This window comes from Bos grunniens, chromosome 12, assembly GCF_055505025.1.
Source record: "Bos grunniens cultivar Pamir isolate PY7600 chromosome 12, Bosgru_T2T1.0, whole genome shotgun sequence".
NCBI lineage: Eukaryota > Metazoa > Chordata > Mammalia > Artiodactyla > Bovidae > Bos > Bos grunniens.
In genome coordinates, this window is record NC_141176.1 from 69,245,866 (window position 1) to 69,314,609 (window position 68,744).

General features: G+C 41.5%; 1 protein-coding gene across 1 annotated transcript; it reads right to left on the minus strand.

Annotated features, from left to right (window-relative positions):
* Positions 1-2,770: 2,770 nt before the first annotated feature.
* Positions 2,771-42,448, minus strand: DCT (dopachrome tautomerase). Its single transcript, XM_086330207.1, has 8 exons — positions 42,139-42,448; positions 32,341-32,640; positions 30,229-30,329; positions 29,934-30,100; positions 27,209-27,388; positions 25,483-25,618; positions 7,109-7,310; positions 2,771-3,071 (listed from the first exon to the last, which is right to left on the minus strand). The coding sequence occupies exons 1-8, from the start codon at positions 42,431-42,433 to the stop codon at positions 2,899-2,901; spliced, it is 1,554 nt and encodes a 517-aa protein (XP_086186333.1). The 5' UTR covers positions 42,434-42,448; the 3' UTR covers positions 2,771-2,898.
* Between the last annotated feature and the right edge of the window lie 26,296 nt (positions 42,449-68,744).

Consider the following 68,744-nt stretch of genomic DNA (forward strand, 5'->3'; position numbering starts at 1 on the left):
AGAAGAGAATTTAACTCACAAACGAAAGATGTTATTGGATTTCACTTTTGAATGTTAGCTTCAAAAAAGCATTTCTTTTAAAATCATAATTCATATACATACAAGTTTTCTTATACTGCAGAGAGAAGCATATAAACCAATCTATTCATTTTCTTCAAGGTTGAATTTTTCCCCCCATCATTGAGATGTATTGCCATAAAATGCTTAATGATATTTTCTAAGTTCATTTGCATAGTATTCACTGCAAGTAAATAGCAACTTTTTACTCTACAGGTTTATTCTACCTTTAGATTTGCTGAAAGGCAGTCATCATTGATTTATTATAATGTTAGAAAATGCTAGAAAATTTTACTCTTGTAATATGAACTACAAAATTAGGAAATTATTTCTCTTAGGAAGGCATCATAAAACATAATATTTATGAGAAGTTGCACACACAGTACTTAAAAGGAGCTAAGTATAAGTGGTTAGTCTTTATTTCTACTGCAGACAGATCTTGCTTTTAAACAAATCTTTTGAGAATACGATATATGAAAATTCTGATATACTGGAAAGATAAGCTAGAGGTGGTTATGTGCTTTATAGAATTATTCATAATAGTTCATCCATAAAAAGTAATTTCCCCTGGTGCTTTTAATGTATAATTGATTTATACACAACTTTTCAGGAACGTACCAACCATGCACATTTATATCTTCATCTTAACATATTTCTCTTTTGGTTTACAAATTGGATGTAAAAATTAGTCCTCCAACAACTCTGAGGTCAGAGCATAAACTTTCCAGAGTGGGCCATGTTAATAACTCATTGATGAGTTTTCCATGAACTCTGTTAAAGGGAGGCATTGAGATCTATGCATGCGGCACTGGTTAGAGGTCCAGGCAAGGTTTCACCCCGTTCAGGAGCCTGGGCTGTTTTAATTCTCACCTGCTGAGCCTACTCTCAGATGTACTTTATGAGACCCATTCAAATTCACTTAGTTCAGATTGAGCTTTGTCCTTTTCTCTCGCTTCTGAAGTCTTATTCCAGGGGATAACACAGGGTCTTGGTGAACCTTGCACCTTCTAGCGCTCCCATGTAGAGAAGGCTACAGAGACCTCTTAATCCCATTCACACACATCCATTCCAGCAGAGAGGAGCTGAAATGAGTGGACAGAAGGGCCACTCCTATGGCTTCACTCCTACTGCATGGGTACCAGATATAAACAGATGAAATTGCCTTAAAAATCTCAAAAGCCATTAACATCTCAGAGGTGGGAATCATCTTGGTGAGTCTAAACATCTTTGTAAAGATTGCTTCATTCTTATCTCTCATAATCTGATGATTACTTAGTAAATCATAACCATTTAATTCTAAATTATTACATTTTGTATGGATGGTTCGCTTTTAAATGCTAAGACTTAACCAATAGGCATTTGTAAGTAACCATTAGTACAGTGCAGCATTAATGAATTTAAATTCAACTCTTTAAAATAAGTCAAATGCTTGAAAAATTTTTCATCTGAGGTTACCCAGCAAAGGAACTGGTTCAGGGTTGTGGCTTAGCTGGTAAAGAATCTGCCTGCAATGCGGGAGACCTGGGTTTGATCCCTGGGTTGGGAAGATCCCCTGGAGAAGGGAAAGGCTACCCACTCTATTCTGGCCTGGAGGATTCCATGGACTATATAGTCCATGCTGCTGCTGCTAAGTCGCTGCAGTCATGTCCAACTCTGTGCGACCCTATAGACGGCAGCTCACCAGGCTCCCCCATCCCTGGGATTCTCCAGGCAAGAACACTGGACTGGGTTGCCATTTCCTTCTCCAATGCATGAAAGTAAAAGGTGAAATCGAAGTCACTCAGTCGTGTCCGACTCTCAGACCCCATGGACTGCAGTCTATCAGGCTCCTCCATCCATTGATTTTCCAGGCAAGAGTACTGGAGTGGGGTGCCATTGCCTTCTCCGTAGGGTCGCATAAAGTCAGACACGACTGAGGGACTTTCACTTTCAGCCAAATGATCAGGGCAATGGAATGCTAATCAAATTGTCTCCTGTTCAGGCTTAGAAGCTCACCAAACTTCTCCAGTCAGACTTTCCCAGAAAGGGTGATGCTGTACTCGTTAATAAGTTCAAAAGAGTATATTAATCAACTAGATTAATTTAAACTAATTTAATCCTCGTCTGTTCACTTACCACTATAGGATCAATGTTTATTCAGCTATTGATTCTTGTGACAGCTCTGCTGTTAAGAACTGCAGACCCTTTATAAACTCTGTAACATCTAATTTATAAAAGAGAACCAAACTGATCATTCATTCATCCATTCTTATTCCCATATGGAAAATAAGGCCTCTTTTCATCTTCAAGGCCATTTTAAAGACTGGAAAGAAAAAGAAAAAAGAAGCCTCAGGAAGATGATCAAGAATCCACCTAAAAGCATAGATGATTACGCCTAAAAGAGACCTTGGAGACTCAAGCAGCACCTGCCACCTTCCTGCCCTCCTTTACAAAGGAAGAAACATGAGTTAAGAAAGATGTAACCATGACCTGGTCCAGTTCTCAAATTACACTGACCTGCATATTTCAGTGAGTCCACTGTATTGATTTTGGGGGGGATCAGAACACGAGGAGGCTTAATCAGTCAGTATGGGGATTATTATCAGATACCACCAGCTGTCATCAGCTGTACCTTTGTTTGATGGTAGAGATACCCTCAAGCACTTTAGCTTGTTTGTTAAGCAAACAAGCAAACCAGAAACTAGAGTTTCTACACATCTTCCTTACTTGGGATCATCACCATAGCAGGAGGGGCTACGCCAAAGCTCTTCAACGAAAGGAAGAACAGTGAGGGTTCATTTGCAGGTTGTCCGTCAGAACTATGGCTTGGTCAGCCTCTTCTCTAGAGCAAGGTGTGAGCATCTAGGCTTCTTCGGTGTATCTTTTGTTGCTTAGCTGTGTCTCCACTAAGGGTGTATACCCTTTTCGAAGTCGTCTATATTGAAGGAAAAGAAGCAATGCAAAAAGGACAACCAAAACCACGAGCATCCCCGTAACCACTGAGAGCACTGTGGTCCAATCTGGAGTTTCTTCAACTGAAATTAAAGCAGAAGAAAAGAGTCTTACAATTGGGGTTTTCATCAGCTGAACACTCTTAGAAAAGGGAAGAATAAACCAATTTGTCTTTTACATGTGCTTTTGTTGATACGGCAAAACTACACTGACTGGAATAAAATTTTTCTCCTTCCTTATGAACTATTTATCATATCCATAACTTTTTTTGTGTGTGGAAGTGGAAAATGACATTCCATTGTTTGAATATAGCTTATTGTATTTTAAAAATTCCTTACGATAAATACTTATACAGAATAAACCCTCCAAGGAAGTATATAACTACTTTTGTGAGTTAGAAACTCATTTGTAAAAGTGCATTCTAAAATGGTATCTGGAGAACTGCAAAATATACAACAGCCAGGTCTAGAAATTCTGCTGTTGTCTCTACCTTTTTTTATGGAGTGATAAGTGAGTAAGACGGATGAGACTGGAGATTATAACAGGGGTCATTCAAGAGCAAGAGTAGAAGAAATTTGGACCCATTTAAATAGTTGTGAATAAAATTGGGATCATTACATGATAAATGCAATCCTCTATTTAAATATATTTTATAAGCACTTTTCCAAAAAATTAATGGATTTCACTTCTAATGTATTTATGCCTATTTGTCGTTTCCTTAAAAATTATCCTTGGGCAGTTGTTCTTAAAATCAGTTTTTCTGAAGTGGGTTCTTGTTCTGTACTCTACACTTCTCTAAATGTAAGACTGTCCTTCTAGTCCTTTCTCTCCAGTCTCACAGAGGACCCTGACTCATCCTGATGGGGTTTCCCCAAAAGGATTTTAATTTGTCTTTTCCTGCAACAATTGCCATCCTCATCTTCTTAAAATACAGGTTTTTATTCCGTCATTTCTTTGTTCAGGAGCCAAAAATGATTGTCTTTTGTTATTGTCCAAACTCTTCTGCCTAGCTTTTTTAAAAAATTACTTCTTTTTTTTTTAATTGTGGGAAAACATATATGACACATATTTTATCACCTTAACCATTTTTAAGTTCTGTGACATTAAATACATTCACATTGTTGACATTCCTCACCACTATTCATCCATAGAACTTTTTTCCCTGCAAAACTGAAATAATAATTCTCTAGTCCTCCATCCCTTCCCACTCTCTAGCAACAAGCAACCACTCTTTCTGTGTCTATGAATCTGACTACTATAGGTGCCCCATACAGTGGAATCATATAGGTTTTATCCTTTTGTGATTGGTTTATTTAACTTAGCATGTCTTCAAGATTCACCCATGTTACAGCATGTGTCAGGACTTCCTTCCTTTTTAAGGCTGAATAATATTCCATTGTGTGTATGGACCATATTTTATCTGTTGTTATTTTGCTTATCTATCAGTGGGTACTTGGGTTGCTCCCATCTTTTAAAAAATTATTTATTTTTAATTGGAGGATAACTGCTTTACAATAGTGTGTTGATTTCTGCCACACATCAATATGAATAAGCCATAGCACACATATGTCCCCTCCCTCTTATATCTCCCTCTTATTGCTTCCACCTTTTGCCTTTTGTGAATAATGCTGCTATGAATAGAGGTGTACAAATATCTACTGGAGTACTTGCTTACAATTCTCTGGGGTCTATGCCCAGAAGCGGAATTGTTAGATCGCATGGTAAATCTGTGTTTAATTTTTTGAGGAGCTACCGTATTGTTTTTCACAGAGCCTGTGCTAACATTCCCACCAGCAATGCATGAGGATTCCATTTTCTCCACATTCCCATCAACACTTGTTATTTTCTGCTTTCTTGGTAGCAGCCATCCTAATGGGTATAAAGTGGGATCTTATTGTGGTTTCTGCCCAACTTTTACAGTCCCTGATAACCAGGCATTCTCTCAGATCCAGCCTTAATTCACAGTTAATTACTCAAGCCTTTCACTGCAGCCAGGTTTTCTTCTCATGGTCCTCTATATGGACTACATGTGTCTGTCATAGTCCTGTTCCCTGCCTGTCTTCAATCTAAAATGCCCCTTTCTTTCCCCCAACCTACCTAAAACCACCATCTCTTTTTTAAAAAACCTTTTTTCTTTTTTTGACCACACGGCACAGCATGTGGGATCTTAGTTCCCCGTCCAGAGATTGAACCTGAGTCCCCTGCATTAGAAGACGTGGACTCAACCACTGGACTCCCAGGGAAGTCCCTCCATCTCTTTAATCCAGTTCAGGACCCAGCTCCTTTCCCAAATCCCTCTCTCCCTTCTTCAATCTTGGGTTATAGTTATGTGGCCTCAGAGAGGACGTAAATTTTTGTCAAACCAATAAAAGAATGTGGTTTGTATCTTCTAATGAGTTAATGCATTCTGGGCATATTTAGACTCTCAGGTTATATCTGTTAATTGACTGATGTCAGAGGCCATGGAAGCACGGTCAGAAGCACATGCCAAACTTTCTAATTATTATTATGTTCAATCCCAGAGAAATGAGAAAAGTTTCAAAGAGACATTCTCACCTCAGCAGCCCAAAGAAGAGAAACTTCAAATCAGTAAAGAGAACAAGGTGCAGTAGATGTAGTACTGGAAGGGAAAACAGAGGGCAGAGTTCAGGGTCTGAAAGGTTTTGAAAGTTGAGAGAGAAGGGGGCAGGGAGGGAGTAAGACACCAGGGGAGAGAGATGTGACCTCAGAAATGGTCGATTACTTTGCAGGCTGAGATTTAGAGAAGACAAAATAGACATTAATGGGAAAATGCCATCAGCACATAGGCTGTGTGTTTTTCAGCTTCTTGACAAATTAAGAGATTTTTTTTTTTTTTTACTGTTTTACCTTTCCTTTATCAACCTGTCCGAAGGTTGAATGGCACATGGAGCTATACTGGGGCCTGGGCAAATTAAAAAAAAAAAGGATGCCCCTACATTTATCAAAACATCTTTCTGTATTTTGAACGAAGTGGAAAAGCTAATAAAAAATCTACAACTTAAAAACATGACTTCAGGACTTCCCTGGTGGTACAGTGATTAGGAATCCACCTGCTAATGCAGGGGACATGGGTTCGATACCTGGTCCAGGAAGATTCCACATGCCTGTGCAACTACGCCCATGCACCACGATTACTGAGCCCGTACTCTGGACGCAACATGCCGTATCTCCAGAGCGCTACAGCTACCGAAGCTCACATACCGAGAGACTGTGCTCCACAAGAGAAGCCACTGCAGTGAGAAGCCTGAACACCGGTCATCGCTCACTGCAACTAGAGAAAGCCTTCGCAAAGCAACAGAGACCAAGCACAGCCAAAAATACATAAGTAAAATTATTTTTTTTAAAGAATAAAAACATGATTTAAAAATTTCATTTAAAAAAGTGTACTCATGAAGTCCCACACAGCCCAATCTACTGGCAGGTCATTGTCATCTTTACAAACCCACCAGGCAGGGGTGGTGTGGGTTAACTGGGAAAAAAAATAAATGGCCTACTTACAAACTAACACACAGATATAAAACAAACAACAGCCTGGCTTTAAAATTTTGATACTGTATTCAACATGGATTTTTTTTTTTGGCATTAATTTGGGTTTTTGATAATATTGCATTATATAATTACTTAGCTCAATTACTTAATTTTTGGCTTCCCTTTGAACTTTGTGCCTGAGGCAAGTGCTGCATTTGCCTCACCTTAAACCCAGCCTTGCCTTTAAGTAAAGATCTCTAAGAGGTCCTGCTAGTCACCATCCATCTGTGGCTACTGCATTTTGATTTTATTGGTTAGGCATTTCAAACCATGGCTGGTTTTCAACTGTCAGATCAGGTGCAATTGTAGATACTTGCCCTGAAATAAGTTCTCTTAACAACTTTCAATTTTCTAAAACAAGAGTCATCCAACAGTCCCTTTTCTGATGTTTAATTGGTAGTTTAAAGGCTCATTTTGTAACTATACATACCCTAAAAAATTGCCAATAAACTTAACTAGATCTGAGCACTTCAATTTAAGGTCTTGATTTAGAAGAAAAAGAAAGGAAAAAAGAAAAGAAAGCCTCTTTAGAAGATTAATGAATCAGGCATTTAGAAGTTGCATTAGTTACCTGGCAGATCAATGGCATAACTGTAGCCAAGTTGGTCTGCGGTTAAAAAGAGTTCCTCATTAGTCACCGGAGGGAAGAAAGGAACCATGTTATACATCCGATTGTGACCAATGGGTGCCAGCTCCCGAGGCCAGGCATCCACAGGGGGATTGAATCTTTTCATCCACTCGTCAAAAATGGCATCAGTGAAGGAATGAAGGACCTGCAAGACAGTTGAACGCAGTGTTAACACCGATGGATGTGTGTTCAGTCACTAAGTCATGTCTGACTCTTTTGTGACCCCATCGCCTGTAGCCTGCCAGGCTCCTCTGTCCATGGGATTTCCCAGGCAAGAATACTGGAGTGGGTTGCCATTTCCTTCTCCAGGGGATCTTCCTGACCCAGGAATAGAACCAGTGTCTCCTGCCATAGCAGACATATTTTTCACCACTGAGTCACTGGGGAAGCCCTGCCAATATTGATGGAGCTGTTCTAATCGGGCCAATCTAATTGGAACTTTCTCTAAAATGAAATGAAGTTGGTTTTTCTCGACATCAGGAACTTCTTGGTGACATACCCACTGGCAAGATCCCCTGGAGAAGGGAATGGCAACCCACTCCAGTATTCTTGCCTGGAAAATTCCATGGACAGAGGAGCCTGGCAGACTATAGTCCATGGGGGCAGAGTTGGACATGACTCGGGACTAACACTTTGCTTTTCACTTTCAAGGCTGTATGGTATATCACTCCATAAACCCCTTTGTTAAGTGAACAAAGTAAGGTTCATGTTGCAGATGCAGCACTGGTTTAAGAATATTTGAGGCCTTCAACAAATTCATGTTAATTATTACATTCAGAAAAAAAGGCAAGTATGATCAGATATATAGTGCAGCCAATATTCAGATGCTTTGCTTTTAACAAGGAAGAAAGGAGACATTGTGTTTACCGATAGTATAAAACAAATGGATAATTAAAAGAAAGAAAGAAAACATCCAAAACGGGTCTTCAAATTTCTCCCACCCTTCTAGGTGCTCACTGTATAAGCCTCTCATTTGAATTCTCAGTGTTAGGCCAGCAAAAAAAAGTCTAAAAACGTTGTGCATAGTGCTGTTTTATTTTCTCAAGAAAGCTGTCAAAGTCCTTTTCAAAGACAGCAATTATTACGTGTTTTAAAATATTAACAGCAAAATTTCACATTTATGGTCCTGATTTTGCAATAGGACACAAACATGAGCGTTCAGCCCAGGCCGTTAGAGGTCCTCTTTCACTCCTAGTGGTTCAGGGAGCCCAGGGACTCCGTCTGATTTTCCTTCCCTCTGCCTGCAGGGTCTGTCGGTCACTCCAGGGCTTGTCACATAGGGGAAAGGAGATATTTACTTCAGTAAACACAGGTTAAATGAATTCATTTATCCGTCCACCAGTATGGCACTGGTGAAGTTATACTACCACTTATTTGTTTATCAATTTTCCATAATGAGACTCCTAACCCCTAAAAGTCAGAGATAAGGTCTTTTCACCTTTGGAATTTTAGGCTTAGTCTATAACTTGGACAGAGTCGATGTTTAATAAGTTTCTGTTGGCTGATGGCAGTGCCATGCAAAGTACTTTTATATTTTGTACAACTCATCCAAGGGCTTCCCTAGTGACTCAGATGGCAACAAATCCATCTGTAACGCAGGAGACCCGGGTTCAATCCCTGGGTCGGGAAGATCCCCTGGAGCAGGGCTTGGCAACCCACTCCAGTATTCTTGCCATAAAGAAGTCTGATCATTGAAGAACTGATGCTTTCTAACGGTGGTGCTGGAGAAGTCTTTTTAGAGTCTCTTGGACAACAAGAGATCAAACCAATCAATCTTAAGGAAACCAACCCTGAATATTCACTGAAACGACTGATGCTGAAGCTGAAGCTCCAATCCTTCGGCCACCTGGTGTGAAGAGCCGACTCACTGGAAAAGACCCTGAAGCTGGAAAAGATTGAGGGCTGGAGGAGAAGAGGGTGACAGAGGGTGAGATGGTTGGATGGCATCATCGACTCAGTGCACACGAGTTTAAGCAAACTCCAGGAGAGAGTGAAGGAGAGGGAAGCCTGGCGTGCTAGAGTCCATGGGCTTGCACAGAGTCAGGCACAACTGAGCAATTAACAATTTCACCTTCTGGTTTGTACTACTGCTGCTTATTTAGTAGATAATAGTTTCAGATTTTACCCGAGGTTCCTTGTAGCTTTCTACCTGAATTGTCTCACGTGTCTACATTCACGATAGTGAAAAGAATCAAGTGATTTACTGAAAGGATTTTTTTCCTGAATGGATTTTTAAAGTTCATGGCAAGTATGAAATGAAAATATCTCCTGCCATATTAATAAACAAGACATGTCACAACCATCAGCGATTTCTGGCCTCCGAATGGGCATGAGGGCTCCTAAAACTGCTGCCACACACCACCCCCCGTGGTGATTGCTGAGGAGCTGGGAGAATCCAGGAAGCAATAAGAACAAGGAAACAAGATTGACCCCAGATAGTTGAGGCGCATATGAAAGGAATGAATTCAGTGAGCCCAGAGGCTTACACCGTCCCATGCACAGAATGCTACATTCCTTAATTTGATACCTGATCTTTGATGTTAAGACTGCCTGTTCCCTTTGTTGCAAACTTGTATATAGCAGGACTTTCCCTCCTGCCTTCTTGGAGCAGTTTTCTCAGAGCCACTGAGATGCTGTCTCCTGGACTCGGAGTCCTAAACATTCCCGCCAAATAAAATAACTCTACTTTTAGGTTGTGACTGTATTTTTTGGTCAATACAAGATACATGTTAAAAACCAAAACATCAAATTGTAAGACCTGGGCTTTCACAGAGAGAAAATATTTTCTGAGTTCTGAAATCTTGTCTTTGAGTCACAGAATTTAAGCCCCGAGGGAATAAAAGGCATCAAGCTTATTGAATGAGCAACAGCTTTGAAGGAACACATGATAATTCGAGAGATCATGTCTCTCACAAGTAGAGTTCAGGAGAAGTTCCTCTTTGAGAAGGGGCATTAACTCTGGAAAAGGAGCTGAGCGTTAGCTGTTGGTGTAGGTCTCTGAAAACAATATCATGTGCGGTAAAATCCTGGGAGCTCCAGATAAGGTTAGAAGTTTCCCAGAGAGAGCTCCATGCTCCAGGTCTGGCCTCAGGAGCCTGCCTCAAGTGTGGAGCCTGAGCAATAGATGCGCAATGTCTAAGAGTAGCAAGCACTATTGATTGCTTACCAAATAGCCTTTCTCCTCTTCTTTCTCGGTAACTTCTTTGGTGTTTGTGGTGAAGCAATGTGCCAAGTTATCCATGAGATTTAGCTGGAAATCACTGGCTAGGACTTCTAGGTAATCTTGTTAAAGATGGTTGTCTCAGCTTAAAAGGGGCCCCTTTTCCCTCTCCATCCCTCCTCGCTTCCTGGAACATGGGTGTGATGGCTGAAGCTGCAGCAGCTATCTTAGCAGCCCGCAAGCAAAGCTAAGAAGCCACGCACCAAGGATGGTTAAGCAGAAAGACAGAGGGAGTTGATGATGACTGTGGAGATACTATACCAAGGCTGAGCCACCTGCCACCAGAGTTCTTTTACACAAAGAGAAAAATAAACCTCTTTATTTGTTGCTTAGACTTCTGTAATTTTGGTTTTCTATTTTAAGCAGTTGAACCAAGTGCTAACTGATACACAGAAAAAGGCGTGTATCAGAATGTACTTTCTAAGAAAGGCCGCACAATATCTCTTAAACTTTTAGAAACCATCTGAGTTGAAGTCAGAGATCAAACTGTGATTTAAAAACAAAAAGAGAGATAAGAGAATCTCAGGGCAGAGAAAGATGTAGAGTCAATGCTGTAAGAGGCAAATAACTGGGTGAAAACACCAGAATTCACCAGGTGTGGAAGGGTAAACAATTAGGGAGGGGATGAGACTCTAAAGAAATTCATAATTTGGAGGGCAAGAACAGGGGAAGAGTAATAAGGAGAAGATTATAGGTCTCAGATGAGCCCTTAAACATTACCCAATAAAAGCTCTAATAGGAACTACATACAGATGAACCAATTTATAGAATGTAGTTTAAAAAAAAAAAAAAAGGCCAGCATATGCCAAGGAGATGCAAAATAGGCAAGAGACAAAATTCTGTGAGCAACAATGTATCCAGAGGCTAGAAAGATAAGCAGGGCAACAGGGAGCCTAGGTATTTTTGATAAAGTTGTGAACATTGTTCCTAAATGAAATAACCTGAATTGCTTTTGATAAACCAGTGGTATTTTTGTTGAAAAGTGTTATTCACTTAGTCATCTCCGACTCTTGTGACCCAAAGAGCTACAGACCGCCAGGGTCCTCTGTCTGTGGGATTTCCCAGCCATTCCCTTTTCTAGGGGATCTTTCCAACCCAGGGATCGAACCCAGGTCTTCTACACTGCAGGTGGATTCTTTACCATCTGAGCCAACAGGGAAGCCCCACCTTTGTTGAACACAGGTTGAAAATAAGCTACTATCTCTGTAAACATAATTCGAGGGCATAAATAAAAGCAAAAGCAAAGTAAAAGTAAACTGCTGTTGCCTTCTATCTGCTATAGAGATTTATACTTATATTTTAGCATTAATAATTGAGTGCCTCAGAAATGAGGTTACAAATTTTGGTACACAAACTTAGGCTATCTTATTCCAACAAAGTAAACATAGGTATAGGAAGGAAAAAATAATGCTAAATTTCAACTTGCAAAGCAGTATTGAATAAAATGTGATTACATGGGCTTTCAAGGTAAAAATTTTTTAATGCAACCTTGCAGAAGAAAGCAATTGATCAACAAGTACTGTGCTTAGAGGCATAAAGAAACTTAATAAAGTACAGGGAAAACATGCATATCTTTCTCAAGATCACTGGAGGATAAAGTTACTAACAACCTTCTCTCTTGTCATTGTTGTCATTTAGTCGCTAAGTTGTGTCCAACTCTTTTGTGACTCCATAGATTGTACCCTATCAGCCTCCTCTGTCTACTGGAGAGGGTTGCCATTTCTCCAGAAGATCTTGCCAATTCAGGGATCAAACTTGTGTTTCCTGTATTGGCAGGCAGATTATTTACCACTGAGCCACCTAGGAAGCCAACCTTCACTTAGGGGACTGAAAATTCAGATTGCTGCCACGTGGAATCTCTGACACAAGAAGAGTATTTGTGCCTACAGCAAGATTGCTATGGAATATTTATTTATTCTTGCCTTCTTCTATCAAGGATTTGAAGCATGGTATAGCCAAGATGTTGGTTTTATATACCTAAAGAAGCCATACGTAAGAGGCTTGAAATAGTTACATAACACTCAATTTCTACTTAGCTGACTACTAAGCTCTCCCACCGGAGAAGGTAATGGCACCCTACTCCAGTACTCTTGCCTGGAAAATCCCATGGGCGGAGGAGCCTGGTAGGCTGCAGTCCATGGGGTCGCTAAGAGTCGGACACGACTGAGCAACTTCCCTTTCACTTTTCACTTTCATGCATTGGAGAAAGAAATGGCAACCCACTCCAGTGTTCTTGCCTGGAGAATCCCAGGGATGGGGGAGCCTGATGAGCTGCCATCTATGGGGTCGCACAGAGTCGGACACGACTGAAGTGACTTAGTTTAGCTTAAGCTCTCCCACAGGGAGATGAGTACTCCATAGGCAGCACATTTAGTGAGAGACAAGAAACCACCAGAGAAAATGGGCATTTGAATAACAATAGAGTCTCCTGGACAGTGCTAAGCCCAGATGGTATTTCTCATTTTACTATAATTTTCTTTCCCTCTCCTTCTCTACCTGCTCTCTCATTGCATCCTGAGCAGACAGAATGGAAGGTATTTTTTCAGGCAGTTTGGAAGAGTTACCTAAGGAAAGCACCCTTTCTGCATAGCTTTGTATGATAGCATTGTATACAAAATACACATATGTATACATATAATTATATCATATACATTGTATACAAGATATAATAATATGCATATAAAAGAAATAGCAAGAGCATTAGGAATTCAGCTGCGATATCCCTGAGAAAGAAAGCTTGTAGTTTAAGCATTAAATTTTGAACAGATGCAAACAGAGGACTACGGGAGAGTTCTGCTGTTAATATGTCAGCTTTAAAAGATGTGACCAGTTTGGCATACATCATAGGCAAACAATAAGGATTGAAAAGAGACCAGGGTGATGTTAGAAGAGATTCTAAATAGGAACTGAGATACTCCCAGGCCATTCGAGGCTAAAGAGCCTCCAAAGCTCTAAGAGAGGAACTCAAATCAATGCTAGAACCATCTTAGATATGTATATATATTATGGTTTGCCATTATATTACTTAATTCGTCAATGTGCTGAGTTGCTCAGTCATGTCCAACTATTTGCAACCCCATGGACTATAGCCCACCAGCCTCCTCCATCCATGGGATTCTCCAGGCAAGAATATTGGAGTGGGTTGCCATTTCCTTCTTCATAATTCATCAATAATGAAGTGTATACAGTTCATCTCTTAGGTTTAATTCTTCTGCATAGACTATGTGTTTATCCTTATAAAATTTAGACTTGAAAAGAACCCTTTCAGCTCCATTTAACCATTTAGCATGTGCAAGTTAAAGATCAAAACATCCCTATAAACTATTATTTATAAAATAAGCTACAAGGATATACTGTAAAACACAGGGACTATAGCTAATGTTTTTAAATAACTCTAAGTGTAGTATAATCCTTAAAAATTGTGAATCAGGGCTTCCCTGATGGTACAGTGGTTACAACTTTGAGCTTCCAATGCAGGGGGCACAGGTTTGATCCCTGGTCAGGGAACTAAGATCCTACAAGCCACATGGTGCAGCCCCCCCCAAAATAAATAAATAATAATTAAAATAAAGTAAAATGATATAAAAAGAAACCCACTTCTGTATAATTTTTAAAAATTTAATTAGGAATCACTAAATTGTATACTTGTAACATACAATATTGTACATCAAGTATACTTCAATAAAGAAAATAAATAAGAGTATATCATGATAGAATGTGTGATATACACTTCAGTCAAGAGTATTTCTTGTACTTAATTAAATATTATTATGCTTTTCAATTGTTAAGAAAAATAAAATCACCCCCTGCCCAGAACTGAGCCTATGGAAACCCTGACATCCTGGAAGATCCTGCCCCAAGGAGGTGGCCAGCCACCCTTGCTGGTACCTCAGCTCTTGCAAAACTCACCAAGATGGTAGGAATTAGCAGCTGTCTATTTCAGGTATTTAAAAACACATAGATTCAATAAAATAAATGTGACATTTTAAAAACATGAATCCTTACTCATGATAAAATCAATGCCCTATCTTTCCAAAAGTCAAGCAAAATCATTTAGACCCACCTCTTCACCAATTAGTGTTAATTCCCTGGTGGCTCAGAGGGTAAAGCGTCTGCCTGCAACGCAGGTAGACCTGGGTTCTATCCCTGGGTCGGGAAGATCCTCTGGAGAAGGAAATGGCGCCCCACTCCAGTACCTTTGCCCAGAAAATCCCATGGGCGGAGGAGCCGGGTAGGCTACAGTCCATGGGGTCGCAAAGAGTCGGACACGACTGAGCGACTTCACTTTCACTTTCTTTCCCATCAACATGATCTAACAGGACAAAATGTCCTCAGTGGTCATGAAAGCAATCGTGAAGGGATCAAAGGAAGAACTGTCTAAACAGACAAAAGGCAAAATTGCAGCTGGAATACTCAACGTGGGGAAATTTTTGAGTAGAAAACTTTTCTTATAATCTCTGCTCAGCCACTTACATAGGGTGTTGTACTCCCCTTAGCCTCTCTGAACTTTATTGTCCCCATATTTACCACACACGGTTTTGTGAAGTTAAAAAATTATGTTTACATGGCGTCTAGTGACACAGTAATAAGTGCTCAATAATCTGATATTCTCCTCACAAGAGTTTACTGCACATCAACCGAGTACTAACCACTAACTAACCTACATACCTAACCACTGATGCAGAGGTTGGATGTGGTATTAGTTATAATGTGAGCTTCCCTTAAGCTAGTGAACCCTAGAAAACACAGTAAAATTTTAAGATTCTTTTTATGTGGACCATTTTTTAAATCTTCATTGAGTTTGTTACAATATTCTGTTTTATGTTCTGGATTTTTGGGCCTGAGGCATGTGAGATCTTAGCTCCCCAACAGGGATGGAACCCATCCCCCCTGCATTGGAAGGCTAAGTCTTAACCACTGGACTGCCAGGGAAGTCCCCTAAGAACACATTTTTATATGAACAGAGTATTAGGTTTCGAAGAAAAATAAAATATTTAAAGAGGATGTTTTATTTGTTGCTAACTTTGGGGGCTTCCCTCATAGGTCAGTTGGTAAAGAATCCGCCTGCAATGCAGGAGACCCCAGTTCGATTCCTGGGTCAGGAAGAGCCCCTGGAGAAGGGATGGGCTACCCACTCCAGTATTCTTGGGCTTCCCTTGTGGCTCAGCTGGTAAATAAACCACCTGCAATGTGGGAAATCTGGGTGTGATCCCTGGGTTGGGAAGATCCCTTGGAGAGGGGAAAGGCTACCCACTCCAGTATTCTGGCCTGGAGAATTCCATGGACTGTATAGTCCGTGGGTTCGCAAAGAGTTAGACACGGCTGAGCCACTTTCACTTTACTACACAGAGAACAAAGCATTTCACTATTTCTCTTGAAAGTGAAAGTGAAAGTCGCTCAGTTGTGTCCGGCTCTTTGCAATCCCATGGACTGCAGCCTGCCAGGCTCCTCTGTCCATGGAATTCTCCAGGCCAGAATACTGGAGTGGGTAGCTGTTCCCTTCTCCGAGCGATCTTCCAAACTCAGGGATAGAACCCAGGTCTCCCGTATTACAGGTGGATTCTTTACCACCTGAGCCACCAGGGAAGTCCTAATTCTCTTAAGAACTTTTCATTTTTTTTTCTCTTCCCAGAACTCATTATCCTACGTGAACAGACAGACCACAGAAAAGAAAATGCAAAAGGTTCCTTAAATATGTGAAAAGATGCTGAACTTCATTTAGAAGAAAAGAAATGAAAATGAAACTCACTGAAATATTTTCACCTATCAATTGGCAAAATTGGAAAAGGTGATAATATACCAGGCTAATGAGAGAGAGTGGAGGAGCTATCCCTCTGCTACGTAGCTGGGTAGAGGAAAAAAATCATTCAACCTTCCACAGGGCAATTTGGCAATATCTACCAAATTTCAAATGCATTTATTTCACTTTTCAGCCAGTAATTCTCTCGCTTATCCTATATGTTCATTTATTGCTGAATTGTTCATAAACCAAAAGATGAGAAACCACCTAAACATCCATCAGTAGGAGACCAATTTGGCAGTGAGTTCATGCTAGAGATGGAGAAGGAAATGGCAAGCCACTCCAGTATTCTTGCCTGGAGAATCCCATGGACGGAGGAGCCTGGTAGGCTACAGTCCACTGGGTCGCAGAGAGTCGGACACGACTGAGCGACTTCACTTTCACTTTCACTTCATGCTAGAGAATACCATACGTGTGTGCTCAGTCATGCCCATGTTATTTGTGAACCTATGGACTGTAGTTTGCCAGGCTCCACTGTCCATGGAATTTTCTTGGCAAGAACACTAGAATGGGTTGCCTTTTCCTCCTCCAGGGGATCTTCCCAACCTAAGAATGGAACCCGTGTCTCCTGCATTACAGGCAAATTCTTTATCACTGAGCCACTTGGAAAGCCCACAGAACAGCATGCAGCCTTTTAAAAGAAAAGTGTTTAAAATAAGTAAAACAAATAAAGAGTAAAAGTCACAGAAGTGTCTATAGTATACTTTCATTTGGATAATGAAATATATAAAGAAATATATAATGTGCTTGTATATTTATAAATTATATCTGGAAGAATAAAGAAAAATGAGAATGGATAGCTGGGAGCTGATATTGATAAAGGGATTTCATTTTATGCCTTTTTCATTTGAACCTGTTATGTGCATTATATGTTATAAAGTTTTTAAATTAAAAAATTTAGGAAACTACATAACATTCAGAAAATATGTGCATTATATTGGCTACGGTCAAACATATAAGAATATGAAAGGAAATAAGCAAGAATATTAAAATGGAATTATAGGCACTTTAAAATATTTTTGCCAATATATCTGCAATTATAAATAATTAAAAATCATTAAATGGTTAAAAAATTTTAAATTGACATAAAACAACATTATTTTCAATACTCAAGGTATTTGTCTAATTACAACTTTTCCTTTTAAAAAAGATAAATAAAGTAGATCCATTTTTAAGTGCTCTTGAGGGGAGAAAAGCAAGGCCCTATATACTTTTTTTTAAAAATTTCAACTAACTCATAATAATTCAGAAATATTTATACTTGCTATTGTGACCTATTAATTTTATTGAAGTTTAGGAAAATAGAGTCAGACAAGATTTTACAGGCTTAACTTGGTGTAGTCCATTAGATCTTCATTTTTAGAAGCTCATTTTTGGGAATTCCCTGGTGGTCCAGTGGGTAGGACTCTGAAATTCCACTGCAGGGGGCACGAGTTGGATCTCTGGCTGGGGAACTAAGATCCTGCAAGATGCATGGCACAGCCAAAATACAACAAAAAAAACTCATTTTCTCTTTTCTTGCTTTATATTCTTAAATTTCTCTCTTATCCAAATGATTGTCATTATTAAGAAATATAAATAAATAGTAAGGATTTACTGTATAGCGTAGGGAACTATTTTCAACATCTTGTAACAATCTAATAACCGATAATAAAAAGAATCTTAAAAAGAATATATATATATACATATACACACATTTGTATTAGTTTCAGGTGTAAAGTGATTCAGTTACATATATAATATACACAAAGTGAAAATGAAAGTCTCTCAGTCGTGTCTGATTCTTTGCGACCCCGTGGACTATACAGTCCATGGAATTTTCCAGGCAAGAATACTGAAATGGGCAGCCTTTCCCTTCTCCAGGGGATCTTCCCAGCCCAGAGATTGAACCCAGGTCTCCGCATTGCAGGCGGATTATTTACCAGCTGAGCCACAAGGAAGCCCATAATATATACAATAATATATGTAAATAAATCAACTATAGCTCAATAAAAAAAGAAATAAATATAAATGATAATAAGGCTGCTGGTATGTCTTATTCCATTTAGAATTTTAATGTAAAAGGTGAAGAACAGACACATGAGCTACTCAGTGATTATTAACTGTGCAACCTATTAATCTCCCCACCAAGAATTAAAACTTGCCGAATGTACCTTTACTAAGAGGTACATTAGTAATCCAAATACATCGTTAAGAATATTTTCTTTAGGAATTGGGCACAAAGTCATTAATCCTCTAACATAGTTTCTTTCATGGCAGTTAACTATTTAACTTTGCAGTCTATTGGTTTCCCTCCTTTTTTTCTTTTCTAGGTTACACCCAAATTTGATATCGAAAACAGAACTATTTAGCATTCCTGTGACCTAATCTTACTTTCCATGATAAATGTGTGCATTTCCTTCAATTACCTTAAAATTAGAATTTCAGAGATTGGTTCAGAGTATTTCCTGCATTTTAACATGACACCTTCTTATACTCATTTCGATCGAATACAAATGTGTGTTTCTCTTGCTTGAAGAGATTTCACAAAAAACAAATTTAATAAATGTCATATGCAATATGTTTGCATAAATTTGAAATTTCAGAAGCCATAACTCTGTAACCTTAAGTGCTTTCACCTGGGTCTCAATATTGTTGAAGCTGAATTGGCTTCAACATGAAACTCTTTGTCAATAGCCTAAAGTAATAGTGAGTTCTGGAACTGGTGCCAAAACATTACTCCTTCTGTGCCTTCAAAGAAAGGCTGTGGCTTTTTGTCTATTTATATGCACATAACTTATACCAAGGAAAACAAATTTTTAAATATTAAAGGTATTAAAAGTAATGAAGACAAGGATGATAAAACATCTTGTGTCTTTCAACTAATGTAAGTCACGGAATCCCACGTCCACAAAATCATAATGTGGGCTTCCAGCTAGAGCAGGAAGAGAAAGATGACTGAAGAGATATCTGTACTACACAGAAGACATTGATCCCTTCCAGTGGGGGTTGACAAACTAAAGCTTGCTGGGTAAACAGGGCTCACTATTCTTGTAAATAAAGTTTTATTAGAACACCACACTTGTAGGCAGATAGGAGATGGATGGTCTGAAAGAAAAGAACCAAATATAGCTTTTTGACATAAAAAAGACCATTTTAAGTCTAAACCATTTTGCCATCTAGGCCTGGCCACAGTGTTTGCCCTTGAACAAGCCTTATGAAGATTTTAAATGAACAAAAAAACAAATTGACTGTTACCAGACAAGAGAAGTAACAATAGCAAAGGTAACAAATCAGTTGTAAAGACTCTCCGTTCTGTTTTAATATTAAAGATTAGCCTCAAGCACTTTCCTGAGCTGTTCTGAAGAATCTAAACCCTCAACCACTAGATGAGTGGAGCCTAGGAGATGATGATGTTAACCTTTTCTCACTTGAAACTTAAGCTGGGACTAAAGCTAAGTCCAACTAAAGCTTGGACTCTGTCAACCTTTGCTCCAATTCTGTGCTGAATCCCGGGTGGTTCAGCTGGTAAAGAATCTGCCTGCAATGCGGGAGACCTGGGTTTGATCCCTAGGTTGGTTGGGAAGATCCCCTGGAGAAGGTAAAGGCTACCCACTCCAGTATTCTGGCCTGTATAGTCCATGGGGTCGCAAAGAGTCAGACTCGACTAAGCGACTTTCACTTCAGTTCACTTTATGCTGAATTCTCCTATGCACAAGTCCCTTCATGAATATTCATGTACCCTTAGCTTAAAACGTTCCCAATTTTGCTATTCCTCCAGGAGACGTTGCTTTGGGAAAGACCCCAAATGTTCTCTTTACTTGCTATAAGTAATAAATCCTTCCTTCTCCCAATTGATCTTTGGCTTGGCTGTGTTTTCTGGCTAAACATCCACCAAGAGATGATCCCAGTTTTGGGTAACACACTCACTTGTTCGTGTATTGTCTATGGCTCCTTTCCTGCTACAGCGGCAAGGCTGCACACCTACAACAGAGGCCATCTTGTCTGCAAAGCCTAAAACATGTGCTATCTGGTCATTGACAGAAAAATGTTGTCAAGCCCTGCAGATTTAGTAGGGTTTCCTCAAAATACTGCTGCTGAGTCATGTCCCACCCTCTGAGACCCCACTGAGGTGGGACTGTGACCCATCAGGCTCCTCTGTCCATGGAATTCTCCAGGCAACAATATTGGAATTGGTTGCCATTTCCTCCCCTAGGGGATCTTTCCGATCCAGGGATCAAATCCATGTCTCCTGCATTACAGATGGATTCTTTACTGACTGAGCCACCAGAGAAGCCCACTTAGTGGGTTTCCTCAAAATAAGGAGATAAGATTTGGCAATCCTTGAAACTTAGGACCGAAAATCAAATTACTAGCCATCACCACTGTTACCTTTGGTAGGAGTGAAAGGTTTGGGTTTAATCTTCAATTTGTCAGAGGACTGCTATTCACATAATATTTTGGAGTACTGTGTAAAGAGTACTGTAATATTCTTCCTTATTAATAAGGGTTGTTATGTACAAATTAAAAATGTATGTTTTAATAAAAATTTAGAGATGTATACTATTGATAAATAGCTAGATAGCAAAGAAGGTAGACACGGAAATATTTGGCATTGCTGATGGCTGAAATGATAGCCTGAAAGTGATGTGAGATATCAAATTAGAACCAATGAACAAGGCAGGCATCTTACAGAAGAGCACAGATGACAATGGAGGATTTACAGATAACCCCTCACCTTATTAGAAGTGGGGACCAGTAGTCCACATTTCTGATCCTCTGATGGCAAGAACAGCAGCTTATTTTCAGTCAGTCCTTTGCGAAGTGAAGGGGGCCAGGACCAAACACTAAACAGAATTTTGGACCTCAGGTAGGTGGGCATCATCCCAGGGTCATGGCATATGCATAGACCTTCTAGTCCATCACTTACCTTCAACACTGCTCATTCTACCAATGAAAAATCCTTCCTCTTCATGCTCATGTTAAGTTATGATATAATTTATAATCTTATTAGGGTTTCCCAGGTGGCACTTGTGGTAAAGAACCAACCTGTCAATGCAGGAGATGTAAGAGATGCGGGTTTGATCTCTGGATTGGGAAAATCCCCTGGAGGAGGGCCTGGCAAACCACTCCAGTAATCTTGCCTGGAGAATCCCATGGACAGAGGAACCCAGCAGGCTATAGTCCACTAGGTTGCAAAGAGTTGGACACGACTAAAGCGGCTTAGCACGCATGCACGAATAATCTTATTATGCTAATTTACGAATCCACCTCTGAACTGTAAACTCCCATACAGTTCAGTTCAGTTCAGTTCAGTTGCTCAGTCATGTCCGACTCTTTGTGACCCCATGAATCGCAGCACGTCAGGCCTCCGTGTCCATCACCAACTCCCGGAGTTCACCCAGACTCACGTCCATCGAGTCAGTGATGCCATCCAGGCATCTCATCCTCTGTCGCCCCCTTCTCCTCCTGCCCCCAATCCCTCCCAGCATCAGAGTCTTTTCCAATGAGTCAACTCTTCCCATGAGGTGGCCAAAGTACTGGAGTTTCAGCTTTAGCATCATTCCTTCCAAAGAAATCCCAGGGCTGATCTCCTTCAGAATGGACTGGTTGGATCTCCTTGCAGTCCAAGGGACACCCAAGAGTCTTCTCCAACACCACAGTTCAAAAGCATCAATTCTTCGGCGCTCAGCCTTCTTCATAGTCCAACTCTCACATCCATACATGACCACAGGAAAAACCATAGCCTTGACTAGTCGAACCTTTGTTGGCAAAGTAATGTTTCTGCATTTGAATATGCTATCTAGGTTGGTCATAACTTTCCTTCCAAGGAGTAAGCGTCTTTTAATTTCATGGCCACAGTCACCATCTGCAGTGATTTTGGAGCCCCCCCAAAAATAAAGTCTGACACTGTTTCCACTGCTTCGCCATCTATTTCCCATGAAGTGATGGGACCAGATGCCATGATCTTCGTTTTCTGAATGTTGAGCTTTAAGCCAACTTTTTCACTCTCCACTTTCACTTTCATCAAGAGGCTTTTGAGTTCCTCTTCATTTTCTGCCATAAGGGTGGTGTCATCTGCATATCTGAGGTTATTGATATTTCTCCCGGCAATCTTGATTCCAGCTTGTGTTTCTTCCAGTCCAGGGTTTCTCATGATGTACTCTGCATATAAGTTAAATAAACAGGGTGACAATATACAGCCTTGACGTACTCCTTTTCCTATTTGGAACCTGTCTGTTGTTCCATGTCCAGTTCTAACTGTTGCTTCCTGACCTGCATATAGATTTCTCAAGAGGCAGATCAGGTGGTCTGGTATTCCCATCTCTTTCAGACTTTTCCACAGTTTATTGTGATCCACACAATCAAAGGCTTTGGCATACTCAATAAAGCAGAAATAGATGTTTTTCTGGAACTCTCTTGCTTTTTCTATGATCCAGCAAATGTTGGCAATTTGATCTCTGGTTCCTCTGCCTTTTCTAAAACCAGCTTGAACATCAGGAAGTTCACACTTCAAATCTTGCTGAAGCCTGGCTTGGAGAATTTTGAGCATTACTTTACTAGCGTGTGAGATGAGTGCAACTGTGCGGTAGTTTGAGCATTCTTTGGCATTGCCTTTCTTTGGGATTGGAATGAAAACTGACCTTTTCCAGTCCTGTGGCCACTGCTGAGTTTTCCAGATTTGCTGGCATATTGAGTGCAGCACTTTCACAGCATCATCTTTCAGGATTTGAAATAGCTCACCTGGAATTCCATCACCTCCACTAGCTTTGTTTGTAGTGATGCTTTCTAAGGCCCACTTGACTTCACATTCCAGGATGTCTGGCTCTAGGTCAGTGATCACACCATCGTGATTATCTGGCTCGTGAAGATCTTTTTTGTACAGTTCTTCTGTGTAGTCTTGCCATCTTTTCTTCATATCTTCTGCTTCTGTTAGGTCCCTACCATTTCTGTCCTTTATCGAGCCCATCTTTGCATGAAATGTTCCCTTGGTATCTCTAGTTTTCTTGAAGAGATCTCTAGTCTTTCCCATTCTGTTGTTTTCCTCTATTTCTTTGCATTGATCGCTGGAGAAGGCTTTCTTATCTCTTCTTGCTATTCTTTGGAAATCTGCATTCAGATGCTTATATCTTTCCTTTTCTCCTTTGCTTTTTGCTTCTCTTCTTTTCACAGCTATTTGTAAGGCCTCCCCAGACAGCCATTTTGCTTTTTTGCATTTCTTTTCCATGGGGATGGTCTTGATCCCTGTCTCGTATACAATGTCATGAACCTCATTCCATAGTTCATCAGGCACTCTATCTATCAGATCTAGGCCCTTAAATCTATTTCTCACTTCCACTGTATGATCATAAGGAATTTTATTTAGGTCATACCTGAATGGTCTAGTGGTTTTCCCTACTTTCCTCAATTTAAGTCTGAATTTGGCTATAAGGAGTTCATGATCTGAGCCACAGTCATCTCCTGGTCTTGTTTTTGCTGACTGTATAGAGCTTCTCCATCTTTGGCTGCGAAGAATATAATCAATCTGATTTCGGTGTTGACCATCTGGTGATGTCCATGTATAGAGTCTTCTCTTGTGTTGTTGGAAGAGGGTGTTTGTTATGACCAGTGCATTTCCTTGGCAAAAGTCTATTAGTCTTTGCCCTACTTCATTCCGTATTCCAAGGCCAAATTTGCCTGTTACTCCAGGTGTTTCTTAACTTCCTACTTTTGCATTCCAGTCCCCTATAATGAAAAGGACATCTTTTTTGGGTGTTAGTTCTAAAAGGTCTTGTAGGTCTTCATAGAACCGTTCAACTTCAGCTTCTTCAGCGTTACTGGTTGGGGCATAGACTTGGATTACTGTGACATTGAATGGTTTGCCTTGGAAACGAACAGAGATCATTCTGTTGTTTTTGAGATTGCATCCAAGTGCTACATTTCCAACTCTTTTGTTGACCATGATGGCTACTCCATTTCTTCTGCGGGAATACTGCCCGCAGTAGTAGATATAATGGACATCTGAGTTAAATTCACCCATTCCAGTCCATTTTAGTTTGCTGATTCCTAGAATGTCGACATTCACTCTTGCCATCTCTTGTTTGACGACTTCCAATTTGCCTTGATTCATGGACCTGACATTCCAGGTTCCTATGCAATAGTGCACTTTACAGCATTGGACCTTGCTTCTATCACCAGTCACATCCACAGCTGGGTATTCTTTTTGCTTTGGCTCCACCCCTTCATTCTTTCTGGAGTTATTTCTCCACTAATCTCCAGTAGCATATTGGGCACCTACTGACCTGGGGAGTTCCTCTTTCAGTATCCTATCATTTTGCCTTTTCATACTGTTCATGGGGTTCTCAAGGCAAGAATACTGAAGTGATTTGCCATTCCCTTCTCCAGTGGACCACATTCTGTCAGATCTCTCCACCATGACCCGCCCATCATGGGTTGCCCCACAGGCATGGCTTAGTTTCATTGAGTTAGACAAGGCTGTGGCCCTAGTGTGATTAGACTGACTAGTTTTCTGTGAGTATGGTTTCAGTGTGTCTGCCCTCTGATGCCCTCTTGCAACACCTACCGTCTTACTTGGGTTTCTCTTACCTTGGGCGTGGGGTATCTCTTCATGGCTGCTCCAGCAAAGGGCAGCTGCTGATCCTTACCTTGGACGAGGGGTATCTCCTGACCGCCACCCTTCCTGACCTTCAACGTGGGATAGCTCCTCTAGGCCCTCCTGCGCCAGTGCAGCCACGGCTCCTTGGATGTGGGGTTGGTCCTCCCAGCCACCGCCCCTGGCCTCTGGCGTGGGGGTGTGGGGTAGCTCCTCCCGCCTGCCGCCCCTGGCCTCCGGCTTGGGGGCGTGGGGTAGTTCCTCCCGGCCGCAGCCCCTGACCTCAGACGCAGGGTAGCTCCTCTCAGCCGTTTCTGCGCCGTCGCGGTCTGGCACTCTCGGCCGCTGCCTCTGACCTCAGACGTGGGGTAATTCCTCTTGGCCGCCGCCCTTCGGTCATGGGGTCCTCCCGGCTCCTGCCCCTGACCTCGGACGTGGGGTAGCTCCTCTCGGCCGCCTGCGCTTAGTGCGCCGGTCACAGCTGCCCACACTCCCATCCAGGGTCATCCCAAAGCTAACCAACCATCTCTAAAGCATGGCTGAGGGGACTTCAAACACTTTCTAACCACCCGTATGGTATAGACTAAAATTAATTGACATATGCATACATCCTATTGTTCACACAGAGAATAAAACACACACCAAACCTTAATCTTGTTGAAAAGCAAATAAATCCAATACATTATCTAGAATATTTTTCATCCGGTCTGAGTCTTTGAACATACCACAAAAACAGGATCATTGGCAGCAGAATGTGGCAAAGCGCTTGTCCCATTCAGGAAGGAATGAACCAGATTATGAAAATTCATCACTTGAGAGTCCAGGGTCCCATCTGCTTTGCCAAACCCTTCCAGGGCATTCCTGAGAGAAATCAGTATTTCAGCAACTAGAGTCATGAACTGACAAAGAAAGCTCTCTTTTTGTTTCCAGCCTAGGTAATAGTCTTTTAATTTCAGATTGTGTAGGGAAATGGGACCAATGCAGGAGACATTGAGAAATGGGTTTGATTTCGGGTCAGGAAGATCCCCCAGAGAAGGAAATTGCAACCCACTCCAATATTACTTGCCTGGAAAATTCCATGGACAGAGGAGCCTGGCAGGCTACAGTCCATGGGGTCACAAAGAGTTGGACACAATTGAGCAACACAAGGGGCTCAGAGTTGAACAGTTACTGTAAGGTTTAGTCATGAAAACCATGAATCTATCTGCATTCCTTTCTGGATCTTCAAAGATGCTTGTTAAAATCGTATTTATAGGGACTTTCCTGATGGTCCAGTGGCTAAGACTTCATGCTCCCAATGCAGGGGGGCCTGGGTTCGATTCCTGATCATGGAGCTAGATCCCACATGCCAAAACTAAGACCCAGTGCAACCAAATAAACAATAAACAAATTTTTAAAAAATCTTACTTACAGCCACACATAGTGGTTTAGTCCCTAAGTCGGGTCCAACTTTTGCGACCCCATAGTCTGTAACCTGCCAGGCTCCTCTGTCCATGGGATTCTCAAGGCAAGAATACTGGAGTGCGTTGCCATTTCTGTCTCCAGGGTATCTTCCCAACCCAGGAATCAAACCCTGGTCTCCTGCCTTGAAGGCAGATTCTTTACCAACTGAGCTATAAGGGAAGCCCATAGCCATTTCTCATAATTCTTACATAATTATTTATTTATTTTTACATAATTATTTCTCATAATTCTTACAATCTTTTTAGAGGGAGAAAATTATTAGTTGGCCTTTAAATTTCAAGTATCCTAATGTTGCTGTGCTGAAATCTGAGTAGCATTTAGTCTGTGTGCATGTGCTCATTCATTCAATCGTGTCCAACTCTTTGTGACCCCATGGACTATAGTCTACAAGCTCCTCTGTCCATGGGGATTCCCCAGGCAAGAATACTGGAGTGGGTTGCCGTTTCCTTCTCCAGGGGATCTCCCCAACTCAGGGACCAAACCCAAATCTCTTGTCTATTAGACTGGCAGGCGGATTCTTTACTCCTCTAAGATCTCAGAACCAAACGTTAAGGTCTATGGCTGATATTTCATTAATGCAGAAAAAAATAAGAAAGAACACAAGAAAATATATTTTAAATACTCTATGTAATTGGTGAGGTACCATGGTTCTGAAGACTGTACTTATATGTGTATAGAAATTAGAAATGCAAAAAGGTGGTTTTGAATAGCTGAGTTAGAAGATATAAAAACTAAGCTCTTAATGATAGTGAGGGACAGGGAAGTCTGGCGTGCTGCAGTTCATGGGGTTGAAAAGAGTCAGACACAACTAAGCAACTAAATAACAATTAATGATAGGTAACACTATGCCTTGCTATCCTCTTACAAAGCGCTTCCCTATTACTGAGCTTTGATGTCTCCCAACATCTAGCTTTCTTTCCCATTCATTACAACTACAAGCATGGAAATCTTAAAAGGACAGTAAAATATAGACATCAGAGCACCAACCTGAAACTGAGGGTAGAGTTCTGGAAGAAAGGAGGACTGTCAAACTTCTTGAGAGACAGGCAATTTTGTATGTCTTTTAAAGTTGGCAATTTCTCACTGTTTCTTCCCATTTGATTTCTTTTCAACAAACCTTCATAGGTTCCATTACACAAGGTGACTCGGCGGTTGTAGTCATTCAAGCTAAAATGTGTAAGGAGGTTAGAAATACCTGTTAGTTCATGGATAGTATCATAACTTTGAGCCCAACAAACCAATCAAGGTCATAGTTGCGGTAAAACTTTACTATAGTTACCTTACAAGGGTCAAACATGTGTGGTAAAAGAACTGCTTCCAAAAGCAATTATGGATGAAGGAGTTTTGAAAACATAGATGCATGAAATATGAATCAACACATAAATAACGAGGAAAATTACCATTCCATTGGAAAGACAGTAAGACGGCTTACTAGGCAAGACAGTGGCTCCTATTGTACATCCATTTGAATCTGGAGTAACTGAAGAGAGACCAGGGTAGACTGTTTTAACACTGAGCTAAGCCAGTTTGATCTGATAAATTCAAGCACCCAGCACACATGCGCTTCCCTGGTGGCTCAGCTGGTAAAGAATCTGCCTGCAATGTGGGAGACCTGGGTTCGGTCCCTGGGTTGGAAAGATCCCCTGGCGAAGGGAAAGGCTACCCACTCCAGTATTCTGGCCTGGAGAATTCCATGGTCTGTAGAGTCCTTGGGGTCGCAAAGAGTCAGGCACGACTGAAAGACTTTGACTAAGCCAGTTTGGCAGAAGTGAAGCTAGGAAAGCATTCCAGGCAAACTGAAGACAAATGGAGGTGGTCAGAGTCAAAGCAGATGATACTATATGGAGGAGAGGAATCAGGAGAAATGCCGTGTTAGAAAATGTTCTAAGGTTGGGATGGTTACTTGGCAAACATGGAGGCTGAGAAGGTGGGTCCCAACCTTTCTGGCACCAGGGACCGATTTCGGGGAAGACAATGTTTCCACAGACTGGGGTAGGGGGTGGGGGGTGGGGGATGGTTTCAGAATGATTCAAGCACATTATATTTTTGTGCACTTTATTTCTATTATTATTACATCAACTCCACCTCAGACCATCAGGCATTAGATCCCAGAGGCTGGGGACCCCTGCCCGTAATATTAAATCCCACGTGCCTGCTGTGGCCTGGAATTCCACCATCAGAGCAGTATTTCATTCGGTAGAGATTAATTTTTAAAGACGTTTCTGTGTGGATTTTAATGGATGAGGGGATCTTACTGAGTGTGTGAGAATAGAATCAGCACACACAGGAAGATGAAATAGGCTGGTGCCTAAAAACTAGGCAGAAACAGCCTCTAAAAGCTGCCTTTCCCAGAGCATTCCAGTGAGACGGCCTGTGAAATTAAGGGTGTCAGGGTCAGGTAAGTTTAAGCCCCTCTTGAAAAATAAGAATACGGTTACTTAAAGGCTCTGAGACATTCTAAAACTTCTAAAGACTTTTTCAGTTCAGAATTCTCTAAATTTATCTGATCAGAAAAATCTCTTTTCACATACCACCAACTAATAGCCCACGACACTATGAGAAATGGAGCCTTCTGGAATGACTCAGAGTCACATACACAGCACTTACTACATCCCCATGGGCACTGTCTGGAAGGCTGTAGGAAAAGCTCAGGTTGGAGAAGATGGGGTCCCTGTGAGCTGGACCCCCGAAAACACACGCATGCCCAGCCTGGGGTGTGGACACAATGCTCTGTGCCATGGAGCAGTCCAAAAACACAGGACAAGGGCGTGAGCACAGCAGGGTTCAACACACGAGGGTTGTGGTGGAAACAAACAAATACAGAGAGACAGAAGAGCTGCTTGGGGAATCTGTTCCTGAGATGTGTGCTCAGAGACACATTCAAGGAATCACTGAGGACAGAATTCTTCATGAGCTACAGGCTGCTTGTGTGTATTTGAGTATTGTATTTTTTTAATAACCAACATTTGTTGGTATAACTTATGGTAGAAAAAAGTTCCTACACCAGCTGCACATGATCCAGTTTTAGTACTTTAGAGATCTGTCTCCCCACCCAGTTTTCTGTTCTCCTCAATTCCCCAGAACCCTGTGGTCCAGCCATACCAGACAGCTTCTAGAGGCTTTTCTAGCTTCATACATAATGTTCCCCCCACCGAGGACACACCACCCTCCCCCACCTGTGGTTGAGAGGTTTGTGCCTGCTGGAAGTCTCAGGATAATTATCTCTACCTCCTAAAGACTTTCCCTGATGTTCTTCTTGGCTTTGCACACACACCTATTAAAATAACTTCTCACGTTTTACTGTAATTTGTTTACCAGCCATCTACCTTTGTAAGTATAAAACGATATTCCAAAGGAAGGCTGTATTTTATCCATCCATGTATTCCCAGCACTATTAAACTGCTTAGAATGTGATCGGAGCTTAAGACATGGCTGAATACAGGAACTACTTCTCATTTTAAAACAGTGGATCTCAAAGTGATGGCCAAGCATACTCAGTGTTATAAGTGTGATTTCCATACCTCTATTTTTTTTTTTTACTAAAGGACTCAGGATTTAAAAAAATCCTACCTCCTGCAGGAAAATAACCTTCAGAAACATGCAAACAGAATTCAACACGCATTAGAAACCGAATTGTGAAGTGACTGTCCATCTCTCAGACATGAGGAGATGTGGTCTCTTGGATTTCCACAGCAGGTACCCGTGTCATTACCTATCACAGACAATCTCCCAGCTGGAGAATCGGGAGTTCTGACTAATCAGAGTCGGATCATCTTGCCTTGCTGCCCCGAGCAGCTGGTCCGTGCACACGTCACACTCGTTCCTGCCGGTGGCAAAGTTCCAGTAGGGCAAAGCGAAGGACTCATTGCCAGTAAGGCGCTAAAAGCAAAGGGCATGACCAGACATTCAATTCATGTCATCAGAAACAACAAGAAAATGAAGGAAGCAAAGACTTAGACGGGTCTTGCCCAAATACAAAGCAAAACTAAAAGAAACTTTTGACCAACCTGGAGATCCCTTTCCAGCCATAACAAGTGGTACCGGTGCCAGGTAACAAAGGCAGGTCCTTGGTGTGAGAAATCTATAGCCTTGTATGGGCGCCCTGGTCCTAAAACAATTGGGAAACATGTTAGAGGTCACAGAATATAATTTTTTAACGTGAACCTTACCTGGGATGTGCTGGAGAGCCAGTAAGTCCATGATGTTTTAGTCGGAGAACAACTGGATTTTTTTAAATTAATTAATTTTTATTACAGCAATAGTTGATTTATAATGTTTCGGGGAAAGCAAAGTGATTCAGTTTGCTGAACACGTGTGTGTGTGTGTGCGCACATGCGCACACGCATGCACATGTTCAGTCATCGACTCTTTGGGACCCCATGGACTGCAGCCCTCCAGGCTCCTCTGTCCCTGAGATTCTCCAGGCAAGCAGACTGGAGTGGGTTACCATTTCCTTCTCCAGAGGATCTTTCTGACTCAGGGAATGCACCTGCGTCTCTTACACTGGCAGATTCTTTACCACTGCACCACCTGGGAAGCACATATATATTTTTTCTCATTTCTCATTGTGGTTTATTTTAAGATATTGAATATAGTTCCCTGGGCTATACAATAGGATCTTATTGTTTATCTATTAATATTTTATATACAGCAGTGTGTGTCTGTTAATTCCAAATTCCTATTTTATCTCCCCATCCACCTTTCCTCTTCAACCATAAGGGAAAACAACTGTTTTTGTCATTTATTCCTCTGAAAACAACAACCACAACAAAACAATCTCAGAGGCAAATAGCACTTTCAGGATAAATTCTCCTTCATCTTTCAAAAGTCTGATGGTCAGCAGAGATTTGGAGAAACTCAGGTCATCTTAAGAGCTCCTGTTATAAATTTAATTTAGAAGCAGTGCTTCAGGAAGATAAAATAAGAGTATCCCAAAGAACAGATCATTAAGATCTAAATGAAATATATTTTTAAAGACTTTTTCTAACCTATTCCTTACAAATGCCTGCATTTATAGGGAGGGATTAATGAATAACAAAGCAACTTCAACTACACTTAGTCTGAATTCAGCATTTGGAACCAAAAGGAACTTTCACGGGTTTTGCCTCAGCCATCAATCAGTTACAACTATTAGCTGACAAGCATGGTTGCCGAGACCAGAAGAGAGGAAAAATACATTCAAACCAATTTGGCTGGCCTCTGGAACTGCCAATTTTAGTGAAAAGCTCTGGGCGATTTAATGACCTCCTTACTGCCTTTCCAATCCTTCTTCTCCGTCTCATAACAGCTTTTGATGGTTATGTAGAAACTTGAGCTAACTTTAGTTCTTTTTCAAAGTCCCCATAATAACTTCAGAGAGATGAACAGACATGAATATAAATTTAATTCCTAGATGCGACCAGAAACTATAGTTTTCTTTTCCTCTTGAGAGACTACCCTCTCATAAAGCAGAAATTCTTCAGAGTGATGACAAGAAAACTATAAAGGTTTATAGCCAGAAGAGCCTCCGTATTTATCGATACAGAAAGACAGATGCTTACCTGTGAGGCAAGTTTTAAAAAGACCCACACTGAGGGGGGAAACTGCTGTCGCTGCTGTTGGCTAGGCAGCCCTTTGTAAATGTTTCAATGCAGAACAAAGTTTAAAGTTCTCAAAACAAAATGAGGAGGGGAAATGAGCAGTAAACACAAGGGCTGTGCTGTGCTCAGTCGCATCTGACTCTGTGACGCTATGGACTGTAAGCCGCCAGGCTCCTCTGTCCATGGGATTCTCCAGGCAAGAATACTGGAGTGGGTTGGCATCCTCTCCCCAGGGGATCTTCCCAATCCAGGGATGGAACCCAAGTCCCCTACATTGCAGGCGGATTCTTTACTGCTGAGCCACCAGGGAAGCCCAAACACAAGGACAGATTCCAAATGAGAATCTTACTATTCAAAGCAAGCTGTCTTCACTCACCCTAACCCCAACGAGGAGCCTCAAAAGTGAGGATAATTGCAAATAGAGCATGATTTCAGAACGCCTGAGTCTCCTGAGGCTCCTGCACTGGCAGGCAGATTCTTTACCACCGAACCACCTAGGACGCCCCTAGGATACCTTAAGGTAAAGCGGGGAAAGCTCACCTAATAATGTATCTCTGACGGAATAATAATGGAGCCACACAAAGAAATCGTAAATGCTGCAGTTGGCGATCTGTGGTTGGGTCCCATTGGGCCCCAGGAGGCCCAGCCAGTGTTGCGTGGTGATCACGTAGTCGGGGTGCGGAGTGTACTTTGCGAGGTCTAAGGCGTCCAAGAATTGCTCCCTCTCTTGAGGGGTCAAGGAATGGACATCTCGCCGGACAACCAATGGTTTCTTCTGATCGCATTTGGGTCCGGTCCAGCCAAACCTGCAGTTTCCACAGTTATAGCCGGCGAAGTTTCCTAGTGCATTTGAGAAATTAAGGGAAAGATGGAAGAAGAAGTCAGCTTACATAGCTTGGAAGGAATTTCTGGAGTAGAACGGAAGAGAAGGTCAGTTGCCTTTCCTTGCACTCTGCTTGAAATGTTTGTCTCTCCAAGGGGACTGAACACCAGAGAGTTTCTAGAAATATTCCCAGCAAAGAAACAGGACATGAAACAAATTCCATGGTGTTACGAGCTGAAGTGAATCCCCACCAAATTCATATGCTGAAGTCCTAACTCCTAGCATTTTGGTGGCTATTTTTGGAGATAGGGTCTTTTTAAAAATAAGTTAGAATGAAGGCACTGTGGTGGGGCAGGGAGGGGGTTGTGGTTGATCCAACATGACTGGTGTCCTCATAAGAAAAGGAAATTTGGACTCAGAGAGGGGTGTCAGGACACAACAAGCCAAGAGAGACCTCAAGACACACACCCTGCTAACACCTTGATCTGGGATGTCAGGCCTCCAGAACTGTGAGAGAATGAGTTTCTGTGTGAGCCACCCAGTCTGTGGTCCTTTGTTATGGAAGCCCTGGGAGACTACGACAAGTGCTGCCATCCGTTCCACTCATGGATCATGTCAGGTATCCCTTCCTGGGGCGGAGCTGCAGCCCCAAATGTCATCACTGCTGGGTCCCTCTGCCCTGAAGCACATGCAGAAGGTTATTGATCTACAGAAGGAAGAGAATATACACCAACCTAACGGGGGAATGAAAATAAATAAACTGATTTCCAGGAATTTAGGTGAAATCCAACATTTAAAAAGCTGGTTTATGTTACAAAGGAGACAGAGTTAAGACAAAATCAATGGAGGCTGGCAGGTCATAAAGGTGAATTAGTGGCCCTAGTGTCAGAAAGTGCAAATCACTGCAGGGTTGCCCGTCTCTGCACAAACTGCTCTTCCATTTTATCATCTCAGGGACCGAGTACTAGTCATACCAAGCTCCGGGCCTTTTTCTGTTTAGCCTTTTTCAATTTCTAAAATTGAAATTATTTTAGGTTGACTTTTCCCTGTTTAGCCTTGATTATTTTATTGTATTTGGGCTTCCGTGGTGGCTCAGACAGGAAAGAATCTGCCTGCAATGCCGGAGACCACAGTTCAATCCCTGGGTCGGGAAGATCCCCTGGAGAAGGGAATGGCTACCCACTCCAGTATTCTTGCCTGGAGAATCCCCATGGACAGAGGAGCCTGGTGGGCTACAGTCCATGAGGCCACAAAGAGTCAGACATGACTAAGTGACTACACTTTGACTTTCACTTTCATTGCATTTGGTATGACCAGCACCTCATTCCTTAGGTAGTGATAAGTTAGAGAATAAACACTTAAATACTGTTTGTGTGTTGAAACAAAAGAGGGCAATAACTTATCTCCTAGGGGTTGTAGGAAACATTTAATATATCAGCTCCCTGTCTTCTCCTCCTCTTCCTCCCAGATCTTTTTACTTGCTCTTCCTTCTGTTTTGAACACTTTTCCCTCACAGTCTTCCTACCTTCCTCTTCACCTGGTTTGCCTAGTCCTCCTTTAAGCTGCACCATAGGGTCTCTACAAGGTCATTCCTGATCCCACACTTAGGGTCAGATGACCCCCAAGCTGTGTTCCCAGGACACCTCCTATTTCTTTTTTCATTGAATTAATGGTGGCAATTGTAGACATCTACTGGCTCAGCTACAGGCACCTAGAAGGCAATTATCCTGCTGCCTAGGCCTGTGCTGGGCCTTGGATGAATGAATCTTCATTTAATAAATGAAAGGAGCAAAAAGCCAAATCATCACAAAGGATGCTTTAAATATCTTACAATTTTATTTGCCATTTATACATCAATAAAGTTGAAATTTAACATTTTTAAGTTAAAAAAGGGATATAAAAAGCATGTAACAGAAGGATTCAATAATTCTCAATTTTCTTCTTCCTTTCTCTCCCTGTCCTTGTGAATCAGAAGGAAAAGCAGGCCCTGCAAGTAATTTTGATAATCAGCAAGTACCAAAATAGATGTAAGTAAAACATACTATGACCCTAAACAGAGGGTTAGGGCCTTCCCTGGTGGCCCAGAACCCTCCTTGCTATGCAGGGGACACAGGTCCAATCCCTATTTGGGGAACTAGGATCCCACATGCTGAGGAGCAACTAAGCCCGTGTAGCGTAACTAGAGAGTCCGTGCTGCCACAAAGAAAGATCCCACATGACACAGCGAAGAGTCACAACGAAGACCCAACACAGCCAAATAAATAAATAAAAATATAAAAAAGAGGGTTATTTGGATCCCTAAAGGAAAACAAAATTTTCCAACAGCATGAGAACAAAATGAGCATGAGTCCTGTATAAAGAAAATACAGTCTGCTATTTTTCGATGATTAAAAGAAATGTCCTTAAAAATATCATAAGTAGGAAGAATTTGAGAGGGGGCAGTCCTATGCTGTTTGTAATATACAAAATATTTTACCTACCCTTGTGTGTGCGTGCGTGCTAAGTCGCTTCCGTTATGTTCGACTCTTTGCGACTCTATGGACTGTAGCCCACCAGGCTCCTCTGTCCATGGGATTCTTCAGGCAAGAATACTGGAGTGGGTTGCCATGCCCTCCTCCAGGGGATCTTCCCAACCCAGGTATAGAACCCACAGTTCTTATGTCTCCTGCATTGGCAGGCAGGTCCTTTAACACTGGCACCCCTTACCTACCCTTGCTGCTGCTGCTAAGTTGCTTCAGTTATGTCTGACTCTGTGCGACCCCATAGACAGCAGCTCACTAGGCTCCCCCATCCCTGGGATTCTCCAGGCAAGAACACTGGAGTGGGTTGCCATTTCCTTCTCCAATGCATGAAAGTGAAAAGTTAAAGTGAAGTTGCTCAGTCGAGTCCGACTCCTAGCGACCCCATGGACTGCAGCCTACCAGCCTCCTCCATCCATGGGATTTGCCAGGCAAGAGTACTGGAGTGGGTTGCCATTGCCTTCTACTTAGCTTTACTTGCATTTTCCTGTTTCAACACCAAATGAAAAAATAAGTTTAAAATAATAGTTAAAAGGGAAAATTCTATTAGTCCCAAGACTGAAAATCAAGTTTTTGAACAGTTTACATTAAACATTAAAATTATGTTGATCACTCAGGTGAAGCTGTTAAATATAAATTATTTAATCAATACTTATTCAATGGCTACTACAGTATCAGATGTTATGCAAGGTACTTCAGTCTTCATGGAGCTTGGAGTCTATCTATTTTCCCTTGGGGTGCCTACTATAATTGAATCATATCTATTTTTAAAACATCTTGATTGAAATACATCCCTCCACTTCCACAGTTTCTTTTTTTTTTTTTTTTTTGCAGCGCTCTGCCCAGGGCTGACTTACCCCTCTCCAAGCTGGTAGAGAAACAAAATTCCACCCCACAGTTTCTAATGGAACAGAGTGCACTTCCCAGGTGGTGCCAGGGGTAAAAACTTGCCTGCCAATGTAAGAGACATAAGAGATGCAGGTTTCATCCCTGGGTTGGGAAGATCCCCTGGAGGAGGGCATGGCAACCCACTCCAGTATTCTTGCCTGGAGAATCCCCATGGACAGAGGAGCCTGGAAGACTATCATCCATGGGGTCGCAAAGAGTTGGACACGACTGAAGTGACTCAGCAGCAGCATAGGAGCAGAGTATTTTTTGAGAAGTGATTGAACAAAATGCATGTGAAGAATACTAAATACCCAAACTTCCAGTTGTTTCCCCAAGGCCAGATGATCAGAGGTGAACATGTAGTTACAACTCCACAACAGGAGAGCAATTGCTTCCTTCTGCTGCTGCTGCTGCTGCTAAGTCGCTTCAGTCGTGTCCGACTCTGTGCGACCCAATAGACGGCAGCCCTCCAGGCTCCTCCATCCATGGGATTTTCCAGGCAAGAGTACTGGAGTGGGGTGCCATTGCCTTCTCCTGCTTCCTTCTAAATGCTAAGAAATAGCATGCACAAATTTTGAAATAATAAATTCAATACACTTTTAGATTTGGAATGAAATTTGTCTTTGAATTTTGGTGTCTCATTATTCAAACTGAGTAATTCATGACCTAGGCCATGAGTTTTAAGATCTCTACATTTTCTCTACTAATATTCTTTTTGGTTGCTAGAAACAAAATTACCAATAACCATCTCCCTCGTTCATTGACTCAAAAAAAGTTTTTAGCACTTATTACCTAAAGAAATGTCAAAATTAAACATGCCCTTCTCTGCACACCCACATATTTATGTACATCCATATAACTGCCACACTTAATTACTATGGACTTGACCTCTCAAAACCTGTCCTATTGGAATAAAGGGTTCTTACAGAAAGCAGTCATGGTAACATAGAGCAGTACTGGTACATAGTACGTTCTATATGAAGCGTTACCATTACTGGATCAAATCTCATAGTCTTTAAGTATTTGTTTTCATACCTGTCTTACTCAACTAGCACATTTGGACATATCAAAAATCGTGTTGGGGTTTTCCCCTTAGTATCTGAAGGACCTAACATAATTGGTGCTAAATAAACATTGGTTAGGTGGTTGATGAAGGAGTCATGAATGACTGAATAAAAGGCATTAAGTGCTAGAGGATATAAATATAAATCAGGCTCGGTGCCTTCATCTAGTGGTATGAGGAACATGAGTGCGATGAAATATCAACACCAGCCTAACTATGGGAAAAGTGAAAACAAGAATTAACTGAGCACCATGGATGACAGAAGATGAAATGACTCATTCTGACTCAGAAGATCAGAGATGGTTCACAACTGTGTTGAACAAAGCCATCTCCTCTCACAAAGCCAAAGTTGCCCACGAAAAGCAGTGCAGAAATGCTAATAAGAAAGCGTTGGTGTGGATTTGAGCTCACCTATTACCTAGAAATGTATTTGACTTTTTAAAAATCCCTTTCCCAGCATGTCTCAGAGAAAACATGCCCCACAGCTCTGCAGTCAGCTCTCTTTCATATTTGTGCTTCTAAACCTGGTCTAAAGAATTCGTTAAAATATCGAAGACAACTGAAAAATGCAGTAACATAAAACCTTACCACACAAAATGTTTATTTCTTTAACTTAAATTTCCTAGCAGTCCCTTACATTAATTTAATGAGTTGAGTTTCTCCATTAATCCACCAATAGCAACAGTTTTTTTTTTTTTTTTTTAAAGGAGACCCTTTAGGAAGGATTGCATTATCTCACTGGGGAATGGAGAGAGAAAAAGTAAAAGGTCCCTAGATATCAGTCTATCTGTTATTTAGTATGTCCTTGAGCAAAAATGAAATTTAAAAAGACAAAGTCTTATACCTACTTAGGACCAGGATAAAAATGGAAAGAGAATGAGAGCAACGAAACAGTGCACGTTCCCACATGAACCACATCAGCTCAACCTCCAAAGGCTATTAGACTAAATAAGTTTAAAGACCACCGATTAGTGAATTTACAAGGAGCTCTAAATAGCCTATTCCTTTTAATTAGAGATTCTATTATATTAATAACAATACTTTACACTCACATGAGGCCTTTCATCTACAGAGCTCAAAAGGATTTTACAAGTGTGGTTTCATCATTATCCCCATTTTAGAGATTGGAAGATGGAGGCACTTAGGTGTACGACAAGAAGTTCTCAGACAATTGTTCATAAACCGTGTGGTGCACGCTTTTCAAAAGTCCAAAGACACAGCTGCAACTGGTCTTTTCTCGGGAATGCCAATTGGCAGGTGAGATTTGGAAGGTGAATCGCTGATGCCAAGATCTCCTGAAATTAAGCTCTTCTTGAAAATTAAGTTCAATAATTTTTCAGTTTGAAATTATCCCCACAGAGAATACAAAAGTTCTCTCTAGAGAATTTGAGTACATAATTTAGGGGTTTTTTTCCCATCAGAGCTTGCATTTATTTATTTTTATTGAGCTAAAATCCTTTACCAACTTCAAGATCGTGGAGACTATGGGTGGTTTATTTTTATTTTTATTTTATTGTGCTAAGAATACTTTACATGAGATCTACCCTCTTAACACACGTTTAATTGTTTAAAACATTACTGTTGACTCTAGGTACAGTGTTGTACAGAACTCTAGATCTTATTCGTCTTGATTAACTGAAACTTTATGGCCTCTGATTGCTAAATCTTTATTTCCCCTCCCTCCCAGCTCCTGGTAACTACCATTCTGTTCTTTGATTATATGAATTTGATTATTTCAGATTCCTCACGTACATAGAATTATCCAGTATTTGTCTTTCTGTGGCTGACTTATCTTCTTAGCACAATGTCCTCAAGGTTCATTCATGTTGTTGCATACTGCCGAATTTCCTTCTTTTCTAGGGCTGAATAGCATTAAATTGCAAATACATACCATCTGACTAGGATGCAAAGAAATTGGAACCCTTGCACACTACTGATGGAAACGTAAAATGATGCAGCTGCTGTGGAAAATAGTATGAAGGTTCTTCAAAAGATTAAAAACAAAACTACTATACAATCCAGCAATCCAATTTCTAAGTATTTATCCAAAAGAACATAAATCAGGATCTCACAAAGATATTGAGATTCCCATGTTCATTTCAGCATTATTCCCAATGACCAAGATGAAGAAACAATCTCAATGTCCATTAAAGATGAATGGTGTGTTTATCTTTCCACGGAATTAACAAAATTCCAAGGTCATCAACAGTCTTGTTGCTAATCTACATTTCATTAATAAATTTGAGATGACACTAGAAGAATCTACTTGCCAAAGAATTTTGAGGTTATGGCGGTGGGGGGGTGGTACTTTGGGCACTGAAGATCAAGTTTAACTTCTGAAGACTGCCTCCTAAATCATGAAGAAATTAGCCTGAGAAAGCAAGCAATTCACTCTTTAGGGAGAATAAACTTAAAAATATGTGTCTTGCTTTGGGGCATATGACACATCACAGTGATTATTGGATATACGAAATACCTGTCCAGCCCAATCACTAAGGACTTAGTCTCTTGTCCTGAGGCTCAAAGAAAAAGACAATCTAGCCAACCTAAGTGGAGTCAATTGAAAGCTGGGATGAAAAGAGCTATGGTCCTGAATGAGTCTGCTGCTGCTGCCGCCGCTGCTAAGTCACTTCAGTCGAGTCCGACTCTGTGCAACCCCATAGACGGCAGACATCTAGACAGATCAGATCCTGGAGGAGGGAGACAAGGGGTTCTAAGAGACAGTCCTGGTCTTGACAATGGCTGGAGATGGAGACCATACACCCTGCTTCCTTTGATTGGTCTACAGATACGCGATGTCCTTCTGTACTTACAGGTCAGGCCCTGTTTCTGGCCCATTGCCTTCTTAGGTATGTTTACCTAAGAAGCTCAGGTGGCGCAGTGGTAAAGAATCCGCCTGTCAATGCAGGAGACACAGGAGACACGGGTTCAATCCCTGGGTCAAGAAGATCCCCTAAAGTAGGAAATGGCAACCCACTCCAGTATTCTTGCCTGGAAAATTCCATGGACAGAGGAGCCTGGTGGCTCCTACAGTCCATGGGGTAGCAAAGAGTTGGACACAAATGAGCAATTGAACACACATATCCTCCTGAGAACATTTTGAAAGTAGGTCACTGTGACCCTAAGTTACTGCCAGTTCTAGAGGGAATATTTGTAAGTACTCCCTCAGGACAGGGAGACTGCAATTATCTCTTCTATTCTACCATCCCTGATTCCTACCATCTCACTTAAATTAAAAAAACTTCCTTGTCAGATCAGAAAGATAGAATAGATAGTGACGTGGGTGCATGTGCTCAGTTGCTCAGTTCTAACCGACCCTTTGGGACCCCATGGACTGTAGCCTACCAGGCTCCTCTGTCTATGGTTTTCCCAGGCAAGAATACTGGAGTGGGTTGCCATTTCCTTCCCCAGGGGATCTTCCTGACCCAGGAATTAAACCTGGGCCTCCTGCATTGGCAGGTGGATTCTTCACCACTGTACCACCTGGGAAGCCCAGGTATGGGTAGCAATAAGGAGAGTTAGCAGTTATACCTGAGTTCCTAATGTCTTCTGCTGCCTGGATTCCATGAAATGGAGATTCCCAAAGTTTCTAATTTGTGGCACTCTATCATTGACTGACCTGGAAATAAGCTTTCTAGAAGAATTTTTGAGTCACCAACAAAGAAGTCACTGTGTAGTGTGGTTTCCAATCCCACAAGTAATATGAAACCTGCTGCATCTCATTAGATTGAAAAACCATGAGAATCTATGAGATAATGTCTACAGAAGCAAGTGGTCAATTAGATCAGAAAAAAATGAATAGTATACATTCAACATGCTATTACAGACATTGTCACAATTAATACCCCAAGACAAAACTAACAAATCCTTTGAATTACAGAATTAACAATATGACTACAAAATAATGATTATAAAGCCAGAATTTTTCCTTTTCCATTATGTTTTATTATACAATATTGAATATAGTTCCCTGTGCTATACAAAGGGCCTTGCTTATCCATTCTATATAAAATAGCTTCAGAATTTTCAGTTAGAAATCTGATCTCATTCTTACATCAACATCACAGCCTTTTGTTTACCTTTTTATGTCCTTACATAGCTCTATTATCTATATTCTCCTATGTTCTAGCATCATAAAATATCAATAAAAACATAATTAGAAAAGAAAACCTCTTAGGCAGCTGGACACTGTGGAACAGTTTCCAAGGGCTTTGCTAAAGTTACTGCTTATGTTTTTGTGTGTGTGTTTCACATGCCCTGCCAGCCTTTGAGTGTTTATCACTGCTGTGCATGTTTGCTGAACACTGGAGGGGAGCCTCACTAAAAAGGATTTGAGAAGGCTCAGAAGAGCGGGAGGAGTAAGAAGTGCACAGAGATTTCAAAAAAAACAGGTAATAAGAGAGACCAAGGTCTGAAAGAGGGATACCGCATAAATTCTGAAATGCTCACATCACACCCAGACAGGAGTGAAAAAGGCCATTGTTATCTAAAAACCACCCTCCCTTCTTCAGCTCTGTCCGTCCATCTCCCCAAGGATGGCAAAGTTACAAGCCAGTCATAACCTTCACGAGCAAGATATATCCTGCTTAAGACCTGTTCAGATCGTCAGAAATGCTGAGACTCGAACTTCAAAACACCTACCCCGCGACGTCTGTCTTACCGATGCCAAGAATCACCCACCCTCCCTCTTCAACAAGTGCAAACCCATCTCAGAAGGAGAGGGCACTGAATCCATCTTGAAAGGACTTGCTCTGAGTTTCAAAGCTGACTCTGGGACTCTTTAGCTTCCCTCGCCAAAAGACAAGCCCATGGTGTGCTGGCACGCGTTCATAGAACCAGAGTGGCCCACAGAATATTTATTTAGTTCTCATAACTAGATCTACTAAAAGGTGTGCAGAATATATCCAGACATCAGCCTTACTCAATGCCAATGGACCAACTTGGTTTGCCTTTCAAAGCCTAGGCCGAGCATCTCTGCCTTGGAATGGGTTCCTCCCTCAGCCCCACCCAGCTGGGCGCATGCGCACATCCGCCTGCCTGCTCACCTGTGCACCTGCAGGTCCGGTCGAAGAACTTCCGGGGCCATCGCTCTCGGTCGTCCTGGTTGCGCAGGACGTAGGGACCGCTCCAGGGCCTGGTGTCGGTCTGCACCTCCGCGCACTGGCCCCGGCCCTCCCGGGAGCCGCAGACGTTGGCGGGGTCGGCGCCCAGCGGCGGGCAGCATTCCTTGGCCTGCAGGCTGCCCACCGTCATGCAGACCCTGGGGAACTGCGCCCGGGCCCCCGATGGGAGCGCACAACCCAGACAGCCGAGCAGAAGCCCCCACCCAAGGGGGCTCATGGCTTTAGAACCGGGAGAACTCTCTCTCTCGCCTTCCACTCCTTGCTTCTCTCCAGCTTTCTCCTGGTCTTCCTTCCACTCTTGGGCTCTTGAGCATTCACCCGCTTTTTTATTTGGGGGAAATTTACGTTTTAGGGGGTATATTTTGGATCTGCCTTCTATTGCTCTCCTCTTGAAAAAAAGACCCACAAAAATTACAGAACCCACATGTGTGCTCGTGTGTACATGCACACACACAGACGACTTTATGTGATGCAAACCGCTAAAACAAATTTCATTGCATCAGAAGCTCCTCTAACAGCCAGATTAATGAGAGGAGCGCTTCTCTCCGCCTTCCCCGGTTAAAACAGGCTTTGTCTAATTGAGTTAATTGACGGAGCGCTCCAGTCATACTACTTATTATACTGGTATTTCTGAACCCCCTCCTTCCCTCCTTAGTCCATGACTTTAATTGCCTTGAACTCAGTTCAAAAGCCAAATGCCGTTCTGCCTTTATTCTGTCTGGCTTGCCAAATCACGGGGCCTGGTGGGGTTTGTGTAAGGGCTGGGAGAAGCCGTCATTAGCGGGATTAGTATTAGACAAATCCCCATCGTTAGCACATGACCCAGAGTGCACAATGAAGTAGATAAAATTTCTGGCTTTGTTTCAAGAGGCAAAACCATCTTCATTATCTGGGCTCATGTGTTCTGGCCAAGCTTGTGACCTCAGACTTCCTAGGGAGTCAATAGATGCAGTGAGCTTGTCATCAAAAGCCCTTCAGAGATCAACCCCACTGCTAACAGCCGTTCACTCCTGACTTTCCCTGACGTGCTTCCAAAGACCACTACAGGCTGTCACACAACTTTACAAATAAAGAAACACTTATTGAGGGCTGACGTACAAGGAATTGCTTTGTTTCACAATTCACAATGAGGGATCCTCTTCTCTGCAAATAATAAGTCCTATTCTATTCAGGGCTTCCAAGGTGGTGCTGGTAGTAAAGAACCGCTCAGTAATGCAAGAGACTTGAGAAGTGGGCTCGATCCCTGGATTGGGAAGATCCCCTGCAGAAGGAATTGGCAACCCACTTCAGTATTCTTGCCTAGAGAACCCCGTGGACAGAAGAGACTAGTGGGCTACAGTCCATGGGGTCACAAAGGGTTGGACTTAGCACCCATTCTATTCAGCACATCTCCGCAGCAGGTTTTTCTTCTTAAATACATAAAGTACCAGGTCACACATGCTTCTTGGAAGGAAAGCTATGACAAACCTAGACAGCATACTAAAAAGCAGAGACATTACTTTGCCAACAAAAGTCCATATAGTCAAAGCTTTGGTTTTTCCAGCAGTAGTGTTCAGAGGATGTGAGATAGACTATATATAAGGAAGGCTGGATGCCAAAGAATTGATGCTTTCCAATTGAGATGCTAGAGAAGACTTCTGAGCATCCCTTGGACTGAAAATAGATATAAAACCAGTCAATCCTAAAGGAAATCAACCCTGAATATTCACTGGAAGTTCAGTTCAGTCTCTCAGTCATGTATGACTCTTTGCAACCCCTAGGACTGCAGCACACCAGGTTTTCTTATTCATTACCAACTCCCAGAGCCTGCTCAAACTCATGTCCATTGAGTTGGTGATGCCATCTAATCATCTTGTCCTCTGTTATCCCCTTCTCCTCCTGCCCTCAATCTTTCCCAGCATCAGGGTCTTTGCCCATGAGTCAGTTCTTCATATCAAGTGGCCAAAGTATAGGAGCTTCAGCTTCAGCATCACTCCTTCCAATGAATATTCAATGTTGATTTTCTTTAGGATTGACTGGTTTGATATCCTTGCAGTCCAAGGGACTCTCAAAAGTCTTCTCCAACACCACAGTTCAAAAGCATTAGTTCTTTGGTGCTCAGCTTTCTTTATGGTCCAATTCTCACATCCCTACATGACTACTGGAAAAGCCATAGCTGTGACTAGATGGACCTTTGTGAGCAAAGTAATGTCTCTGCTTTTTAATACTCTGTCTAGGTTTGTCACAGCTTTTCTTCCAAGGAGCAAGTGTCTTTTAATTTCATGGCTGCAGTCACCATCTGCAGTGATTTTGGAGTCACCAAAAATAAAGTCTGTCACTGTTTCCACTGTTTCCCCATCTATTCGCTATGAAGTGATGGGACCAGATGCCATGATCTTCGTTTTCTGAATGTTGAGTTTTAAGCCAGCTTTTTCTCTCACCTCTTTCACTTTCATCAGGAGGCTCTTTAGTTGTTCTTCACTTTCTACCATAAGGGTGGTATCATCTGCCTGTCTGAGGTTATTGATATTTCTCCCGGCAATTTTTATTTCAGCTTGTGCTTCATCCAGCCAGGCATTTTGCATGATGTACTCTGCATATAAGTTAAGTAAGCAGGGTGACAACATACAGCCTTGATGTACTCGTTTCCCAATTTGGAACTTTGATGTATTCCTTTCCCAGTTCATTGGAAGGCCTGATGCTAAAGCTGAAACTCCGATACTTTGGCCACCTGATGCAAAGAGCCAACACATTGGAAAAGACCCTGATGTTGGGAAAGATTGAAGGCAAAAGGAGAAGGGAACGGTAGAGGATTAGATGGTTAGAGAGCACCACCAATTCAATGGACATGAATTTGAGCAAACTCCAAGAAACAGTGGAGGACAGAGGAGCCTGGCATGCTACAGTTCACGAGGTCACAAAGAGTTGGACACGACTTAGTGACTGAACAACAACAACAAACCATGCCACCAGGAATTCAAAGTTGTAATTATCTAATTGTCAAGAGGCAGTGGACAATTTGGAGTGAGGACCCACACAGGACATCTTTTGATTTATGTTAAAGTTAAGCATTGTCCAACTTCAGTCTAGAGGGCAATGCCTCCCCAGTCCTTCTGGGAAACATCCAGATGAGCAACAGTGGTTCACCTGTCAGAGCATCCATATTTTCTCATGGTGGAAACAGAATTCTCTTGGTGTCATAAGGTCAGTGCAGATAGCTGATGCATAATTGCTTCAGGCAGTATCTAAGAATGCTTTCTATTTCAGCATAAAGATATAGAATGGTATGCTCCAAAGCAAATTCCTAAGTTAAAAATTTCTTTATACCGCTGTTCCAGCCCCATGTACTTCTGTGTCACCCTCATGACATTAAATTACTGTGACTAATTAAATGGCAGCACTTAACTCTGACTCTACACCGTTGCCAGCCTACAGCCCAAGCCTTTTGAAGTGGAATCTCTGTGGATGTGACCCAGATTTCAGCCTTTTTTCTAAGCTCTCTAAGCCATTCTAATGGGCAGTCCGAGGTGAGAATCACTGGGTCAGGATAAAGCATGGATCCAGAGGAAATGTTGGCATCAAGTCAACCGAAATAATCCACATGTATTCATTTCCTTAGGCTTCCCAGGTACAGCTAGTGGTAAAGAACCCACATGGCCAAGGCAGAGACACAAGAGACGAGGGTTCAGTCCCTGGGTTGGGAAGATCCCCTGGAGGAGGGCATGGCAACCCACTGCAGTACTCTTGCTTGAAGAATCCCATGGACAGGGGAGTCCAGTGGGCTACAGTCCATAAGGTCTCAACGAGTGTGACGTGGCTAAAGAGACTTAACACTTTCCTCAGGCTGCCTTAACAAATTTCTGCTAACTGGGCGGTTTGTATTCTCTCACTATTCTGAAGGCCAGAAGTCCAAGCTCAGTGTGTCATCGGTAGGGCTGGGCCCCATCTGAAGGTTCTAGGGGAGAACCTTCTCGGCTCTTCTAGCTTCCAGTGGCTGCAGCCATTTCTCAGCTTCCTCTCTTTGAGCCCACATCATTCCAATCTCTGCCACAGTGTGTGGCTGCCTCCTCTCTGTGCTTTAACATTGCTACCCCAGGAGGAAGCCCTAGGCAGGTCAGAATAGAGTTAAGAAATCCCCATCTTGATATAGGAGTCTGGCTAAAGTAATAATTTGGGGTCCCTCCTCCCCTTACACTAACGGAATTATCTTTTAGTATCAAGCCATCAGCCTCCATTAAGGCATGTCATGGAGAAATATCTTGTGAAATTTGTTAGACATTTTTATGTCATCTAATGTACATCACAATGCCATTTTTATGAGGAATCAGGGGAGAGATTTCTCTCAGAGTTCAGTACCCATTAAAGCTGTGCTCCCCCGTAGCATCTAGATCTTATGAATCTTAGGATAGCGTTTCTTTCTTGACCTTGGCCATTTATGACATTTGGAGCCAAATTCACAGCCCCATGTCCAGCAACTGATTCACACACTGTTTTGCTTGATATTTGCCTTACATATGTTCCTAGATGGGCTTCCCAGGTGGCGCTAGCGGTAAAGAATTTGCCTGCCAACGTAGTAGAAACAGGTTCAGTCCCTGGCTCAGGAAGATTCCCTGGAGGAGGAAACAGCAACCCACTCCAGGATTCTTGCCTGGAGAATCCATGGACAGGGGAGCCTGGCTGCTTACTGTCCATAGGGTCACAAAGAATCAGACATGACTGAGCATCTAAGCACATGTTCCTATATATGGGAATTCTTAGTTTATCCTTTTGCGAATTTATGTATTTATGTATCTCAAATTCTTTGAAAAAGGAGGCAGAGAGATATATACATGCGCACATATATTTCTGCATAAGTACAGCAGTAATAAACTCCTAGCCAAATTGTTTGTAAGCAAGCTGGGGCCTAGAGAAGAATTCAAAAAGAATTTCTGAGAAGCTGGTGTATGTAATCAGAAATCTAAAGACATAAGCCTAGAGGATCTCAGATCATGAGTATAGCTATAATTAAACACTGGCTTGTTTATGAAAGGGAAAGTCTTTGCTAAAAACCCAAAAGCAGAATCCAGGAGGAAATACCATTTGTTGTCAGTGTGTGTGTGTGGATGTGGGTGTGTGTGTGCACGTGCGTGCTCCATCATGTCTGACTCTTTGAGACCCCCTGTACTATATCCAACCAGGCTTCTCTGTTCATGAAATTTTCCAGGCAAGAATACTGGAGTGTGTTGCCATTTCCTCCTCCAATGGATCTTCTCAACCCAGGGGATCGAGCCTGTGTCTCTTGCATCTCCTCCTTTAGCATGTGGGTTCTTTACCACTGAGCCACCAGGGAAGCCCACCATTGTCAATGGAAACCATAAGATCAAAGATTATTATTCTAAGGAATGTTCTGAAAGCCAGTGAAGAGAGGCACCTGTGTATTACAGAGCAGAATAATCTGGAGTAGAAAAGTGCCTTATCAGAAAACAATATATCTTACCCTGTCCTTTTACCTTTGAGGAAAGATTCTGAATGAAAAGAGATGTTCTGTATAGTTTGATTTTGCATCTCAGCATCTTGTACCATCTTGCTTTCAAGAAGGATTCAGTATGCAATTCTTTGGAGAATCTGTGAGGAGACCATGCCGGGTGGATGTGGAAAACTTTAGAGGCAGGATGCCAGCCGTGCCTACCCTACATTCAAAGGAGGAAGCGATGGCTCAGAGCCTGGAAGCAATCCAGTGGGGTGGTAAACATTTTAAAGCCCTTGCTAAAAGTAATACAAAGAAATCAATCATCTGCATCTTGCTTCTGGTTTTCAGCAAATTCCTGCTCTTTTCTCTACACCTCTGAATGTGAAAACCCTCCTGGTTTCTAGCCCTGCTGGACTCCTCTGTCCAATGCTTTTTGATCTATTCTCTGCAGTCACATCATAGGGAAAAGAGATTATTCTTTTTCCTTGTGTCCAAATTATTTCCTAAATGCTGGGCATGTGTCCTGATAAGGGTTTTGCTTTCTCCATCTAAGAGCTTTTCTGTTCTTTTTGCTGTGAATTGTTCTTCAGAGGAATCAAGGGTTAGGAACGGGTTGTGTGGTTTCTCATATTTCAATTGGATGCATTTTTTTCCATCTTGCATGCATTTTTTGATAGTCTATTCTTAAGGCTTGTTTATACATCAAACAGCCATTTTAAGTTCAGATTTTTCATCACTGAGCTTTATATCCAACTCCATTCCTTGTTATGCACACCTGAGCCTTCTAATTCTTATTTTTATCATTTTGGCTTTTATCCTTCATCTTGATCATGAGTATTCAATTTGAAATTTTTATACATACCCCTCTAATTTAATGACTGACCTGGATAAACAATATAATTACTCCTAGGTCAAAATACAGATCTGTGGAAGAGGGGAATTCACTCCCCCCTCCGCCTACTTCTGATCAAGCCTAGCAAATATCACCTATACATTTACAAAGAGATTACATGGCCTGAAAATGTAATTTTTAGACTATTTTAGTCCACCAGAGTTTATAAATTGTGCAATTAAGAAAGTTTGGGGGCTTCCCTGGTGGCTCAGTGGTAAAGAATCCACCTGCCAGTGCAGGAGACACAGGTTTGATCCCTGATCCAGGAAGATCCCATGTGGGACAGAGTGACAGCCCGTGTGCCACAATTTCTGAGCCTGCGCTCCAGAGCCTGCAAGCCACAACTACTGAAGCCCGTGTACCTAGAGCCTGTGCTCCGCAACAAGAGAAGCCACCGCAATGAGAAGCCCGTGAACTGCAATTCGAGAGTAGCCTCTGCTTGCCACAACTAGAGAAAAGACCTCCCAGCAACAAAGACCCGGCACAGCCAAAAATAAAAAATAAATAAATATTTTAAAAAATTAATAAGTACAAAAGAAAATTTCGAACCTAGAAATATCGCCAAAATACAACGTCAGGAGAAAAACAAGATACATAACTGAATTCACTATGCTAACACAGATCCACCAGAGTTTATAAATGTGCAATTTATAAACTTAAGGAAGTTTGGGGTCTAGCTGCTGCTGCTGCTAAGTCGCTTCAATCGTGTCCGACTCTGTGCGACACCATAGACAGAAGCCCACCAGGCTCCTCCATCGCTGGGATTCTCCAGGCAAGAACACTGGAGTGGGTTGCCATTTCCTTCTCCAATGCGTGAAAGTGAAAAGTGAAAGTGAAGCCGCTCAGTCCTGTCCGACTCTTAGCGACCCCATGGACTGCAGCCTACCAGGCTCCTCTGTCCATGGGATTTTCCAGGCAAGAGTACTGGAGTAGGGTGCCATTGCCTTCTCCATTGGGGTCTAGAAAGATCACCAAAATATAATGTCAAGAGAAAAACATAAGATACATTACAGTGAATTCCCTGTGCTAACATAGTGAAGGAGTGTGTGCACACATGTGCACACCTGCCTGTCTGGATGTGTAAACATATAGAATATTTACAGGAAACTGGTGGAGTGGCTGCTCTGGGAAGGGGGCCTAAAGATCTGGGGAACCAGAGAAAAAAGAAGATCTATTTTATTCTATATTTTTGCACATCTTGAACAATGAGCCAAGAACATATTTATTTTTATTCATAAACTTAAAAATTTAAGTTAAAAATTCAGAATGATGGGTACTTATGAGACTGACATTATATACAGGAACTTCCTATAAGTACTAAAAAGAATATGATTTTGGCACAACTCAAATTTGTTTTCTTGATCTTGGTCCTGCTACTTACTAGTTGAATAGCCTTGAACAATGTGGTATCTTTTTCATACATGAATACACACTTCTAATCCAACAATCTAATTAGAAGTACTTTTCAAAATAGTTTTCTTTCTGGAAACCAAATCAGTACTTCTAACTTCAGTATATGGAAAATATTTTTAACCTTTATGTAACATTACTACCCAGAAATGGAGGTTAACTGTTCTTATCTGGATTCTGCTGAATTAATTAAATGATGATGTGGTATTTTCAGGTACACTATTCTCTCTTAGCCTTAGAACTTAGGAATCTCCATCCTTAATTATAACAGAATTGTGGACAAAAAGTTAAATAAACCCCAGAGACTATGGGTAAACCAGATTTGAGGCAACTCATTAATTTCAAGAGCTGACAACGATGAATTCTATCATTAAAAATAAGAAACATAAAAAAAAAGTAAATCTTCTTCAAAAAAAATACTTAACCTGAATCTGATGCTTTACACCAAGCTCATTATTTTATCACCGCTGTCAAAAAGCATCTAACCATGATACCTGACACTGTCTTTGGAAATGATTCCTTCTCGTTTAATCTCATCTAAATTAATTCAGTTACTTTTAATAGGCCAAGTGTGTGTGCACACACACACACAGCCCCAAAGAATAACTCTAAGCTTCCAATTCATTTTATAAGCTATAAAAAAGAAATATGTTCTTACAAATCATGGCAGACAGCTACCTACTAAATGTAAATTTTGCTGGTGTGAATTCTTCGTTTCTAAAAAGTGTTCTGGCATAAGATGAACAGACTGAAAACTATGCAAAACAAGATCATTTCTTGGAGATTTTGGTTTACTTCAATTATAAGAGGTGCTTCTGATAGCATAATATTTTTATACTAACAAATATAAACTGAAATTTATGAACACCAACTGTCTATTTATGCCACAGAAATGAATTTCATCTTGAGTAGGATGAGTTGAAGCCGAAGTCAGAACTCAGCAGAGATGCAGAAATGATAGAGGAGTGAACGATTTTCTCGGTGGAAATGTGTTTGTCCTCACCGAAGACGTGAAGAAATACAAAGCTGTAAGTGAACACGCAGTTATAGTGACACGGGGCCTGGGAACTAGGGAGGGTGAAGCATTAGGGAGTAAAACACACTTTAAAAATATATATCTACATTAAAAAAAAATACACCACCCTCTATGCCTTCAATGTCCACTGTGGAAATTTGAGCTCATAGAATTTGTCTGAGTTGCTCAACATCACTCAAATGGTATATTAGCTTGCTATTGTTATCATAAGAAACTGTTAAAAGATAAACTAAAGCATAATACTTTTTTTCCTTTTTTGGCCACGCCATGTGTGAGATCTTATTCTCCAACCAGGGATCGAAACTGCACCTCCTGCATTGAAAGCGCTGAGTCTTAACCACTGGACAGGCAGGGAAGTCCCAGCATATTACACTTTTAAGAGTTTATTTAAGCAAAAATCAATTTGAATTGAGTAGCCCCAAACCAGAAGTGATTAGGAGTACTCCACGAACAGGAGCTGGGAGCAAGGTTTTTATAGAGAGGCTGTGGAAGCAAAGCAAGGAAATTATTTGATTGGTTAGAGCTTAAGTGGTTTTGTTTGCGGGGGAAAGCCTAGTTGGCTGTTTTGTTGTTCCTTAACCTCCAGGCTTTTACAGGAATTCACCCTGGCATGGGTTCTGATTCACTTATACAGACGACCAAAGCATTAGACCACTTCAGACCAATGGCCTCCTTGTTTGGTTACTTTCACCTGAAGTGCCACAAACTGAGAGGTCAAAATGTATTGTCTCACAGTTCTTGAAGTGATGATCAGGGTGTCAGCACGGCCATGCTCCCTCTGAAAGCAAGAAGGAAGGACATTTTGCAGACTCTCTCCCAGTTTCAGCATGTTCCTTGACTTGTGGCAACCTAACTCCAGTCCTAACCTAACTCTACTTACTTACTTCCATGTCTGTGTGCCTCTGTGTCCAAATGTCCCTTTCTATAAGGTCACAGGTATATTGGACCAGGGGTCCACCCTATTCCAGCATGACCTCTTCTTTCCAGTGAAGTGTTAGTCATTCAGTCATGTCCGACTCTGCGACCCCGTGGACTGTAACCCACCAGTCTCCTCTGTCCATGGTATTCTCCAGCAAGAATACTGGAGTGGGTAGCCCTTTCCTTCTCCAGGAAATCTTCCTGACCCAGGGATTTAACCTAGATCTCCTGCATTGCAGGAGGACTCTTACCATCTGAACTACCACAGAAGTCCATGAGCTTATCTTACATTTGATTAAATTTGCAACAATCCTATTTCCAAATAGGCTTACATTCAGAAGTACTAGGATTAGCACTTCAACACATATGTTTTGTTGGGAAACACAGAAGGAAGACACTTCAACTCAAAACAGGTGGTAAATGGTGAAACTGGACATCAAATCTCATAAATTCAATCTCTTTTCACAAGCAGGTCACCCTCAACACATCCTCAAACTTTTGGTTTTAGGAGGACCATCGGTGTGGGTCATGTGGTTGGGGGAGAGACACTGAGGAGGTGTTGAGGAGACACGCCATAGGATTTAGCTGCTTTCTACAGACATGAACAATTCTGTCTCCTCTCATGGGGATTTCCAATTGGGTCAAGGCAGCCTACTTCTGCAAAGCTTTGCATTTTCAGGCAGTACCAGGAGCTCCTGTTATTCTACAATTAGTCCTACACATGGCCTCTTTGAGCCACATTATCTCATAAATTATTCATCTGATGAGAAATTCAAAAATTATTTGGATCCGTCATTTGAGAAAACCATGCCTGCCCACGGGCTTCCCAGGTAGCGCTAGTGGTCAAAAAAATCTGCCTGCCAGTGTAGGCAATGCAAGAGACTTGGGTTTGATCCCTAGGTCAGGAAGATCCCCTGGAGGAGAAAATGGCAACCCATGCCAGTATTCTTGCCTGGAAAATTCCATGGCAGAGGAGCCCTATGGGCTACAGTTTGTGGGGTCCCAAAGAGTCAGACAAGACTGAGTCAGTCAGACACAATGCTTACCCAGAGTAAAAAATAACTTGCCCAAGACCACAGAGCTAGTTAGCAACAGAGTTTCAGTCTTGTGACTTATGGTTAAAGTGCTTTTTTCTGACACTAGGCAACCAGGGTGAGTAAAATATGAGATATCTTTTTCCTGATATGGATACTTTTTTCCCTCTCATCTTTGTCTCAAGTGTCTTATATTTAAAAGTCACTCTTTACAAAAAAACAAAAAACCTGCTTGTTTGTTCATTTATTTATTATTTATTTATTTACTTATTTGGCTGCCCTGGGTCTTACTTGAGGCAAGTGGGATCTAGTTCCCTGACCAGGGACCAAACCTAGGACCCTGCACTGAAAGCATGAAGTCTTAGCCCCTGGACTATCAGGGAATTCTCATCTTTCTGCCAACTCAACAGTTAGGGATGGACAGATAAAAAGTGCCTGATAATATTTATTAAATAAGTCTATGATGAGAACAGGGAAGCACTGTGCCTTTAAGGATAAATCAGCTGAATACCCAGGTGGTCTCTTGACTTACCGACCTCTCCATCTCTAAGGAAAGATCCAAGAAGCTCCTTTTCTTCCTTCTGAGTTGGGAGGTGGGTTGGGCTCCTCCTGGGAAAACTCTCCATCTCTTCCCCTCTCAGATTTTTCCCTTGATTTTAAGTCCGTAGATCAAATATGGCTGTTTGTCTTGTTGTAGAAGAAATAGAAGCTTCTCTGTATATGGCTCCATGGCTGGAGGTTACATTCACTTCCAGATGCCCCTGTCGAGGCCTCTGTGAGACTGTGCAGTGCTCAGCAGTCTCCTTTGGGAATAATCCTTCCATCAGTCTTCCTCCCACCACTACAAATATCCTTAATGATCATAGGCTAAGTTTTGTGTTCACTGAGTTCCCAAAACCTGATGACTAGAAGCTGGTCCTTCACGTTTGTATACTACCTTCAGTCAAGAAAATAATCTGAATTTAAGGTGATTGCCAAGTAACCCTTAAAAGAATGAATATTTTTAAGATATAAAGAAAAATCTACCTTAAGGGAGGTCTTTATTACAATGTGAGAGAAAAAGTCAATGTTGCAGAATTCCACCAAGACAGGTAGGGGTACCTGCTATATGGGCTTCGTTAGTGGCCCAGTGGTAAAGAATCTGCCCACCAATGCAGAAGATGCAGGTTCAATTCCTGGGTCCAGAAGAGCCCCTGGAGAAGAAAATGGCAACCCACTCCAGTATTCTTGCCTAGGAAATCACATGGATAGAGGAGCCTGGCAGGCTGCCATTCCATGAGGTCACAAAAAAGTCAGACACAACTTAGCAACTAAACAACAACAAACCTGCTACATACAAAGTTGTGAGGCTTCTTCATTTTCCTAGGTATTAATATCTCTAGAATGTACAATATTGTACTATAGTTTTGCAGGATGTTACCACTGGGGGAAATTGTGTAAAGGGCACACGGAACCTCTCTGCTATTTCTTGCTACTGCATATGAATCTAAAAAAAATAATAATCAAATCAAATCAAATCATTGCAAAGAGGGAGGGGATATATGTATACCTGTGCCTGATTCATGTTGCTGCATGGCAGAAATCAATACAACATTGTAAAGCAATTATCCTCCAATAAAATACAAATTTTTAAATTTTAAATGAATAAAATCATTGCAAAGTAAGAAGTTAACTGTCAAAAATCTCTAGAATAATGGAATCAGAAAACACGTTGGTAGAAGCGTAGTTGCTACTGCATTGAAGTACTTAATGACCCTTCCAGTTCACTGATGGAGTCACCAATACAATCATGCTGAATGACATTTGTCATTAGAATGGATTCCATACTCTTGGGTACCAAGAGCAGTACGCTTCTCCTTTACTATCAAAACCGGCTTCCTGGTTGAATTCTTAACTACTACCACCACCCAGACCTGCCCCTCACCTTGAATGACTTCTTCAAATCAGTAAACTAACCTGAATAACTGATGGGCTGAAGACGAATCTTTCCAAGGGAGGGGGACTGGTATTGTGTTCTTCTTTGTATCCAGCATCTAACATAGAGCCTAACAGGTAAGAACTGAATAGTAAGTGTTGCTGAAGGACTAAGTGAATGATTGAATAATGAATGATGAACAGTGACTATTGCCTTAGTGTTCTAGTTAGTTGCAGGTAGGAAGTTATTCCAAATAACTTGGCAATTTCTTGCAAATCAAAAGCTCCAGATGGGGGTTTAATATAAATTTTTTCACACTATTTCTGATAACAATATACACATTCACTCCAGAAAATTTGACAAACACAGAAAAGTACAGAGAAGAAAATTTAAATGACTCATGATTTCACCATCCAGAAATGATTCTGATTGTTCTTTTGCTGTTTATCATTCCAGATGAATGTAATTATTCATTCCTTCAACAGTCTTTTCTTAAACTGAAATTATAGAATACACATTTTTATAATCGACTTCTATCCTACATTTCATTATATGCTGAAAGCACCTTTCCGTAATTTGCCACTGTCAAAACAGAGAGCTGAAAGGAAAGCTGAAAAAGGAAAGCTGAAAGCTTCACTCCATCAAAACCACATCAGTTATACTAAAAACACAGCAGTCATAGAGAGCAATGGTTAGGGAAGGGGCGGGGGAAGGGCACTGTGCTTGGAATGTTCATGCATCTGATTGGAAAAACAATTCATGTGTGGACCAGAGACAGTGGAGACTCTTTTGCACTTCCAAAAAGCATAACATGCGAAGTGTCCAAGAAATAAATTCATCATGAAGGCCAAAATTTAAAGAAAAAAATGTATTACACATTGTCATCAGAATTTAAATCTTAGTGGGCTGAAAATTGCATGTCAGGATGCAAGATGCAAAAGTTTGAAGCGAAAATAGGAATATCACATGAGATATTTTATGTCATGAAATATCTCATAACACTAATATCGTAAGATTTCTGTTAAATGTTCATTGTTAGCTATTGTAATTAAAAATAATTATATTAATCACACCACAGTTGTAAAGGAGAGAGAATATGAAAGTATCTCAGAGGAGAGGGAAACATGGTTTAACTGTATAAACCTTTCCAGAGTAATAAGAAGTTTTATTTGATTTAATCACGTTTGATTCCACATTTCAATTATGAGAAATTTCTTTTAAATCTGGTTATACATAATTTGGGCTTCTCAGGTGGCGCCAGTGGTAAAGAACCTGCCTGCCAATGTAGGGGACGTAAGGTAAGAGAGGTGGATTCAGTCCATGGGTCAGGAAGATCCCCTGGAGGATGACATGGCAGCTCACTCAAGTGTTCTTGACTGGAGAATCCTATGGACAGAGGAGCCTGGTGGGCTGCAATCCATGGGATTGCAAAGAGTTGGACATGACTGAATCAACTTAGCATGCATACATAATTTACTATGGCACCTCCTCAAAATTCATGCAATGATTACTCTGCAAGTCGAAGAGAATCTATTGTAGAAAAGAAGTCAGACAACCAGCTCTTCTCAGATAGGAAAAGCATACAGCACGCTTCGGAGCACTGCCAACTGACGAGTCTCCATGCCTCTATCATCCCCTATTCACTCCGTCGTCAGCATTCACTCTATCTTCAATGACATGTTGCTGTTTCCCAACTCTATCTTTTGATCTTCTTCTGAACTCCCTTAAGTGCAATCCAGATGAATCAACTTGGAGCTTAAGAGGTGTGTTCTATACAAGTTGTCTTTGGAACAGATTCTGGCATGTCCTCAACATTCCCACCCATCTCAGAGATCTTACAATGGCAGGTACAGACCTTGTCGATCTTCTTCAAGTATGGACTGGTCGAAAGGTACAGGACTGGGATGTGCTAAGGCATAGAAGTGAAGGAGAGAAGATATTTATGTGTGTTATGTTTTGGACTTGGTATGCTGAGCATCCCTTTTACCTGCCAAAGCACTAAGATTAAATACTGTGTGAAATCCAAACAGAACCAAAGACCTACTGCTCCCTATGATTGCTAAGAGATTTCTAAAGGTCATCAATTCAGTGGAATGACCGACTGTACACCAGCTGAACCATCTCAGGATGGTTTCCCAACAATCCCAGATCACCATGATACCGAGAGTCCTGGGACAGCCAGCCAGACTTCAAAACCCCCATGCCAAATGCTGGCATGCTGTTTTGCCAAAACTCAGGTGAACCCTTTAGATTATAGTCAAGGTTGGATTCCCAAATTTTACAAATAAAAATTCCCAAGCTGCCTGGGAAGAATTCCAACTTGCATAGGTGTTAGAAGATCTGATTAAGAAAGAAGAAAAAAAACAAAGTTAGGCCAGCCCCCCGGAAAATCATCCTGCATGAGAAAGATCTCAAGAAAGGAACCAACTGGGCTTTCACATCGCCTGCATTTTTCTTTCGGTCACATGTTTCCTTCTGAATACCCTTCTAACAAAATGCTTCCTAAGTAATTTTCTCCTTTCTATACCCCTCTTCTCCCTTGGTGATGTGTGAAGAGAAATGGCAGATCCAAACATAACTAAAGATGAAGTTCATTACAGCCTGTCACAGGACATCAAAACAACCTCAATGCATAAGCCAGGGAAAGGCAAGGAATACGTATCTCCTTTCTTAAAGACCAACAGAACTTCATCCTATATCTTGGTCACACTTTATTTTTAGCTCTTCACTCATTCCGTCAGCTAACACATACGTAGAGTCTGGTACGTGCCAGGTACCATCATGGGTCTGATGAGAGAGAAAAGCACGTGATGGTTCAAAGGGAGACAGCAAGATCCTAAAGTCGAAGGACCTGGGGAGGGCTATGGGAGCCCAAGGGAAGAGGGAACAACCCTCCATGTTTTGCTATTTCCCCCCAACCCCCATCCATCTCTACCTCCGATTAGTGGCATTACGTTTTGCTTGAAACAGTCAGAAATGAACACTGAATCAGGAAAATTCAGGGGGAAATGCTTATTTACCCCATGGCAGGTAGACATCTTAGGCTAACTTTAGAATTAAACCGCCATGTACAAGGTTCTTCCCAGCACACTTTGTTTTAGTGCATTTCACAGGGATTGTGTTCTACAAAGGGAAGGTTTGTGGCAACCCTGCTTGTCAGATGATGGGTGACATTTTTTAGCGATAAAGTGTTTTTATTAAAACTGTTAGCTATATTCATTAGCTGTATAGTATATCCCTGTAGCTTATTTACTGTACACATAGTAGTTTGGTCCTCTTAAGCCCCTATTCCTGTCTTGCCCCTCGCCTCTTCCCTCTTCCCATTGGTAACCACTAGCTTGTCCTTATCTAAAAATTGTCCTAATCTAAAAATTAAAACAAATGAATATAACAATCAGAAGCAGATTGTTATATTCATTTGTTTTAATTTTTAGATTTCATATATAAGTGAAAACATACAGTGCTTTGTCATGAATATTGGGTGTATCATTTCAAATTAATGTTGTTGTTTTCTTCAGATAGATATATACACACACACACACACACACACACACACACACACATATATATATATATATATATATATATATATATATATATATATATATCTCTCCAGGAATTACTGGATCATATGGTAGCTCTATGGGCTTCCCTGGTGGCTCAGATGGTAAAGAATCTATCTGCAATTCAGGAGATCCAGGTTTGATCCCTAGGTCTGGAAGATCCCCTAGAGAAGGGAATGGCTACTTATTCCAGTTCTTGCCTGGAAAATTCCAAGGACAGAGGAGCCTGGTAAGCTACAATCCATGGGGTCACAAAGACTCAGATATGACTGAGAGACTAGCACTTTAATTTTTCATAGTAACTCTATTTTCTGTTTTCTGAAGAAGCTTCATAACTGTTTTCCACAGTGGCTTTATCAATTTACATTCCCACCCATAGTGTACAAAGGTTCCCTTTTCTCCAAATCCTCAACATTTCTTATTTGTGGTCTTTTGACGATAGCCATTCTGACAGGTGTGAGGTGATACCTCGTTGCGGTTTTGATTTGCATTTTTCTGATGATTATCAATGTTCAGCATATTTTCAGGTGCCTGCTGGCCATCCGTATATCCTCTTTGGCAAAATATCTTTTCATGTCTTCTGCCCATTAAAAAAAAATTTTTTTTGTTTTCTTTTTCAATTTTTGTTGTTTTCTTGATACTGAGTTGTTTGAACTGTTTATAGATTTTGGATATTAACCCCTTACAGGTCATGTCATTTGCAAACATTTTCTCCCATTCTTTTCATTTTGTCAGTGGTTTCTTGTGCTGTGCAAAGACAATAAAATATTTTAATTAAGGTGTTACATGGTTTTTAGAGACATAATGCTATGTAGAAAAAATTTTCCATGTACTGGGAAACCAAAAAATTCGTGTGACTGGCTTTACTGCAGTATTCACTGTATTGCCATGGTCTGGAACCAAACTTGCAGTAGTATCTCTGAGCTATGCCTGTAGTTTGCCTTTCCACGCCCAGTCGGTGGAATGCATTGAGCTCTACCCTTAGGAAGTACAATGTGTTCTTCGGCAAAAGACTATGGACTTAGCTTTTGATGCACATTGCATGGCATATTTCTAAGAAGATCAGATAATACACCAGTAGTTTTGTGGATAATCTCCCAGTCTTGTGATGCATCTAGCCCTCAATAAGCAATGTATATCTCTTTCCCGGGATACATGTATCTCCCCCATACATTAGGCATTCAGTTATTACAGACACACTGTTTTCTCAGAGCAGGCTGAGGTGGCATTTTTAGTCTCTGATTTTATGATACTGAGATTATCCATAGTGAAAGAGGGGGTTCCCTAAGTAGCTCAGCTGGTAAAGAACTCACCTGAAATGTGAGAGACCTGGATTTGACCCTGGGTCAGGAAGATCTCCTGGAGGAGTCATGGCAACCCACTCCAGTATTCTTGCCTGGAGAATCCCCCATGGGGTTGCAACGACTTGGACACAACTGAGCGACTAAGTATATACTCACAAGCAATCTTTGGGCTATCCCAGGAAAATATTTAACCCCTAGGGCTGAGGACAAGCTTCTATGTCTTCACTTCCTTCAATTTTGTGAGTCGGCTTCCCTGAAGAAACTTGAGGCAAATGCTGCTTCCTTCAGACAGTGAAACACAAAGAAACACAAATAAAGAAATCAGAGCCGAACAGAAAAGCTTTGAGGGCTGTACCTTTATTCTTCACAATAAAATTTAGCATAAAGAACACTAAAAGCGTAAAGACATTTGTTCTAATTCCAGAAGCAAATAAGACGATTGAGAAAGGATTTTTTTCCCTCTGAAGTACAAAACATCGGCTGTTGATGGCAATATAAGAGAGAGAATACTGTTCTCTTCAGGATGTTCCAAAGCAAAATTGGCTGCATGAATTAGAGTGCCTAACAGAACATCTCCAATTCTTCTTGGATAAATAAGCAAAATGTATCATCAGTGGATAAACACCATTCCAATTTTACACTGTAAACAAAAAATAAAGTTAGAAATCATTTGATTCTGGGATCTAACTCCCAGCTCCAAGACATGCCGAATATTAAACTAATCTCCCCTTACGACTCTGACCCTGTGTTTCAGACACTCACTCTTTCCGTAGGGGATGATTAGACCCTTCTGTGCCCCAGTCCAAAACACAGCCAGTCTTCACTTTTTAAATATATTTTTGTTTTAAAAGCCATTCAGATAAACAAGAAGAACAAAACAGAAGAGCACAATCCACCACTCAGAAATAACCCCAGTAACATGCGGTGGCTATCTTTCCCAACTTTTCTACCACGGCCATCCTCACACAAGGTATTTTTAGCTTCTTTCTTTCTAAGTAATTGTTCCAGAAAGATTTTAAAGTAGTTGAGCACATACGTCTCTCTGAACCTCTATTTTCACCATCTATAGAAGGGAGATGCTGTTCATAAGACCTAGCTGATCGGGTTGTTGGAAAAATTAAATAAGTTAGCACACTTACTTGACCTTCCTACCTTCCATCTGCCCTTCCTTGCTTCTTTCCTTCCTTATTGATTTATTCATTGAAAAACTTGTTTGCTAAGCACCAGCTAAGTGCCAGGCACTGCACTGGGCCCTGGCGGCAGAGCATCACAGTAATGAGCAAGAGAAGAGTCATAGTGCCTGCGCTCACCGCACATGCACACTTTGAGACAGAGAAAAGGCAAGACTGAGGGATACAAACCAACCAAACTGGAGGGTAAAGAAGAAGGAAGAGTGTGTCAACCATAGGGAAGAGAAAAGCGAAAGTGTCAGTCGCTCTGTCACTTAGTCGTGTCTGACTCTGAGACCCCATGGACTGTAGCCCACCACATGGGATTTTCCAGGCAAGAATACTGGGTGGGGTGGCCATTCCCTTCTCCAGGGGATCTCCCCAACCCAGGGATTGAACCTGGGTCTCCTGCATTGCAGGTGGATTCTTTACCATCTAAGCCACCAGGGAAGCCCAAGCATTCCCAACAGCATTATAAAAGCCCTGAGACAAACTGTCAGAAGGCAGTTGATGCACTTAGCTCCAGAAGGAAACAGTTTGTGATGACGAAGCTGCAGCCACCAGAAGCTGAAGGAGATGAGGAGAGACTCGCCCCTGGAGCCTCTAGAAGGACTGCAGTCTGCCTACGCTTTCATTTCAGACTGTTAGCCTCCACAACTATAAGAAAATAGATTTCTGTTGCTACAAGCCACCCAGTTTGTGGTCATTTGTTACGGCAGCCCTAAGAAACAAATACAGGTACATATCCATGTTTTCTCTTTTTTTAAATTGTTTACACAATTGTAGATTGGTGACCCTGGTTTTCATAACCACTAGAGTGATGAACTACACATTTGTCTCTTATCTGTAAAATGAGTGCTGTTGATTATGCATAAGTGACATAAATATTTTCTTTCCATCTTGTTTGTGTGGCCTTTATTGATGAGCTCATTTATCAGAGTGAAAGCGAAAAATAAAACATTAGGCTATCCTAATCCAAGCCCAATTTACAAGCTGCAGAATCAAAAGATGCTACTGTAAAATGGTGTGATCTTTGCTACTTTCATAGAATATGATACTTGTGTTTGGCTAATGTAATTGTCAGCCAAAATCATCTGTTCTAGTTTCACACTCTATTGTCAATGCCTCAGACTGTTTGGAAAGCACTATTCGATTTCTGTTCACTTCTCAGAGTGAGCTTAGAAGCTTTACTGCAGGTAGGCACCCAACTAGGGTTCATAGGAAAATAGTGGATTCCAGGGTTGGGGCAGAAAAAAAAAAAAAGCAGAGCCTGAAACATTTTGTAGTGCCAGAAAGTGCTCAAAAAATGATGTGGTATGCCAAAAGGACATAAGAAACAGATAAAAGAAGCCCCTAGGGGTCAAAATCAGAACAAGTTAAGTAACACAATACATTATAATAGTAATGCATTATAACCCACAGGACTTCCCTAGTGGCTCAGACGGTAAAGCATCTGCCTAGAATGCGGGAGACCTGGGTTCAATCCCTGGGTCGGGAAGATCCTCTGGAGAAGGAAATGGCAACCCACTCCAGTACTCTTGCCTGGAAAATTCCATGGACGGAGAAGCCTGGTAGGCTACAGTCCATGGGGTCACAAAGAGTCGGACACGACTAAGCAACTTCACTATCACTATAACCCACAGAGTAAATAAATATTCATGAGTCTAAATAAATAAATAGCATGAGAGAGACCATAGAGTTTGATTCATAAATGTACAAAGAATGTTGTAAATCGAAAGTAACTATTAGACAAATTCCATAGCATCTGAATGCAGAGTTCCAAAGAATAGCAAAGAGATAAGAAAGCCTTCCTCAGTGATCAATGCAAAGAAATAGAGGAAAACAACAGAATGGGAAGGACTAGAGATCTCTTCAAGAAAATTAGAGATACCAAGGGAACATTTCATGCAAAGATGGGCTCGATAAAGGACAGGAATGGTATGGACCTAACAGAAGCAGAAGATATTAAGAATAGGTGGCAAGAATACATAGAACTGTACAAAAAAAGGTCTTCATGACCCAGATAATCATGATGGGGTGATCACTCACCTAGAGCCAGACATCCTGGAATGTGAAGTCAAGTGAGACTTAGGAAGCATCACTACGAACAAAGCTAGCGGAGGTGATGAAATTCCAGTTGAGCTATTTCAAATCCTGAAAGATGATGCTGTGAAAATGCTGCACTCAATATGCCAGCAAATTTGGAAAACTCAGCAGTGGCCATAGGACTGGAAAAGGTCAGTTTTCATTCCAATCCCAAAGAAAGGCAATGCCAAAGAATGCTCACACTATCTCACAATTGCACTCATCTCACACACTAGTAAAGTGAGGCTTAAAATCCTCCAAGTCAGGCTTCAGCAATATGTGAACCGTGAACTTCCAGATGTTCAAGTTGGTTTTAGAAAACGCAGAGGAACCAGAGATCAAATTGCCAACATCTGCTGGATCATAGAAAAAGCAAGAGAGTTCCAGAAAAACATCTGTTTCTGCTTTATTGACTATGCCAAAGGCTTTGATTGTGCAGATCACAATAAATTGTGGAAAATTCTGAAAGAGATGGGCATACCAGACCACCTGACAAGCCTCTAGAGACCTATATGCAGATCAGGAAGCAACGGTTAGAACTGGACATGGAACAACAGACTGGTTCCAAATAGGAAAAGGAGTACGTCAAGGCTGTATATTGTCACCCTGCTTATTTAACTTATATGAGGAGTACATCATGAGAAACGCTGGGCTGGAGGAAGCACAAGCTGGAATCAAGATTGCTGGGAGAAATATCAATAACCTCAGATATGCAGATGACACCACCCTTATGGCAGAAAGTGAAGAAGAACTAAAGAGCCTCTTGATGAAAGTGAAAGAGGAGAGTGAAAAACTTGGCTTAAAGCTCAACATTCATCAAATTAAGATCATGGCATCCTGTCCCATCACTTCATGGCAAATAAATGGGGAAACAGTGGAAACAGTGGCAGACTTTATATTTCTGGGCTCCAAAATCACTGCAGATAGTGATTACAGCCATAAAATTAAAAGACGCTTACTCCTTGGAAGGAAAGTTATGACCAACCTAGATAGCATATTCAAAAGCAGAGACATTACTTTGCCAACAAAGTCCCGTCTAGTCAAGGCTATAGTTTTTCCAGTGGTCATGTATGGATGTGAGAGTTGGACTGTGAGGAAACTGAGCGCCGAAGAATTGATTCTTTTGAACTGTAATGTTAGAGAAGACTCTTGAGAGTCCCTTGGACTGCAAGGAGATCCAAACAGTCCATCCTAAAGGAGATCAGTCCTGGGTGTTCATTGGAAGGACTGATGTTGAAGCTGAAACTCCAATACTTTGGCCACCTGATACGAAGAGCTGACTCATGGGAAAAGACCCTGATGCTGGGAAAGATTGATGGCAGGAGGAGAAGGGGACGACAGAGGATGAGATGGTTGGATGGCATCACTGACTCAATGGACATGGGTTTGGGTGGACTCCAAGAGTTGGTGATGGACAGGGAGGCCTGGCGTGCTTCGGTTCATGGGGTCACAAAGAGTCGGACACGACTGAGCGACTGAACTGAACTGAACTGATAGCAGTTGTTGCGTGATGAAAGGTAGTATATTTGCATAAACTCAAAGTAGCTTCCTAGAAGGTATTTATTTATTGTAAAGGAGAAAACAAACCTGAAATACACATAAGCTACTGAATTAATTAAGTGATCAAATTTATTAAATAGCTTCACCAGTGATAAGAATAAAACATACCAATGTCTTGTACCTCCTGATATCATGCACTGAGAAGGGTATAGGATTACTCAGATGGTACTCTTGCCAAAAATTCTTACCTAACTTTAATCTCTTTATAAAAAAGAAAATAAGACAGATACACATTGAGAGTTTTTACTATTACCTTACTTTATGGTGCTCTCTGAGTCTTGGATTCTTTATCTGGAAAATAAACATTCAAGAATTTCAAAGTCATGAAGGACAAAGACAGACTGAGGATTGTCACAGATGAGACTAAAGAGACAAGACAACTAAATGTCCTGTGGGATCAGTCAGTAGAGGGAATACTGGTAAATTTCACATAAGGTCTCTAGATTTGTTAATATTGTATCAATGTAAATTCCCTAGTTTTGATCATTCTCCTATGGCTATATAAGATAGTCACATAAGGGTAAGCCATTCCAGAAGTCTTTCTACTCTTTTTTGCAACTTTTATACAAATCTAAAGTTATTTCAAAGGACTTCCTCGCTGGTCCAGTAGTTGATAATCCGCCTGCCAATACAGGGGACATATGTTCGATCCCTGGCCCAGCAAGATCCCGCACATCAGAGAATAATTGGGCCCGTGTGCTGCAACTTACCGAAGCCCAAGGGCCTAGAGCCTGTGCTCCACAACAAGAGACATCACTGAAATGAGAAGCCCAAGAACCACAGTGAAGAGTAGCCACCACTCACCGCAACTAAAGAAAGCCCCGGTACAGCAATGAAGACCCAGTGAAAGCCAAAAATTTAAAAAGTTATTTCAAAATTAAAAGCTTAAAAATAAAAAACCTTACTTGGCATTCTAAGATTGGACCTCATGGTCTTTCAACCTCCCACCAACAATTTAACATGCGCAGGACTTTTGATCTAAGCTATAAAAGAGTCTCTTCTCAGTTATTCTGTCTCCTCCCATACCAAGGACAGCATGCTTTTGAACAGCAGGTGGAGTTTGCATATTTCTGCTATATTGACTATTTTTATTCAAACCCTTAGAACATATTAGCTCAGCTTTAATTTGCCTCTTCTAATTTTACAGTCAAGAGTCTACAGGTTTTAGTCTCTGTCTTTGTCATCATTCATGATTGAAGGAACTAACAAAAGAAAAAGTGTTTACATCAAGGTTCCTATATTCTACTCTTCAGTCATTTTACATGTTTTTCACGTAACTTACATAGTCAAATCTCAGTCAGTGTCCAGAATGTACACAGCATGCTACATTTCATAATGACATGAGGAAAAAATAATGACTACTAGTTGTCATGTCGGAGAAGGAGATGGCACCCCACTGCAGTACTCTTGCCTGGAAAATCCCGTGGATGGAGGAGCCTGGTAGGTGGCAGTCCATGGGGTCGCTAAGAGTCAGATACGACTGAGCGACTTCACTTTCACTTTTCACTTTCACACATTGGAGAAGGAAATGGCAACCCACTCCAGTGTTCTTGCCTGGAGAACCCCAGGGACGGGGGAGCCTGGTGGGCTGCCGTCTATGGGGTCGCACAGAGTCGGACACGACTGAAGTGACTCAGCAGTAGCAGTAGTTGTTATGTATCATGCTGGTGGTAGAAGCTGTCTCTGTTGTTGTTTAGTTGCTAAGTCATGTCCGACTCTTCATGAGCCCATGGACCATAGCCCACCAGGCTCCTCTCTCCATGGAATTCTCCAGGCAAGAATACTGGAGTGGGTGGCCATTTCCTTCTCCAGGGATCTTCCTGACCCAGGGATCAAACCCAGGTCTCCTGTGGCTCCTGAGAAGCTAATATTATCCTAATTACTGGTAACAACTAACATTTTGTTCTTAAGACATATCAGGCACTGAGCAGACTACTTAATGGATTATTTCCTTTAATCCTTCAATAGCCCAATGAGTTGACACAGATGAGGCAGCAATCATACATTTGCTCATAATATCTGGCCAACTAACCCTAACCCATTTGTACAAGGGAAGAATCGCTTAGATAGCAACCACCTCATGCAGGTTGCTATCGGAATCACGTGAGCGGGTAAATGCACAGGAAATTCTTAAGCAGTGCCAAGTTTCTAAATAAGTGCTTAAAAATATCTTCTACTGTGATCATTACACCGTATGCTTCACTGAGTCAGGAACCACATGGCCTGGCACATTGCAGGCACTCAATACAAATCTGTTGAAAAAGTAAATTAAAGTTGTTCTTGACAAGGACATCAGTGATACAATTTGAGCTGGTGCTAATCCACTGAACAAGATTACTCATGACAGCTTCCTCCTTGAAGTCCTCCACTTTGCTTTCTAAAATAACCCTCTTCGCTGATTCCCTCCTCTTTTCTGGCCTCTCTACGGTCTCTTTTCCCATTCACCTTTCCACTACTCCCTTACTCTCCATACCATCCTCCAGGGTTATGTCTTTGATCCTCTTCATATTGGAATTAATGGGTAGCTTTTAAAAATGTACTAATGCCTGGGTCCCACTTCAAATATCCTGATATAACTGGATTGGGTGCATCTGGGCATCAGGATATTTAAAAGTCTGTCAAGTGATTATATTATGTAGCCAAAATGGAGTCATGCTCTCCACCTGCCCTGTCCAGTACAGTGGCCATAGGTCACACAGGACTACTAAGCACTTAAAACATGATGAGTCCAAAATGGGATGTACTATAGGTATAAAGTGGATTCCCTGATGGTTCAGTGGGTTAAGAATCCACCTGCAATGCAGGAGATCCAGGAGACACAAGAGATGTGGGTTGGACCCTTGAGTCTGGAAGATCCCCTGGAGAAGGAAATGGCAACCCACTCTGGTATTCTTGCCTGAAAAATCCCGTGACAGAGGAGCTTGGCAGGCTATAGTCCAAAGGGTCACAAAGAATTGGACATGACTGAGCAACTAAGCACTCACACACAGGTAGAAAGAAAAGCAAGTGAAGAAACTCATTAATAATTTTTCTATTGAGTGTACATTGAAATGATGATATTTTGGATAATGAGTTAAATAAAACATTATTAAAATTAATGTGGCCCATTTATTTTTACTTTTCATCGCAGCTACTAGAAAAATCTTAATTACTTATGTGACCCACACTATATTCTTACTAGATAGAGCTGCTCTGGGCACAGATAGATGATTCTTATTTTTCTGATTTTATTTATTTATTTATTTTCACTTTTTAATTAAAAAAAATTTTTTTCTGATTCTAATTTTTACTGCCTTACACTGATGATGCTCAAATATGTTTCTCCATATGTATCTGTTTCTTTTTCAAACTTGAGCTTCCCATGTCCCGAGCAAACACATCTTCTTCACAAAAGCGGTTTTTGCTCTTCAAGGGGCTGCCTGTGTAGCATCAACCTTTATTGGCAAAGCAGACCAGCAGCCTGTAGCTCCTCCCTTACTCCTCCCACCCTCACATCCTCCCCAAACCCTATGGACCAACCCCTATCCCTTCTACTTCTTCAGTGTCTCTCGAAACTCCCACTGTGTTCCATTTCCATGCATCGCCGTCTTTGCCATCTTTTAATAGGCTCCTAACAGTCTCCCCAGGTCCTCCCTAATCTATAGTTTTTGTTGTTGTTTAGTCGCTAACTCGTGTCCAACTCTTTGCAGCCCCATGGACTGTAGCCCACCAGGCTCCTCTGTTCATGAGATTTCTGAGGCAAGAATACTAGAGGGAGTTGCCATTTCCTCTTGCAGGGGATCTTTCTGGCCCAGGGATAGAACTGGAGTCTCGCATCTCCGGTATTGGCAAGTGGATTCTTTACCGTTGAGCCACCAGGGAAGCCCTGAATACAAGGAACTAGAGGCTTATGAAGTCTCAAGAATGGCTAGCAGTGATGCTAGGAAGCTCTAGAGCTGCTACCCAGAAGAGAAGCTACTTCGATTCTCAAGAACTTCAGGAATGCCTGGGCTCAGCCTGCAGGGGGTGCCTGAGAAGTGGCCTGCAGCTACATAGACAGCATGGTAACCCGTGCTCGCCTGGAAAACTGGCTGGGGAAGAAAAGCTGAGTCAAGGTGTGCTGTGTGACCTTCTGGTGGGATGTTTGGCCTATGCATCCAGACCACAAGACGGAGCTCTGAGCTAAAGGACAGATGTGAGAGTCATGGGCCTGAAACAATGGCTTTTCTGAGAGA

Excerpts from the sequence above, each read along its gene's own strand:
- DCT (XM_086330207.1), bottom strand. The coding sequence starts at position 42,433 with ATGAGCCCCCTTGGGTGGGGGCTTCTGCTCGGCTGTCTGGGTTGTGCG. Across the intron at positions 30,101-30,228 it reads GGCTGGAAAGGGATCTCCAG|CGCCTTACTGGCAATGAGTC; the intron begins GTTGGTCAAAAG and ends CTTTGCTTTTAG. Across the intron at positions 3,072-7,108 it reads TTATGCCATTGATCTGCCAG|TTGAAGAAACTCCAGATTGG; the intron begins GTAACTAATGCA and ends CTTTAATTTCAG.